Consider the following 72,089-nt stretch of genomic DNA (forward strand, 5'->3'; position numbering starts at 1 on the left):
TGGGTGTTGGGTTGTTTGGTTCTTGGTTTCTACAGATTCACAGTGGTGAGATTTGATGAAAAAATGAAAGAGGACCGACATAGTTTTTTGTGTCGATTCCCACAGAAGGCGTAAAATATTGATGCACAAAACCGGAGATCTTGGAACAACGTAAATCCGACCGTGAATCTGCAAGAAAGTAAATAATACAAGATGTATCGTGGTTCACCCCAAGGGTTGGGCTACGTCCACACTGATTGTATTTCTCTGAGAGTATTTGTGAGGGAGAGAGTGTGAGAGCTTTGCTCTAGATAGGAGAGGCTTTGAGAGGGGGTGAGAGGGCCTAGGAATTGGCCTCCTAATTGTGAGGGTGAGGAGTCCTTTTATAGAATAAGGGCTCCTCACTTATTACATATTTGCCCCTTCCGTTATCACATAATTACATTTAAGTCCCCCGAGTATTTGTACGAGATCTAAATATGAGGCCCTAAATATGGTATAAACATGACACATCCCGACCGAGATCAAGGCATGCTGGTCGTCACGTGAGGGTGATGTAGCCATGTGCACAGTGCAGAAGCAATAAGGATAAGAAATATATGAATAATTAAAAATCGAAACTACTAAAGTGCACTAGAAAACAGGAAGTGTTAGGAGTAAAACACAAAAAGTAAATACTCCTAATCAGAGTATAACAAGTCTAGGTGCAGTCCATGTCACATCCCGGCCTGGGGCGGACCACTTCCCGGGCCCACTCCACCACCATAGCACGATATTGTCTGTTTTGGGCCCCGACTACGCCCTCACGGTTTTGTTTCTGGGAACTCACACAAGAACTTCCCAGTGGGTCACCCATCATGGGAGTGCTTTTGTGCACTACTCGCTTAACTTCAAAATTCTGATGGAATCCAAAGCTAGTAAGCTCCCAAAATGCCTTGTACTAGGTAGGGATGAGAATATACATTTAAGGATCACTCCCATGGGCGATGTGGGATGTTATAATCCACCCCCCTTAAGGGCCCGACGTCCTCGTCGGCACACCACGACCAGGGTTAGGCTCTGATACCAAATTGTCACATCCCGGCCCGGGGCGGACCACTTCCCGGGCCCGCTCCACTACCGTAGCACGATATTGTCTGCTTTAGGCCCCGACCACCCTAGGGGAGTGATCCTTAAATGTATATTCCCATCCCTACTTAGCACGAGGCCTTTTGGAAGCTCATTGGCTTCGGGTTCCATCGGAACTCCGAAGTTAAGCGATTAGCATGCGAGAGCACTTCTATGATTGGTGACCCACTGGGAAGTTGCTCGTGAGTTCCCAGAAACAAAATCGTGAGGGCGTGGTTGGGGCCCAAAGCGGACAATATCGTGCTACGGTGGTGGAGCGGGCCTTAGAAGTGATTCGCTTTGGGCCGGGATGTGACAAATGGTATCAGAGCCAATCCCTGGCCGGAAATGTGTCGACGAAGATGTCGGGCCCCTAAGGGGGGTGGATTGTAACATCCCACATCGCCCAGGGTAGTGATCCTTAAATGTATATTCCCATCCTTACCTAGCACGAGGCCTTTTGGGAGCTCACTGGCTTCGAGTTCCATCGGAACTTCGAAGTTAAGCAAGTAGCATGCGAGAGCACTCCCATGATGGGTGACCCACTGGGAAGTTGCTCGTGAGTTCCCAGAAACAAAACCATGAGGGCGTGGTTGGGGCCCAAAGCGGACAATATCGTGCTATGGTGGTGGAGCGGGCCCGAGAAGTGATTCACCCCAGGCGGGGATGTGACAGTCCATTAGGACAAGTACTAGTTATACAGTACCATAAGATGTCCTACAATTATTTTATTATGTCAGAACCGTCGAAGTTGATAGGAGCATATTTATGCACCTTAGTTAGCTAGTTCTTATGCATTTTCATTATGTTTTCTGAGTTTAAAGTAGTCTTTTAAGCTAGTTTCATGTGTTTTCAGGTTTTAAGGGCATATTACATAAAATGATGCAAATTGGAGCATTTTAGAGCAAAATTGAGCTGGAATGGAGTGTATGCATATGGAGCACAAGGAATGGACAAGTTTGAAGGTCAAATGAGCCTAAGAGATGAAGAAATGAAAGTGAAGAACAAAGAATGCAGAAGTGGAAACCAAAGTTTCTAAAGTTGGAAGTTTCTATTCTTGGAGGTTTCCATTTTTGAGAGTTTCTATTCTTGGCTTTGGGCTTTTAGATGACCTATCCTCATCCTCTTAGACTTGGGCCGCACCTTTCCCCTTTCTAGAAACCCTTTGCCTTGCCTTGTAAGGCATTCTAGAAGGCCCATCCTTTACCCTATCCATCCAGCCGCACCCTAAGCTTTTTCCCATTAAAAATCTGATTGTTTTAACCTAGTTTCTGATGGATTTGGGCTTCTAGAAACCCTAATCTGATTTGCTAGGGTTTTTAAGTGCCTATATATACTCATTAAACCTTTTGGCTGAAAACACCACCTCCCATATTCATCATTCATCACAGAAATTCGTCCATACACACCCTAGGCAGCAAAACACCCCAGAAACACCACTCTAGTGCCCAGAAAATACAACAGCCGCTCCATCTTCTTCCACCCTCTTTGCCGAGTTCTCCACCACCTTCCAACCATCAAACACTCTTCCACACTCACCCTACACCCCTTGCCGTGCCTCTACACCCCCCAAAATCCATTCTACATCATCAAAACAGCCCAGAAACCTTCAACAACCAATCTGCTGCAAGCAAGGAAAAGGGACAGATTCACTCAATTGTTTGGCTCTTCATTCTGAGTTGTTGAACAATTTTAGGTGTATTCTATCTTATATTTCAATGTCTAATTCATTTAATCTTTGTTTTGCTTTAAGTATGATTGGCTAAATTCGTTTTGGCTAAGGGTGTATTCAAAACCATGATTATATATGTGAAATAAGTTGATTACTTCCAGTTATCGTTGCATAAGTCGTGAATACAATTTGCTTAACCGTTTGATTTAGAACTTATTCTTGTATGTTGATTGAGAGTGCACGCTTAATTTGCATGCTTGAATTTGGTGCTAGGATATAAGTTTGTTTCACCTAATCGTTATGAATTTATATTCGCAAGTAGTGAAGGTCGCTAGTCACGATCGTGTTAAGTAGATTCCTGGCAAGAGTATCATGCTTTTCATAGTTACAAATGCCTTGTCGATGCTTATGATTTCCACGGAACGTAATGATTCTAACTTGTGTTATCATGCTGTTCATATAGAGAACTTGTTAGGAATAATTTGTTTGCGATGCATATTCATCCAATTCAATGATTCTAGGGAAATCTGAAGGTTAATTTAAGCGGACCTAATTAACTTGGAGTATCGAGGTTCATAACTTATTAAATTGATATCTGGAAATCGATTTACGTTGCATATATTTCATGTGTGGAGAAGAATCCCTTAGCTATTCCATCATCCATTGATTCATCACAATTTTGTCTTACAATCTGTTTTCTTTACAATCTGCCCATTTAATTTAATTTCGTCCAAACACAATTCCGCCATATTTTGTTGAGTCTTAGTCATTCAAATCTGTTTTATTTTGTGTTTTTAAGCAATTGGAGTCATAAACACTTTCAAATTCGTCCAAATCAAGTTCTAGTTTCTGTTTGAGTCAATTTTGATTGTTTTAAGCAGTTTTGAGTGTTTCAAATCTGTTTTGAGTCATAGTAGTCTTGTTAGAGTCTTTAAGTTTAGTTTTTGTGTTTTTAAATCAATTTATATTAGATTAGCACCCCTAGTTAATCCCCGGTTAGAACGATCCCTACTTACATCATACTACAATTGTCACAAATAGGGTTTAATTTGTGTGTCAACATAATTTTCACATCAGAAGTCCTCAAGGCCACCAATAGCAAGCTTACCTAAAACATGGAGAGGCGCAAAACAGAAAACGTGAGTGGGCAAAAACAAATGTTTTACAAAACCAATTCATTTATCAACATTTCTAACCCCTCGCTGTAAAACATGTATAATTTTTCCCAGAATCATATATATATGTAAATATATCAATTCAAATCATGCTTCACATAATCATTTTCATATGTATGCCATGCCAAGTTATAACTGAGTAAGTAAAGGTGAGAATAACTTCATAGAAATATAACATATTAGCCGGATCCCCTGTGGTAGTCTGTACGGTTGAATTTATAGCTCAAAAGTCAATCTAGCCGGAGTCACTACAATGACCTATACGACACTATACTGCACAAGAGTCGGAACCAAATGGAAAGGTCTGTACGACAATACTGGGTGTAATATAATTATGCTCAATACTACTCTCACATAATAGCTGGGCGATAAATCGCTAGTCACCTATGAGTCAAAACCGTAATAAAGGTCTGTACGACAAGACTGTGCACCTAAATTGGATCCAATATGAGCATACGGTGTGGGAGGTGACATTATAACAGGCATGTGCCATATCTATGGCTAAAACACAATCACCCTAGGTGCAGGTTGATTCAATCACATATCACATCATCGATAATTCACATAACCAAAGATAACTCACTTGAGCTTACCTGAGCGTCCACAGCACCACAATTATATATAATGCATCATATAACAATTCATATACGAAATATAAATTCATATGCATGGCATTCAAGGCATACTTCATTTAAACTTATTTTTCTGGGAAAATATCAAGTATATAAAATATATACTGAAAACCAAAAGCCTACTCACTGGTATGTCGAAGGGTCGTAGCCCCCGGGTCGCCCTTGAACGCTCTCGTCCTCGGGATAAGTCTCACCTATATGCGAATTAACTATAAAAACGTTATTTAAAGCACATAGACAAAACTAGCTAATAACTTCTCATACAATGCTCAAATGGCGTGTTTGAATATACCAACTTTGATCTACACAACTCCACGAACATCCCTATATTTTTAGAAAAATTTTCCGACCATCCACGCGCAACCATGCACCGGCCAAGGCACGGCCAGACACGCCGCCCACTCGTGGGCACGTGCCTGGCACACCAACGGCAACAATGACGCCATTAGGAATATTCCATTAAATAGTAACAGAATCCATTAAATAGTAATGGAATCTGTTAAAGTTAACTAACGCCATTGGAATATTCCGTCAAAGTTGACAGAATATTCCGTCAAAGTTGACAGAATATTCCGTCATCCCCAACCTCGAACCTCCAGCAACCGTTGTCGGCACCGGAAACTGGGTAAAATTGAAACCTTGATAACTCACTCGATATTCAACCAAATTTCACGAATTTTATGTCAAAATGAAGCTTAGAACAATTAGAACAAACGTATACCAGTTTTAGGACCTAAATCCCACGAGATTCGTTGGAAAACTCTTTAATATTCTAGCCAAACATGTAACTAGCCGTTCTCGCTATTCCGACGTTCAAAATCATCCAATGATCCACTCCTAGACTCATGAGGACCTCCTTAAGCTACCTATAAGCTTGAAATCCCAAAAAACGTGAGATTTTATGTTTGCATGAATAGTGCCATAATCGGAGATCGAGGAAACTAGGGTTTTTGAATGAGTCCTTACCTAAAAATGGTACCATTCAACTCGTATGAACCTCAGGAACACAATGGTGTCCTTTAAACCTTCGATCTGCAAGTTTTCTTCTGAATTTGATGTTGTCCGTACATGAGGGAAGGAGAGAGAGTGAGTCCGAGAGAGGAGAGAGCATGGGAGAGAAGAGAGAGGAAGGGTGTGTGTGTGAGTGGTCCATATGGTTCACCAACCAAAACCACATAAACTTAGTCCAATTTTTGTCCAAAAATTAAGGAAAAATGCAAGTTTAAACCACCCTTATCATGCATGACGACATGCGTAACTAGCTAGAGGTGAATTCGAAGCCATGATTATATATTTTATATAAATTGATTACATCCAGTTATTGTTTCATAAAACATGAATGCGATTTACTTATCTGCTTTATAGAGAACTTATTCTTGTATGCTTATTAAGGGTGCACACTTAGTTTGCATGCAAGGATTTGATGCTAGAATATAAGGGAATTTCACCTAATCGTTATGAACTTATATTTGTAAGTAGTAAAAGTCACTAGTCATGATTGAATTAAGTAAATTCTTGGCAGGAGTATCATACTTTTCATAGTTACGAATGCCTTGTCAATGCTTATGATTTTTACATAACTTAATGACATTTGAAATTGTCTCTATGTTTTTCATAATTAGGGAACTTGAGAAGGATAATTTGGTTGCGTCGCTAAGTCCAATTCAATGAACTTAGGAAAATTTGAGAGTTAATTAGTGTTGTTCACAATTAATTTGGGGCATTGTCATTCATGGTTTATAGAGATAATAACTGGAAATCGATTTATATGCATATGGTTCATGTGTGGAGAAGAATCCTCTAGCTAGCCTTTCACCCAATTTTCGTACCAAACTTAATTTGTTTTTTTCAATTTACTTGTTTTAAGTTAGAATTCATCCAAGAACATCTCCCCTTATGTTTAGTGTCAATTTAGTTTAGTTTTCAGTTTTTAAGTCTAATTAGTGTTGATTAGCATCCCTTCTAATCTCCGGCCTAGAATGATCCCTACTTGCTCATACTAAAATTGTCTAAATTAAAGGGTTTAATTTGTATGTTAGTTTCTACCACATCAGAGTAAATTAATTTTATCATAGAGCTCACTGACTCTCTCATGGACATTACCAAAGACCTCTTTATTCCAAACTTTAGACAAAGTTTTCATGGCTCCTAAATAAACCCTCAGGTTATCATTTGGATTGCTCTTAAATTCAAAACTCCAAGCTTTTTTCACAATATTAATAAACTTTGGGTGATTCAACCATATAGCCATAAACTTGAAGTCACAACGCCCAACGACATTACACTGGTTATTAGGATAGCGATCCAAAAGGATAGGACTATAGTCTGAACAAAAAATTTGATAATTATGGAGAGTAGCATTAGGAAACTAGAACTCTATCTAATCTTTCAAAAATTAGAGTGTTGTCTTTATTATGACCATTACTCCAAGTAAACGGGACCCCCGAGGCAGAAAGAGAAACAAGGCCTCCATCTTTCAAGAACTCAGCAAAATTTACCATGTACACATTTGTATTCCTTTCTCCACCCACCTTTTCACTAGGATTTAAGATATTATTGAAATCTCCAATTAGCATCCAGGGTTGAGTGTTAGAATTAATCTTCTAAAGACTCCAAAGTGATAGGAGGATATTTAGGCGACTTAATTAGCTTGTTTTCTTGCATTCTCATAGTTTGTTTGTGTTTATTATAGTGTTTTAAGCTATTTTCGTGTGTTTATAGGGCCAAATGACAAAGTTGGCAAGAAAGTGCAATTTGGAGCAATTTGAGCAGTTTTGGGCCAAGAATGGATAACTTACATATGGAGCACAAGGAATGGATGAATTTGAAGTTCAAGAAAGGCTAGGAATGTGCTAAAGAGTTGAAGAAATTAATCCAAGACAAAGAAGATAAGGAATCAGCTCAAAAGAATGAGATATTATCCAAAACCTTATCAAACCTTATCTTATCCAAACAAACTTGATCTTATCCTATCCTATCCTAATCTTTTCCTAACTTAATTCCTGCTGCAAGGGGGAGTTAATTTCTGATTTAAATCACCTAGAAACCTTTCTAGAAGGCCTTATCTATTCCTACATTGGTGCTGCATGTTTTTAGGCCTTGTTCTTCTAGAAATCAGCCACATAACATTGTTTCTAGAATTCCCTACAAAAGTAGCACCCCAAACCCTTCTAGAAACCCTAAAATATGCATAAACCATAGTTCTTTTCCCCTTGGATTGAGGCCCAAGCCTTTGCCGAAAATCCTAAGCCTTTTCCCTTCAGAATTTGTCAAAACCCTAGGCTATAAATATGTGTTTTTAGCCACAATTTCGTCCACCACCCTCTACCATATGTTTCTACACCATTCACCATACACACCTCATTGTGCCGTGGCTTGGCAAGGAAAATGAGCCATTTGCCGTGCCTTGTCATTCAACATAGGATTGTTGGTGCTTTCTTAGGTGTTTTCTATCCTTTACTTTTAATGTCTAATTTAATGTTATCTTAGTTTTTAAAGACATGTGGAACTAATTTCTTTATAGTTTGAGGTGAATTCGAAGCCATAATTATATCTATATATGAATTGATTACATCCAGTTATTGTTTCTTGAGTCTTGAATGTGATTTGCTTATCTGAGTTATTAAAACTTTTTTATGCATGTTGATTGAGGGTCGACACTTAATTTGTATGCATAAACTTGATGCTAGAGTATAAGGGAGTTTCACCTAATCGTTATGAACTTATATTCACAAGTAGTGGAAGTTGCTAGTCACGATCGTGTTAAGTGAATCCCTGGCATGAGTATCATACTTTTCATAGTTACGAATGTCTCATCAATGTTTATGATTTTCAAAGAACTTAATGACCTTTGATATGTTTTCTATCATGCTTTTCATAGTTAGGGGACTTGAGAAAGATAGTTTGGTTATGATGTGTATCCCGTCTAATTCAATGAAATAAGAAAAATCTGATAGTTAATTTGTCCTGTCACGGTTAACTTGGGGTGTTGTCATTCATAGACAAAAGGGAACAATACTGGAAATTGGTTTGTGTTGCATATGTCATGTGTGGAGAATGATCATCTAACCAGCCTTTCACCCTTTTCAATTCATCAAATTCGTTTTTATTAAGTGTTTTATGCAAAGTTTCTGTTTTAAGTTTTAAATTCGTCAAAAACAATCCCCCATTCATTAAGTCTTGTTAGTTGAGTCATAATCTGTTTTCTTTTAGTCTTTTGACTCAAGTTAAGTCTTATTTTCGTCCAAATCACTTGTTAGGTCTAGAATTGAGTTTTTTTTTTTTATTGTTTGTTGCTGTTTTGAGTGTTTTAAGTCAGTTTTGAGTCTATGGAGTCTAGTTTAGTGTTTTTTAGTCTTATTTGTGTTGATTAGCATCCCTAGTTAATCCCCGGTCTAGAACGATCCCTACTTGCTTAATACTACAATTGTCATCAATAGGGTTTAATTTGTGTGTTAAGTTAATTTTCACATCAAAAAGATCATTCCATAGTTGGGGTTGCATGCATTTTTGCAGAAAGGCATAATTAAAAGTGCATAAAAAACTAACACCAGACTTTAAGATCTTAATACTACAATGGATAAATCTAGGGCATGAGGCAATAATATTAATAGATAAATTCTAGTCATTCCAAAACAGGCACAGACCACTGGCTTACCCATTTCCTTCAGCAAAAAACATCCTATTAAACCACTTACAAAAAACATTCCTAGAGATTTTACTAAGACCAGACCTAGGTTCTAAAACACAAAATGCATTAAGCTTAATTAAACTACAAAGAAACTTAAACTGAGGGACAAAGTCAGGTCTGCCCCACCCTTGCAATTCCAAACTAGGCACCTTATCTGTCAACGTCCTCAACGTTGTAGCTAGCACCGACATCACCATTACCATTGTTTCTACCTCTTTTCCTACTCCCTAGATATTGAATATGCTCATTGTTCTATTCTTCAGCCTCTATGAACTCCTCATCTTCCTCTATTGTATTTTTACCTTTGTCATCATTAGCTTTATTCTCAGCTCCTCCCTCCACAGTCACACCAAAACTTATGTTACAGCCAGACCTCCACTTGGAAACTAAATCCGCCTTCGAAACCCAGGTCTTGTTGTCTCTCACAACATTGTCATTGGTCGTACCATCCCCCGCCAGCATACTTGTTCTTCCTAGATCCCACAGTGTTCTATTCCTCACTCACATTCACCTCCTGGGTTCTATTTTGGTCTCTCACCTCCCGATCCTCCTCATGTTTAGAATTCACATCCCCCCCAATCACCAGTTAGGGAAAGACAAGCATAACCCTCCCCATGCAGCTCTTGCCTAGTTTCCTCACTAATCTCAGCACTAGCAGGGTGAACCAGCGACTCATCATCAAAGAGCTTATCCACCAGTGGCTATTGATCTTTATCTTCAATAGAAGGGCATAAGTGGCCTTCCGTCCTCCTTCGGCCAGAATAGAAGCAGACTTTGAACAACTTCTTGTAGGTCAACAACATTGGGTTTTCGCCTTCATCGTTAATAATCATCACCATTTTCAATGGAAACCTTGTTGGAAGTATGCCCACAAAGCCACTCATTTGATGTAATAGCTTTTGGAATACTTACTGTATTAAACTTTTATATGTTTAATGAAGGGCAAAGCTTATTGTTAATCACTATTTATTGTATCATGTGTTTAAGCAATAAGGGAATCCAAGGAATGTATTTGATCTAAGAGACAAGTGATCTAAGTGAGTTAGATTATCGAGACCATTCTCTTATGTTCATTCCTAAAACGTTCCTAGCCATAGGATTGCCAATTGGGCATTGACAATCCGCTAAGGTTAGTATGTGTTATGTTGACTCAAACGTGAGTATGAACTAGTCTCAAGTCATTTGGTGTTGGACACTAAGACAAACACATAGGTGCTCGAAAAAGGTAATCGAGTACACTGAACGACGATCAAAAGAGAGTTCGAACATACATGTCATGTATGAACTCTAAAGTTGCAATATGCAAAGTAGTCCTTTGACCTGAGGCATCATAGATGTCTAATGGTTAGGTCCTTGATCTTTGATCATGTCAACGACATTCCTTCGGATTGTCCATGACATTTTTGGGGTCAAGCTATCTAGTCATGTAAGCATATGAATGCACAACAAGGGATCTCTAACCTTCCATGGTGGAAGGAGAATACTCTAAGATATGATTCTAAAGTCTTTGGCCAAAGCATATGAATATGACTTAGGAAGTTTGTTCCAAATCATATTCAAAGGAATCATATAGGAAAGTATCACATTGGATAGTAGACATGAAACAAACTATCACTTAAACAATGTGATTAAGAGCATTGTATTAGAGAAGGACCGTATTGCATTGTAGTTGTAACTGGATAGGTTCTCCAACCAATTCTACTTAGCTTGGGTAACCATGATATGCTGCTAGGTGTTACTCATGGTTTGTGGAAGCCCTGAAGATTAGCAAACACTAATCTTAAGGGAGAATTGAAATGTGGTTTCAATTCACAATCGATCGTTAAGAGTAACATCGCCCACTGCCTCGCTAATTGGAACCTAATGGATCGCACACCACATAAGGATGTTAGTGAAGAAATTATATGAAATGGATAAGCAATTAAATGGTTTAATTGAATAATGGTCAAAGTTAATTAATTAGTTAATTAATTATACGAAAGGTTCGTATTGGGCTTTTAAGTTAGTTTGGGCTTCGGGGTCCAAAATTGTTTTGGTCCACTAGACCCATTATGTTTAAGTTGTATGACAACTAAAACAAATATGGGTATTTAGCCCAATAACAAAAGGAGGCCGGCCATAGCAAGGGTAGTGGGAATTTTTGCTTAATTGCAAGTTTGCCACTAACCTAAGAGATGAAGTATAAAGTCATCTTTATAGCTTTGTTTCTAATTAGGGTTTTCTAATAGAAATTGGGTGAAACATTTTCTCTCATTTTCTACATAGAGGCCGGCCACTTAGAGGATTTTTACTAGCATCTAAAATCTCTCTAAGTCATCCATATCATCTTCACAATATACATCTTTGGTGAAGAGACTTAGAGACATCAAGCTTTTGATGTTTTTGGAGAACAAATCCTTTTTCCTCAAATCATCAAAGGAGCACTAAAGGGAGGAAAACACAAGGAGGATTCAAAGAGCTTGGAGGTGACTTGAAGGCCCTCCACTTGGGTGAATCCCTTGTGTAATCAAGGATGAGCTTCAAGGGTAAAGAATCACTTAATCTTTACTTCTCTTTAATGTTGTTAAAGAGTTTATTTTGGTTCACCATATACTAGGCTTTGAAAGTCATGGGTTTTATGAATTGTTTTTTAATGCATGCCTACTTTAAAGTGTTAATAGCTTGCATGAGTATTCAAATGTTCATACTTGTTCTTAGCTAGGACAAATTTTTTTCCTTCAAACCTAAGATCCACCTCAAGCAACACCCTAACAAATAAACCATTAAGCCTCGATAAAGAATTCTTATCAGCCATAATAAAGGTTCTCACAGGTTGCATGATCACCTCAAATATTTCAGCATCCAAATATTGTACCCGAAGTCTCAGAATACGAACCCAGACTCTAAGATTAGATATCATCTCCACATCACGGAAAAAGTGGTCCACCTCTCCAGGTGGAAGATTTGACCTCGAACATAAAAAGGTATGTTGTCTAACACATACTCAACCTCCTTTTGGTCAGTAAACTCCACTGCATACAATGGTGGCCAAAGTGGTCAAGGTAAAAGGGATTCTTGACCCTCGATCCCCAGGTAAGTCCTAACGTCCACTTAATGGTTCTAGCTTCAATCTGTTTCCCCACAAGCTTTCCCATGAGAACCCTACTCTCCATATGTTCCACAATAAGGCTAGAGTAGAGACAACTCGAAACTTTTGTAACTCCACTCTCAAGAGTAAAAGTACCCGTATGACTCTCAACAATCACAAGAGGTTAGCCAGGCTGGGGAGAAGTGAATCTTAACCCATGATGTTAACTTGGGGCTAGAATGGATCCTAGGATGCCTAGATGATGAAGCTTCAAGTTGGGAGATAATAGTCAATTTGGGTAGTAAGGTTGAAGGCTAAACTTTTAGATGTAAGGCAAAGGTGAGAAAAACTTTCAAGTGCATCCAATTTATAATCAACAAGAAAAGGTTTAGTCACGCACAAAAACCAACTGGAATTTCAAATGACAAATCAAGAAAAAAGCAACACGCAACAACATCTTCACTACTCTTGAACACGCATAAGTAATTAGAGGCAATGATTGATTAAAAAACACACACCCAAGCACATCAACAAGCCACACTTTGCAGGTTAAATTAATTTTAAAATTCTTTAAGACATTACCGAGGTAATAATTACCCTCAAAATTAGCACCCTAACAAGGCATAAGCCACATATTCAAATTCCCCATGCATAGCTAAGCACTTGATATTGCTTGTCCACCCAAAAAATATCAGACCTTTGCCGCCATTAACAAGCTTCCTCCCTATGAAATCACATTCCCCCAACACACAGAGCCCAAACTAGGCATGCGCATGGAGAAATGGGGCAATCAGAGATGGAGAGATTCAACTCAACAACCCAACATCTCCAGAAGAAAAGAAAACAATCTCACATCATCCCAAAGGTCACTGAATGAGACATGATCACCAAACGTCGATTCCGCTTCCATCACCATAGACCATTCAAGTATGTATTTCATTACACCATTTGCCCGCAAAGCGTGCTGAATCATTACCCCAACCCCTATTATCCAACTAATTAGCCATCCTAATAGCTAAAAGGGGGCCAAAATCAAGAAATTGGATACCCCCAAGAAGAACCCTAACCCTAGGCGGCCCCTCTTTTCTCTTTTGACTCTCATCCCACGTTCACTAAGCCTACTATGCACCACATGGAAGAACATGGAAAACCACACAACCTACCCCATTCTTTAACACAAATACATAGGTTGGTAGGAAAAAAAAAAGGAAGAATTGTTTAATGAAAGTGGATTATGTGTGGATGTTTGAACAAATACATTTATGGAGTTTTGGGGTGAATTTTGATGTATATAATTTTCTTTTTATTGTTTTAACAGTTGAATTTATTTTTTGGTTGTTAGATCTTCTTTTTACCGTTAAATTTGCTCATATTCGATTTCACCTATTGGATTTAATGCATTTATAAATTTGACTTAAAAAAATTGAATTGGAACCATTGGTTGAATCAACAGTCCAACCACGTGGGCCGTTTGATAAAAAAAATAGTCGTTTGTCTTTTTTTAAGTGACGAACAATGTGAGCAACTTGATCCGAGCACTGGGTCCTAGCACTAGCCACTAGCCACTAGCCATAACTCATTGAATAAGCTTTGAGCGAGTTTAAAACTTAAATTTTGAGTTTTAATCAACCAACCATTGGAGTTAGTCTTAAGCCTTAATTCCTTTCCCTCTGGTTGGATTTTGTGACAGTTTCCTTTTTCTCGTTAGAATTTTTGTGACGGTTTTATTGCTGAAAAGAGAAAAACAATAAAAATAAAAATAAAATTAGGAAAAAAAGGAAAGAGACAGGGAGCTCCGAAGTCCCAACGGTTTTTCTCAGAGCTTCTAAACACACACGTCCGTTGCCCACACGCACAAACTTCACAACTTCAAGCGTTTTAGAGAGAGAAAGTGAGGGAGAGGGTTTGAGTAATTGGCGAATTCTGGTTTAGGGTGCAGCAGCAGCAGCAGACATGGAGAGCAAAGTGGATGAAGTTTCTGTTGAGCTCTCAGCTCCTCCTGCTTGGAAGAAGAAGGTCTCTCTCCTCTCCCCCCCCCCTCTCCCTTTTCACTCACTCAAATTTTATTTTTAGCTGTATTTGATTGCTGTATTCTTTTGTTGCAGCTCTGTTTTGCTTCGAATTTTAGGGTTCTTGCTCTGGTTCTGCTTAATTTGCTTCAATTTTTCGCTTTAGTCACAATTTGTTTTGAATTGCTAGGTTTTCAAAGTTAGGTTTTCACTTTTGCATTTGAAATTTTAATTCATGGAAGTAAAATTTGTGTGCCAAATAAGGGAAGTAACTTTAATTGTTAAGATTTCCTTTTAAGTGCTCTGCTTTCAATTTGGTCTGTGCTGATTGTTGTTGTATACTTTTGCTCTTGTTAGGGTAAATTAGTAATTAATTTTGGTGAGTACCCACAAATTGTATGTTCAAATATAGGAATTAGGAATATTTAACTTTATCCTGTAAGATGAAGGAATGTTTTTGTTGGCAGTTTGTGGGATTCTCTGTTAATACGTTGGAAAGCTTACTCTTGTAAAAGTAAAAATCAAGCGTTTCCGTATTAAGGCAATGTAACTCTGTAAGTTTAGTTCACTAATCTAAAAAACTTGGAGAAGCTGAATATTATTAGCTGCAAATAGATCCTGGCAGTTTCCTTCACTGTTGCAACTTGCTAGAGGTGATCCAGAACTTAAGATTTGTTAGTTCTTCGCATGACGAAGCAACCCGTTTTAGGGAAATTATCCAAAAACCACTTATCCTTGAAACTATAAACTTTTCTTCAAAAATTGAGACCCAACTGATATTGCTGAACTCAAGAATCTTCTTCAAAATTTGCACCCCCGGTGATTCCATTTATATCGATAGGTGCTGTAAAAGTTTGCAAAAGGAATTTTTTAACTGTTTTCTGCTTCGACGGGTTCCTTTTGTTATTTTTTTTGGTAGATTTGATTCCACTTGGTCATAACTGATCTGTCAATCTGTTAATTGTCCGCCGTTAATGAATATACTCATGAGGTAATCTTATCACATCAAATCTTGTTCATTTACACTTGGCTCACTTAAGTCATGAATGCATTTCCACATGTCTGTTTTTTTCTTTGCCATTCTTGTCTATGATGTACAATGATCATATATGGAAATAATTTGTAGCCGCCCTTTGTAGAAACCACTTCAAAACCTACAAACCTAATGTTGCACTGTCACATAGGTTATACAACTTTTTGTATACTTTTCTGTACTCTGGGTTACTTAACAGCCAGGTCAGATAGAACGTGGTCAGATAGAATTTTTATGAGGAATCCCATTTTATTAGTGCACTAATTTGCTTTCTCAGTTGTATACTACACTAACTTCAGAAACAGTTTTGATGAGGACTCCCACCTAGGAGCCCTAGCTAGCAGCTTTACCTTAACCTAATATCTGCCTTGGGTTACAATTGCTTCCATTAAATTTGTATTATTTGACATTTGATGTATGGCCTTTAGGTTGTGGACATGAAGTTTGTCTATCAATGTTTAGTGAACCACCAATACTTGATGATTTGGGTCCTAGAGAAATAGATTGTGTACCCTTTGTGTATATCAAAACTTGATTTAAAATCAATATTCATATAGTATGTTTTAAAGGCAATATTCAGTAAGTCAAGGTGGTTAAGTGGGGACAATATTGGTGCTTGGCAGCCTTAGTAGTGGACTCTTATGGAGCCCGTGACACATCAATTGGTATCAGAGCCTAGTTTGGCTTTGGGGCAAGTTCAAGGTGGAAGGCACGTGGTCAGATTTTGTTACACGGTGGCAGCTCATTACTCTTGGAGGACCGGCGGAAAAGGGTGGAGCATGGCTAGTAAAGCAGGGCTCAGGAAATCCTAGTCTGCAAGGAGCTAGGTGGAGCAAGGGCTCCTAGCGGGCCTAAAAGAACAGTCCTTGTCAAAGGAGGTAGAGTTGCTGGGACTGGTGCGGCGAGTATACCATTCTTGGAAACGTGTGGGCTGTTGTAAAGGATGGCGTTACCTTGGCTTGCTCTCGCCAAGGTGGAGATTGTTGGTGTAAAAGATTGGCTCAATACAAGCCAAGATGGATGTGAAGAGAATCCCATATCAGAGAAGTACAACAATATTCTAAAGGTTTAAATATAGGTGTTCCACTTCTAATTTGCTGAGGTCTTTTGAGATAAAACTCCACACCTAAGGTCCATTGGGCTTGATACCACCCAGGGGATTGGGCCTAGGTGGTTAAGTGGAGACAATATCGGTGCATGGTAGCCTCAGTAGTGGATACTTATGGAGCCCGTGACACAACACTAAGGACAAGGAACTGGGTAATATTAACATGGGGCAGAAGGTTTCCAGATCAGGAAATTCTGTTTTTTTTTCTCTTTGGGTGGCCAACCATATATTTTCATTAAGATTTGAGATCTATAATAGGCAAACCTCTGTTACATTCTAACCATCTGGCAAAGAGTATTTTCTGATTGGAATTTGTGTTGGCTATATGCAATAGTGCTTACACCCAACACTGACCTTTTAAAATAGGAATATCATCTGGAATACCACTTATATTATTTAAGATATTAGGAAATGTGTTCGGTTGAATTTTTTTTCTTTTGGGTTAGAAAACGGGCACAAAGCCCAAACAACCACAACACAAAAGAAAAACTTAATTCCAGTGCTAGAATAAACAGCTCTTGGCCAAGACACTCCAACTAAATCATCCAAAACAGAAACAGAAACTTCAGGAGGAGGATCCTTAAAGAAAGAACAACCCAGTGTTTTAAGTTGAATTTGAAATGAATAATGTTTTGATGTTCTGATATTTCCTATTCTTTTCTTTCCTTTATACATTTTCAATATTTACTTTACACTAGATAAAGTGTTGACTGTATAGGAGACAGTATAGGAAACAAATGTTTACACTGACAATGAGTATATACATTATACACGTACATTTATATATATATATATGTATATGTATATGTATGTTTATACAGATATATATATATATATATATATATATCTGTGTGTGTGTGTGTGTAAAATTGTTTGGGGAATACAAAAATGAATGGTTTTCAGTTTATTAACGTTGTTATCCTATACACTGCATGCTTTATCATCATTGTTCTAGTTCTTATGATCTCAGAACTTCCCCCATATGTTTATCCTTGTCACTCTTGAAAGTATAAAAAATACATGTGCAAGGAAGAAAGGATTTAGTGAGCCGAGATCACTAACTAATACAAATCTAATACTAATGAAAATGCTATTATAATAGAAAAGAACTGTCTTTTCTGTATACTCAAACTAATCCAAACCTAAAATGGCTATGAAGTCTTAAAACATAGAGAAGAAAGATGCACATAACCTTTGAAATTGTTGGAAGTTTATCCCGGTAAAGTTTGCAGACAACCTACTCAAAACAGCTTGTGAAAATTGAATGATATTCTGGTGACAGAGATGATGTTCTGTGCTTTCTGCAGAACTATTTGCCTAGCTTTATCTCAATGTATGTGTTTCAAAATAAAGGGTGTGTGCTTCTCTAAATCCCCTAATATGGTCCGTGCAAATATTGTTTGTAATAACAAGGACGTTTAGATAAATTAAGTCCATGTGGTTATTGTACATAATTCTCGGATCTGGTTTTCAACAATTTTCTCTTTGTTCTGCAGTTTTGTCCCAAGAAGGGAGGCACACCATGGAAAAATGAAATCATATTCATTTCTCCAACAGGAGAGGAGATTAATAATAAAAAACAATTGGAGCAATACCTAAAAGAACATCCTGGTAACCCTGCAATATCAGAGTTTGATTGGAGCACTGGTGAAACCCCTAGGAGATCAGCTAGGATCAGTGAAAAGGTCAAGATGGCTCCATCACCAGAGAGCGAGCCTCCGAAAAAGAGAGGCCAAAAATCATCAGGTTCAAAGGACAAAGTGGAAGCTGCTGGAGGAGAAGCTGATGCTACAAATGAAATTCAAATGAAAGATGCAGAAGTAGATGAGAAGAAAGATGGAGGAAAAACTGAGGAAGAAACTGACCAGACTAAACCAGAGGATGGTAATGATAAGACCCCGACTGATGCTAAGGAAACTCTAGGTGAGGAGACAAAGGAAGATGTAGTAGAGGAAAACCCCAGAGAGGAAGCAGCTAAAAACAACAAAGAAGATGTACCACAAGCTGAGGGAGAACAAGCAAATGGAACTAATGACAACAAACAGGATGACACAGCTACTGTGACTGTTGAAGCAAATGGGGCAGCAGAGAAAGAGAATCTGTATGGAGCCGCACCTCCTATGGACGGAGAGATCAAAATGAAACACGATGCAGCAGAGAATGATGGGAAATGCAATGCTCAAGCTGAAGAAAAAATCAAGCCCAAGGACGGGGAGGTTGTTGAAAATGGTAAGGTTGAGCAAGGGGCGCAAGCTGATGCCCCACAACAATTGAGCAGCTGAACATACTCTACCACCTTTCTTGTGAGCTGTTGAATGTTATGTACTACCATTTATCGCAGTTGGGATTCTGTTAGATCCATTGAACTTTGTTTTGCCCCCTTTGTTCCAAAGACTCCAGGAGTTATGGATGATTGTGATGTTAATATTGTAATGTGAGACTTAACTGTATCTAGGGAACCTACCGGTCTGGTAGAATAGGTTGTACTTGTAGATTCTGCAACTATGGTTATGGAGTAGCTTAGATTGTAGAACGTAAGAGGTCCATATTGGACCGGTTGCTTTTTATTCGTCGTAGATGGTGACTTGGTACATTTTGTTTTTTAATTTGTTACTTTAGTAATGTGACTAAAGTTTTATTCATCTTGTGCTGCTTGTGTTCTGAAAATTGAAAATGTTCGGCCGCTGGAGCTTTTGTTTGAGGGGTGCTGTTTTCAGCTGTTTCCATATTTTGGAACGGAATTTTATTTTCGCAATTTTTTATATAAAAAGGGGAGGGAAGATTGGGTACTAGATTTTGCAGTTTTGCTCTGCTCTGCAGTTTGTAGGGGTTAGGTGAGAGCCACATTCACCCTAAACTGGATATAGTACAAGTTTATGCAATCGCATAAGGAGGGCAGAGCTGTTCCTATCTTTCTCTCCCCTCAGGTTTGAAAATTGTTGTACCAAAACGAAGCCTCAATTTGCAATTGCTTTTCCTATCTTTGTTTCACTCGACATCTCTAATTTGGGGAAGTGTTTCTTACTATTTTTTCCTTCATTCACGCTCATATTTGTTTATGGCCTTAAATTTGAATAATTTATAAGAAAAAAAAAGGTCGTACCCAGTGCACAAGGCTCCCGCTTTACGCAGGATCTGGGAGAGGTGGATGTCGGCTAGCCTTACCCCCATTTATGGAGAGGCTGCTCCCAATATAAGGTTATTCTCAATATAAGGTTATTCTCCTTAAATTTGAATAATTTATAAGAAAATCGAAGGAAAAATATACACGGTGTGGAAAAGGAGAATAAATTTCATTTTCTCAATATAAGGTTATTCTCCTTTCCCAAGAAAGGTACTATCATCCATCCCAAAGAAAGAGCCTTTAGAGGAGGACACAAAAGCACTCCTATGGAAACAAGACGAGAAAGTGGAAAAGGTATACTTTGAATTTGAGATAGACAGTTTAAAACTCCAGAGAGAGAGAGAGAGAGAGAGAGAGAGAGAGAGAGAGAGAGAGAGGGGGGGGGGGGGGACGGGGAATCTCTTGTATGCCCTTCCCCAAAAAACATTTGTCACCTTTGTATTAAAAATAAAGTTAGGAATCTAGGTATTCTTGTTCACAAGAATCACAACAATCTCATGACTCGGGGAAGGCTAAGAATCTTGGATGTTAGGGATGCCTGAAGCAAAAGTATTGCATCATCCAAAGGATCGCTTACGGCGGTTTCTCGGCCGAGGTTCCAAAACATTCCTTTTCTACAAATGGAATGCTCTTTCATTGTTGATTGATCACCGAGAATTCAATGGACCTCTCTTTCCTCTGCCTCCTCCTACTCTTCTCAACCGCTGCATTTGTCAATGGTAATTTCTTCGACTCTTAAGTTCTTTGAGTTTCAGAAACATGTTCCTCATGCTATATCAAACTCTTTTTATCATAAGTGCTTCAACAATTAGTCTTTTACATGTTAATTTTGAAATTTATGTTCTTCATATTATATTGCCTTCCAACCTCTCTATTCATTCAGCTGGCTAATTAATTTTTCTGTCTTTGTATTTAGTTGATGCCTCTTTTACCGGAACATATGGAGTAAACTATGGCAGGATCGCCGACAATATACCTTCGCCTCACAGCGTGGTGACGCTTCTTAAAGCGGCAAAGATAAAAAACATCAGGATATATGACGCTGATCATGAAGTTCTCACCGCCTTCAAGGGATCAGGTATAGAAATAATTGTAGGACTGGGAAATGAGTTCCTCAAAGACATCAGTGTGAACGAGGATCGCGCCACAAATTGGATAAAAGAAAATGTGCAGCCATACATTCCGGGGACTCACATTTCAGGAATAGCAGTGGGGAATGAGATCTTGGGGGGAACTGATATAGAGCTCTCAGAGGTCTTATTGCCTGCCGTAAAGAACGTTTACAATGCGCTTAGCCGGCTTGATTTGGCTAACTCCATTCAGGTCTCGAGTCCACATTCGGAGGCTGTGTTTGCAAATTCCTACCCACCATCGGCCTGCATTTTCAAGGAAGATGTTGCTCAATTCATGAAGCCGCTTTTGGAATTTTTCTCACAGATCAAATCCCCATTTTATATAAATGCATATCCATTTCTGGCATATAAGAGTGACCCTGAGCACATTGACCTTAACTATGCTCTCTTCAAGAAAAATGCCGGGATTCGTGATACAAAAACCAATCTACATTATGACAACATGTTTGATGCAATGGTTGATGCGTCGTATTTTGCTCTGGAGAAGGCTGGATTTGACAAGACAGAGGTCATAGTTTCCGAAACTGGTTGGGCGTCTCGCGGGGATGAAAGTGAAGCAGGAGCCAACGCCAAAAATGCCAGGACTTACAACTACAACCTGCGGAAACGGCTGACGAAGAAGAAGGGGACGCCTCATAGGCCAAAGACGGTTGTGAGAGCTTACATTTTTGCTTTGTTCAACGAGAATTTGAAACCGGGGCCGACTTCCGAGAGGAATTTCGGATTGTTCAAAGCTGATGGGAGCATTTCATACGACATTGGCTTCACTGGACTTGTTGGACCTTCTGCAGCATCCTCATCTCTTCGTAACTACAAAGTATGAGTTTCAAAACTACTCATTAATTGAAGTGTTATTTTTTATTTTATTTTGTTTCTCATTTATCTTAACTTTGGTTTATATTTTCAGGTTTTCACAAGTTGTGCAGCTCTTCTGCTACTATTGTTAGCATCATAATGTCTTTGACGATTAACACATATTGTTGCAACATGATCTCGATGTATAGACAATTCGATTATTTTTACGTTATGATTCCGTTGTCAAGTTAGATACCAGCCAATATTGCTGACGGTTTTCTAATAATATTCTAGCAGTTTACAATTCCTTGTCTCTCTTTTCTTTTCTTACCTAAAATAACGAAATTGATTGGAAATTTCAAAAAACTTGACTGCATTGGTACATGGCATCATGACTTGGTAAATCCATATCTCGCGATGACCAATAAAAAGGTCGTACCCAGTGCACAAGGCTCCCGCTTTACGCAGGGTCTGGGAGAGGTGAATGTCGGTTAGCCTTACCCCCATTTATGGAGAGGCTGCTCCCAAGTCTCGAACCCGAGACCTACCGCTTATGGGCGAAGGCACTTGCCATCGCACCAAGTCTCGCGACGACCAATACTACCATAAATTACTATTTTCTGACGAAACAAATTTCGTCAAGTAACTTTACTTGACGGAGTAAAACATTTTGTTGGACAAAATTGGTCAACATTTTGGTTTTTTTTTTAGAGACTTTAGTTGACAAAAAAAAATTCAACGAGCAGAGTGAACTTTGTCGGGCAAAGATGTCGTGCCAAGGAAAAAAAATTGGCGCATATTATGCCACCTCTCTTCCTCCCCTTGTTTCTCTCCTATCTCTCTGCAAAGTCATCTCCCTGTCTGTAAACTCCCATCCCCCTCTTAGCTCTCTCTCACTCGCCACCTCTGCTCTTTATTTCTCTCGCCCTCTCTCTCACTCACCATCTATGCTCTCTTTGACTGTTATATTAGGAATTTTTTTCTATGAATTGATTCGATTTATATGTGAAATGTTGTGAATATTTGTGAATTTGTACAGGGAAGGGGGTGGGTTTGATGGTTGGGCACGTTGGGTGGGCTGGGCTTGGGTGGGCTTGATAAGTTGTTTTTCTAATTTTTTTATGAAATATTATAGTTTTTAGGTTGTCTAGAATTATTAGGAAATTTTAGATATATTAGAAATTTTAGAAATAGTATAAATGTTTAAGAGATATTAGATGTGGGGCCATGATTTTCCAATGTTAAAGTAAAGCTAATTGGAATAGAGTTACCTCAGAAGTCAGGTCATGTACTTAACGGATCCGAGCGAGCTGTATCAGATGGAATAGCGATGCTACCATCACCTTGTTCTGGGAAAACGAATTCCAAAGTGATTCTACTGGATGACCATGCTTGTTCCGTAAGACACGGGACTTGATCTGGATAAGGACATAATCAGATTCCTCACAAGTCTTAAAGTTCCTACAATCTAGGAATTGGCATGCACTGAAAGTAGATACACTCCTAAGAGGATACAATATCTAGTCCTATATATCTTCTAGGATTCTTCTGGTTTAGTACAAGGATTTTATCCTAAAAAGGTCTCTTTCTAGGTCAATATAAATACGCTCATCTAAATTCATCTTTTGTAACTCATTCTTAACACCCTTATTCTCTTGCCCACTACTCGAGTCTAAAATTGTTTACTAACTTGATCGTCGGATAGCCTTTGACCGGCACACCCACTTCGGTCTTGAGCTTACTCACAGATGTTTCTTGTTTTGCAAGTTACCTTAATCTGTGCCTATATTGATGTGAAAATTACTTGACACACAAATTAAACCCTATTGTTGACAATTGTAGCAAAGATGTAAGTAAGGATCGTTCTAGACCGGGGATTAACTAGGGCTGCTAATCTACACAAATAATGTCATAACCCGTCCCGGAATTTCATATTCGTTGATATGAAATGACGGAATTGCCCTTAATGGTTGCTAAGGTACGTGTGACATGTCAATTGTTAAATGTATACTCTCCTTATATTCTTGGAAAAATTTAAATAGATTAAAATGGTATTCAATTTGTGTGGCTAGGGACTTAAGAATTGGGATTGTGATTGTTTTGGATGGACCACACACATACGGGACAACCATTCATCCCGTGCTCTCTCTCTCTTCCCTCTTAGTTTCTCTCTCTCTCTCTCTTCCTCTCGAAATCGTACGGACACATCCACCCACGATCATCCAAGCACGGATCGAAGGTTTCAAGGGCACCATTGTACTCGTGAGGACCCTATGAACTCACCCATACCCATTTCAGGACAATCCAAGCTCATAGTGAGCTTTAGGTGAAGGAATATTTTGTGAAAACATGTTCATTTAAGCAACATCAATAAGCATGCAATTAACAATTAAAGGCGGAACCATGCTTGCATGCACTTAAAAACAAAACATTAACCATGAAATTCAAAGCCTAGTAGATTGGTGAACCATTAATCAACTCAAAACAAAGTGAGTTCAAATTTATACCTTTGTAGATTCCTCTTTGCATAAGCAAAGGCTAATCACCCAAAGAGAGGGCCTTCATTCCTTGCATCTTAAATCTATGGATTTGGATAGATGAATAGGTTTCTCCAAGTTCCCAAAATAGGGAACCTCTAAGTCTCTTCACCAAGGAGAGATTGGAGAAGAAATGAGTGACCTTGGAGTAGTGGGATTGCAAGATGCACCCCCAAGGTGGCCGGCCTCTTTAGAGAGAAATGGAGAGACATGTTCTCTCCAATTTTCTCCAAAACAAACCCTAATGAATTTTAGGCTATAAAGTCATATTTATACCTTTATTCATTTGAGTGGCAAACTTGTAAATAAGTCCAAGTTCACTACCCTTAGCATCATGGCCGGCCCTAGGGTATTTTTGGGCTAATTAGGCCTTTGTGAATCATTATTCATTAAGTTGTCATACAACTTAAGTCAATGGGCTTGACGTTCGAAGCCCATTGGGCCTTAATGTCCAAAACTATCTCGAGCTCTTTAACGAACTTATTCGTTTGATTAATTAACATATTAATTAATCCTTGCCATAAATAAATGATTAAACCATTTAATCATTCTTACTCATCTCCATTGTTTCTTCAATCTCCACCTTACACGGTGTGCGATCCATTAGGTTCCTTTTAACGAGGTAGTGGGCGATTAAAACCATTTTATATCGATTGTGAATTGAAACTTACTTTCAATTCTCCCTTTAGTGATTACACACGTTTAGGGCTTCCACAAACCATGAGTGACACCTTGCAGCATATCATGGTTACCCAAGCTAATCAGAAGAGGTAGAGAAAACCTATTCAGTTTGGGATTACAAATGCAATACTGTCTTTCTCTAATACAATACTCTTGACCACATTGTTTGGTTTGATAGTTTATTTATTCATGTCTACTGTCCAATGTGATTCGTGTGCTTATATGATTACCTTGAATGTGATTTAGAACGACTTTTCTAAATCTCATTCATACTCTGGCCAGAGATTCTTAATCATATCATAGAGTATTCTCCCTCAAACAGTTTGAAGGTTAGAGATCCCTTGTTTCGCATTCACTTGCCTCCATGGCTAAGTGGCTTAACCCCAACGATGCCATGGACACCCCGATGGGGTGACTTTGACATAATCAAAGATCAAGGACTTAACCACAAGACAACTGTGATGCCTCAGGTCAAAGGACTACTTTGCATTATCCCAACCATGAGTTCTCATGTGACATGAGTATGAGAACTCTTCGTTGATCGCGTTCAGTGAACTCATTCTCTACTGAGCACCTACGTACTTGTCTTGATGTCACACACACCAATGACTCGAGACTAGTCACTCTCCATGAGAGAAGACATAGCACGTACCGATCTTGACGGACTGTCAATGCCCAATTGGCAATCCTATGATCAGGAACATTTAGGATGTGTCTACGAAAGAATGGTCTCATGAATCTAACTTCATTAGATTACATTCTCCCAATCACATATTCCTTGGACTTTATCGTTTAAGCATATAACATTTATATGAGACGGCTCAAACAATAATCTTTGCCCTTTATATTAAACTAGATTAGTTTAACATGTGAAATGTCCGTAAAGCATCATCACATGATTGGTTTTAGGGCACATTTCCAACAATCTCCCACTTGCACTAGAGCCAATCAGCTTGGTCATCAGTGATGATACCTCTTCTGTAGTCATTTCATAAATGGCTGAGTAGTAGGCCTAGACAATGGATATTTATATGTTATCCATAGAAGCAACCTTGAGAATATCGACGTCACCATTATACATGATTCTCAATCATGTGGTTCAGTCTCTCATTTGAGTTCGGACCTTGATGAGACCTTGATTCCCTGGCTTGAGCTATCGCCCCATTAGTGTCATACACTTTCTGGTTGGAACCGAATAGAGAGTTCATGAACTTTCCCATCCAAACAACATTGTTGTAAGCTTCTATATGGCAATATATTTTGCATTCATAATGGAACACACTAAAGTCATTACTTTAATGTTTCCATCCAAATATCTCTTTAGTCATAATAAAGAGATATCTGTTTATCTCTTCATTCATAATGAAGAAACATCCAATGATGGATTAGATTCATAATCTAATACATTTACGCTTCCATTACGTTACTCTAAGTCTTCCTCAATCTTTGAGGAATCTATCCTTTAGTATTTCTTAAATACTTAAGGACTCACTTGACAGTTGCCATGGTTCTGATCCTGGGCTTGCACTGATATCGTCTTGTACCGTTCTAGGTACAACTCATATCAATGTTTTTCATACAATATGAAATACATAAATCACCTTTATGCATATGCATAAAGGATTCTATTTACGCATTATTTCTTTGGGAGTCAAAAGGGCATGTTCCCTTTGAGAAGGGCAACTTGCTAGTCACACTAGAGTCATCCTTCTAATTGAAGTTTATCATCATATGAGAAACTTCCTAGCAACTCTTGTCTATTATTTAGGGCTTGATATAATCCAATTATATCCTAAAATCTATCATTATAGATTTCCATCCCATGTTTATAGACTATGTCTCCCATATACATTATATCGTTATAGAATGCTTAAAGTCATAACTTTAACGAAGAAGTATTCTTTTCATTTCCAAAATTAATATATCATATATATATATTTATATTTTAGGAACATGATTAACTCCCATAAACATTCTATCTTCATATAATGTTTTAAAGTCATAACTTTAACGAAGAAATATTCTTTTCATTTCCAAAATTAATATATCATATATACATTCATATATATCACATATATATTTATATATATATATATATACAATTTTAGGAATATGATTAACTCCCACTAATCTTTTGTAAACCTAGTAAACAAAAGATTCATTTACATCTTTATGAGAAATCAAACGATTTGACCTTTTTCTCATAAGATGCTTATAGCTCCCACTAGCTTGCTAAGATCCATGATGGATGGATCTCTACAACTTACATGTCTTGTGATTCATAGTTTTAGACATATATTATCAAGACTATCTTAATAATGGTTTCGGAAACCCATATTATGTCCAAACATTGAATCACCATTTAGTTGTAGCTAGCAATCTTCGAATTAATTGAAACCAAGACTATCTCAAAGATGGTTTCTTCAAAGTCAACCATTCTCTTTGATTGTAGTCACCTTAAGCTACCAATTAGCTTATGAAGGTTTCATTATTTCGGGTTAAATGGTACTTTACCATTTCCTTGAGTATATATCGTATATGCACTCAATGTAGTCATAAGGATTTTCATTCTTATTTCTTTCGAAGTAAGAGGTGTAACTCTATGACATAGTCATAAAGTTCAAACCATTCAACTGAGACGGTTTATAAATCCTTCTCGACTACCTTGGAGCTTTTGGTATAGGAACTAGGTTGTTATATTTGTTGATTACTTTCTTGTCTCACAAAGAACCTATTCTTTTGAGTTCTATCTTCTTCATTTGATCTTAGGCAAATCACATTGTAGGATTACAATGAACTACCCAACAAAACAACATTTGTTAGTTGGTTTATAGAAGTGATATCCAAAAGTTAATTTAAGGATATCCCACAAGATTGTTATCAAACAAATATTGCTCATTAGCACACAACCCCAAATCTTAACATGCTTAAGATTTGTCTTTCTTTCCAACTACATCTTATGGAGTCATGAAAATATTGGAAGATCTTCTCATTGACAATCATAATGTTTTAGAAGTATATATCCTATATATGGGTAATAGATAACATCTAACGAACTAAATCTTATTCGAGTTCGTTCTTCTCCTAATGGAGAAATACATTATCTTATGATGCTATTTTCCTTGATATCTTTCAAGAAAAACTATTCTAAAGTGTTACCATTCCTTGGATCAAATCTAAGGATGTAAATACTTTAGACGCCTTACTCATCAACTTACATTTCTTGAATTCTTTGAAACCTTTTGCAAAGTATTCGGACTTGTGTTTATTCAAGATAAACTATAGTCCAACCGAGAGTGATCTTCGGTGAACGTCATCCAACATGAGTAGTATTATGTTGTGGACAAGTGTCACTAACATCTAAGTGAATTAACCTCAACAACTTTGTGATTCTTTCTTCTTTCCAAAAGAATAAAGATTCAAACATTTCGCCTCTATACAATTTTAACAAGAAGGTATTGGATCCGGATCTAACAATCCAAAGCATCCATTTATTACCAACTCGTAATTTATGTTTTTAGAGGAATCACAACTTAGTTGGGATTAGTCACTACCTTGCAACCTTTTTGGGTTTTAAGCATCATTATATTCTAAACAGTTAACACCACCATATTATCTCTACTATAGAGATAATCAATTAGATTACCATAATCCAATCATTGATTAATAAAGAACAATGTTTTGTCAAACAAAACATTTATCCATTTCACACAGTGACGGAATTTAGTTCCTTAAAATTGGAATATAAAGACAATCTATGTTTTTCCAATTTCTTTGGTAGTTCATATGAGAAAGTAAGTACCATCTGCTTTCGCAGAGATCTACATTTGATTCACGTTTCGAATGTGAAGTACTTTCTCTTCTCTCATTTATCTTCTACTTCTTATTAGTCACACTTTTACAACGATTGTAAAACATAGTTACTAATACGGATTCAAGCATTCAAGTAGAAGAACCAACTGTTTTGAACTTTTCAAGAACAATTTACAACACCTTCGAAAGGTGTGTTCTTGACACTTGCAAGACATTTCTTGCAAATACCCCTTCCAATGTCCATCCTTTCATAAAGAAAGTTTGTTCCCTTGGAGTTATTTCGCTTTCTTCATTTGACTTCTCCTTTGACTACAATAGTCATGGTCCCTAAACTCCCACTATCTCTCTTGAAACTTATTTCAATTGAGTTATACACATCAAACAAGTTGGAGAGTGTGTGGTTATTGTTCACTACATAGTTTACAATAAACTTAGTGAACCATTTGGATAGGGACACAAAGGTGAAGTCCTTGCCTAGTTCCCGTCTCTAGAAGTGTTTTAACACTTCAACACTTAATGATTCAAAATCATCATAAGTCCATGTTGATGGACTATTTTTGTCAACCAACCATTATGTTCTAAACATAATTACAAACTTTAAAGAGTTGTACAAGGCAACTCTTATTTCTTCACACAACAAATTGTAAGTGAAGAGTCATGGCACATTAAGTGTCCATGCCTTTGTGCTTTCTTCTCAAGTTCTTTGTTCATGTAACAAAGAAACAAGCACTAAGTGTTTGCATTGACTAAGGGTTGTTCAAAACAACTCATTATTTCTTCATACAACGATTTATAAGTGAAGAACTAATAACACTAAAAGTGTCCTTTTCTTTATGCTAATCTTCGTAAGTTCCTTTGTTCATTTAACAAAGGATTAAGCATTGGTTGTTTGTGTTGTCCTCTTCATGATAGACTTTTCTAACATGTTCTTCCAATGATACATTATCATTAGGAAGATTGTGAGGATGAGACTACTTAGATACATATACAATCCATTTAAGACAATCTTTGGGATTGTGGTACCAAGTCCGGAAACTAAAGCTTTCGGCTTTTATTTGTCAAGTGTTGGATAGCGTTTGCAAATATATTGGTAAACAAATACATAACGAATATAAATTGATTGATTTTAAGCCATTTGATTCGGGTCTTTAAATCAAATAGCACCACCCACTATTTTTGGCAAATTCCATATCCCTCATTGGAATTCGAGAGTTTTGGAGGAAACTCTTAGTAGGTTATGGGAGGCTCACTATTACCAAGCCCACCTCACAATGATATGATATTGGCTAGCATTAATAATAATGAGAGAGTACGCTTACTCATTTGCAACTAATGCAAGTACCCATCTTATTTGGCCTCTAGAGAATGTCACCTCACAATGATATGATATTGGCTCCATTGCACTTAGTTAAGTCATTCCCACCATGCTTAGTTCATGAAGGGGTTCAAGAATAGCCTCACAATGATATGATATTGGCCATCCTCGTTGCCTACATCAACCTCATCATATGTTTATGGATTCCTCCTGAGTATAAGCATGCACTTTGTACTCCCCCATGATAGGGTGAAGCCGGTGTACAAGTCATAAACGATTGGATCCCACCATGGTGGAAGGCCTACGAAAGAGTGTTCTAAGCACTCTCACGCTTATCAACTTAATAATGGTTTGGTTGAGGGTTTTAGGTCTCATCACATATAATCATACATTTTAATCTCTATTAAAACAATTTTGGTCCTATTACAACTATTGGTCCATATGATTGTTTTAGTTGTATATAATACTCCCACTATGCTTATAAAACGGTTTTTAAAGCAAGAGTATATGATACTACTAACATAAAATTTTGCATTCATTTGATGGACTATATAGTTGCCTTAGGGCCTTAGGATGATTATGAACCTTTGTTTAGATTCAACACGAGCCTTGTGTTGAATCTCGGTCTAGGAATGGTGATTGATTTTAGTTACGCGTTTAATCACATTAAGGCGTGTTGTCTTAGGGGCGTTGGACCCAACTACTTCATTTTCATGCATATCAAATAAAGCAAGAAAGAAGTACTTCAAAGTAAAGGTGAGCTTATGCTCATTACAACATTTGCATAAAACAAATTACTTTAAAGTAAAGAAGAGCTTAAGCCCTTTTACAACATTTGATCAAATCAAATTACAACCAAAATCTAATCTACTCATTCCCATGGTTCAAACAAATTTGAAACGGCCTATCACATAGCTCAATTATTTTAGGCTTAGGTTCATAATCACCCTTTAATTAATTAACACTTTAACTAATTAAATTGAATGCAACATTTTCATTTGGTTTTTGTATCCATAAAATTGATTTAAATGGAGCTAAACAAAATGAAAATCCAATTCTCATTTAAAGAGACAAAACAATTTTGTTCTCTACCTAATTTGGGCCATCATGCAATAACCACAACTTATTTGGGCTATAAAGCAATTAACCTCAACTTTTGGGCTATATTGCAAAACTTTTGGGGTCACTTTGTAAAGACACAAAAGTCCACTACTTCATGTAATTACAATAGAACCCAAAATTTAATCAATGCAAAAACTTCATTAAATGATCAAAACAATTTGTCCTTTAGCGTTTTTGGACCTTAACGTAAAAACGTAAACTTTTGGGCCAAAGTGCAAATACACAAAAGTATCAAAACTTTATGTAATTGCATAAAAGCCCCAAAAGTACCCCACTTGATAGGGTGGCCGGTTTTGGAGACCAAAGAGAGTGATGTGTGTGTTGATTTGTAGTTTGACATAAAGCATGCAAGTGGTGTGTGTGAAAGGAAATTAATCCTTTCACACCCACCAATATCTCTTACACCTTTCAAATAAAAATCTAATGCATTTAAACATTTGAAAATCATAAAACATAAACTTTATGAAATAAATCAAAACTTTGAATCAAAACACAAACCTTTTTGTTCTTGGCAAAAATGTCAAGAACAATGAAGAACATTCATGAAAAACCCAAAATTTTTCCATGAACTTTTTCCACCCAAAAACATTCCAAAACCATTCAAACTTTAGGGAAATAACATCTAACCAAACTAGGGTACATAGGGGTTCCAAAAGTCACTTGAAAACACTTTTAACAAGTCAAACAAGAACCCAAAAATCCACCCTTTGGATTTGCCCAAAAATCCCCAAAGTCATGGCACCAAATTTTAGCTCCAATATTCATGCTCATATGAACTACATCTACAACATTTGAGATGGCAAATTTTCTAACAAAATTTACATTCAAAGAAACAAGAATAAAGCTTGTAACAATTACAACTTTTAAATCACAAACTATGAACCACAAAACCCAAAAGGATTCACCAACTACTAGACCTAGGCTCTGATACCACTTGAAGGAATATTTTGTGAAAACATGTTCATTTAAGCAACATCAATAAGCATGCAATTAACAATTAAAGGCGGAACCATGCTTGCATGCACTTAAAAACAAAACATTAACCATGAAATTCAAAGCCTAGTAGATTGGTGAACCATTAATCAACTCAAAACAAAGTGAGTTGAAATTTATACCTTTGTAGATTCCTCTTTGCATAAGCAAAGACTAATCACCCAAAGAGAGGGCCTTCATTCCTTGCATCTTAAATCTATGGATTTGGATAGATGAATAGGTTTCTCCAAGTTCCCAAAATAGGGAACCTCTAAGTCTCTTCACCAAGGAGAGATTGGAGAAGAAATGAGTGACCTTGGAGTAGTGGGATTGCAAGATGCACCCCCAAGGTGGCCGGCCTCTTTAGAGAGAAATGGAGAGACATGTTCTCTCCAATTTTCTCCAAAACAAACCCTAATGAATTTTAGGCTATAAAGTCATATTTATACCTTTATTCATTTGAGTGGCAAACTTGTAAATAAGTCCAAGTTCACTACCCTTAGCATCATGGCCGGCCCTAGGGTATTTTTGGGCTAATTAGGCCTTTGTGAATCATTATTCATTAAGTTGTCATACAACTTAAGTCAATGGGCTTGACGTTCGAAGCCCATTGGGCCTTAATGTCCAAAACTATCCCGAGGTCTTTAACGAACTTATTCGTTTGATTAATTAACATATTAATTAATCCTTGCCATAAATAAATGATTAAACCATTTAATCATTCTTACTCATCTCCATTGTTTCTTCAATCTCCACCTTACACGATGTGCGATCCATTAGGTTCCTTTTAGCGAGGCAGTGGGCGATTAAAACCATTTTATATCGATTGTGAATTGAAACTTACTTTCAATTCTCCCTTTAGTGATTACACACGTTTAGGGCTTCCACAAACCATGAGTGACACCTTGCAGCATATCATGGTTACCCAAGCTAATCAGAAGAGGTAGAGAAAACCTATTCAGTTTGGGATTACAAATGCAATACGGTCTTTCTCTAATACAATACTCTTGACCACATTGTTTGGTTTGATAGTTTATTTATTCATGTCTACTATCCAGTGTGATTCGTGTGCTTATATGATTACCTTGAATGTGATTTAGAACGACTTTTCTAAATCTCATACATACTCTGGCCAGAGATTCTTAATCATATCATAGAGTATTCTCCCTCAAACAGTTTGAAGGTTAGAGATCCCTTGTTGCGCATTCACTTGCCTCCATGGCTAAGTGGCTTAACCCTAACGATGCCATGGACACCTCGATGGGGTGACTTTGACATAATCAAAGATCAAGGACTTAACCACAAGACAACTGTGATGCCTCAGGTCAAAGGACTACTTTGCATTATCCCAACCATGAGTTCTCATGTGACATGAGTATGAGAACTCTTCGTTGATCGCGTTCAGTGAACTCATTCTCTACTGAGCACCTACGTACTTGTCTTGATGTCACACACACCAATGACTCGAGACTAGTCACTCTCCCTGAGAGAAGACATAGCACGTACCGATCTTGACGGACTGTCAATGCCCAATTGGCAATCCTATGATCAGGAACATTTAGGATGTGTCTACGAAAGAATGGTCTCATGAATCTAACTTCATTAGATTACATTCTCCCAATCACATATTCCTTGGACTTTATCGTTTAAGCATATAACATTTATATGAGACGGCTCAAACAATAATCTTTGCCCTTTATATTAAACTAGATTAGTTTAACATGTGAAATGTCCGTAAAGCATCATCACATGATTGGTTTTAGAGCACATTTCCAACATTAGGAGGTTCTCACGAAGCTCGGGGATGTTCGTTTGGAAGTTTTGGACGTCGGGATCACAAGGTTCGAAGGTGGTCGGTTTTAGGTGAAATTTCCCGATGTGATTTCGAAGGATTTGGAAGTTTTTAAAGGTGATACCTATCCCGAGGACGAGCGCATTCAAGGACGTCACGGGGGTTACGACCCTTCGACTTACCAGTGAGGGGGCAGTATTTTCCGTATTTACCTATATACTATTGATTTTTCCTAGAAATTGAATTTAAATGAAAGTATGTTTTGAAATGCCATGCATGCATATTATATGAAATATATGAATTAGTATTTGATGCATATATGTGAATTGGTGCTGTGGATGCACAGGTGAGTATCAGGTGAGTTTTATGTTATTCATATGGTTCATTGATGATGTAATTGCGTTGAGAGCTCATAACTTGCACCCCTGGTGTTAGTGCTTATATTATTTACCCCGCACCACAGGCTCACCTTGGATCCAAGTAGGTGCATGTCGTACAGACCATTAGAGGGTTCCGACATGTCGTACAGACCATGAGAGGTGGTTCCGACTTGTAGGTGATTTTAGATTATTATACAGTTGTTGATGAGAGAAGCACTAGAGCGTATTCTTACACCTTTCTTATCGTACATACTACTTCAGGTAGTTCCGATGTATATGCAGAGTAGTGCCGTACATGTCACTGCGGTGACTCCGGTTGGATTGAATATTGAGCTATAGAATTAATTGTACAGGACCAACTGCAGGGTCTCCGGTTGATTCCTTATTTCACCTATTATAATGTTGCATCCTTATTCTGTTATTGACGCTTATAGCATGGCATACTTTCTGGTTTTTGATAAAGATTGGTGATTTGAGATATATGAGGATTTATATGCATATTATGTTATTTTCTGGGAAAGTATACAGGTTTTACAGCGAGGGGTTAGAAATGTTATTAAATGAAATGTTTTAAAAAAGCTTTGTTTTACTGACCCACTCAATTTTGTTTTGTGCCCCTCCAGGTTCTAGATAGTAGCGTTGGTGGCCTACGAGGATCTCCACAGCGTTCTGATAGACTCCTTAAATGTAGGACTCATCCGCGGGTGTTGTAATTTAGTTATAGTCCTACTTGACTGCACCTAGTACTTATGCTCTGAATATGTGTGTTTCACACTTAAACTTACTCTAGCATGTTAGTTGGATATTATTGCTAGTATATGTTTTTATTCCTTCGTATTTCCTTTATCTTTTGCTTCCGCGTTGCACTTTTGGTTACGTCACACCCACGTGACGGCTAGCACGCCTTGATTCTAGGATCGGGGTGTGTCAAATAAGACTCAAAAACACTAAACTAGACTCTATAGACTCAAAACTGACTCAAATGACTCAAAACAACAACAAACACTCAAAAGGACTCAATTCTAGACCTAACACGTGGTTTTGACAAAAATAAGACTTAACTTGACTCAAAAGACTAAAAGAAAACAAATTATGACTCAACTAACAAGACTTAATGAAAGGGGGATTGTTTTTGACGAATTTAAAACTTAAAACAAGAAACTTTGCAGAAACAAATAATGAAAACGAATTTAAGGTGAATTGAAAAGGGTGAAAAGCTAGTTAGAGGGTCATTCTCCACACATGACATATGCATACAAACCAATTTCCAGTTATTATTCCTTTAGACCATGAATGACAACACCCCAAGTTAACCGTGATAGCACAAATTAACAATCAGATTTTCATTAAATCATTGAATTGGACGGGATACGCATCACAACCAAATTATCCTTATCAAGTGCCCTAACTATGAAAAGCATGAGAGAGAGAGAGATATCAAAGGTCATTAAGTTCCTTGAAAACCATAAGCATTGACGAGGCATTCGTAACTATGAAAAGCATGATACTCCTGCCAAGGATTTACTTAACACAATCATGACTAGTGACTTCCACTACTTGTGAATACAAGTTCATAACGATTAGGTGAAACTCCCTTATACTCTAGCATCAAGTTTAGGCATGCAAACTAAGTATGCATCCTCAATCAACATACATAAACAAGTTTTAATAACTCAGATAAGTAAATCACATTCAAGACTCAAGAAACAATAACTGGATGTAATCAATTCATATAAAACATAGAATCATGGCTTCGAATTCACCTCTAACTAAAAAGAAATTTGTTCCTCATGTTCGCAATTAAACAAAGATAACTTAAATTAGACATTGAAAATAAAGATAGAAAACACCTAAGAACGCTCTAGCAATCCAATGTTGAATGGCAAGGCTTGGCTCCAAGTGGCTCCTTCTTCTTCTTCCTTGCACAGCTGCAGCACAATGGGATTAATTTGTGGTGGATGGTGTGGTGATTTAATGGTACAAGGTGGTGGTTTGAATTGTGGCAGAAAATATGTATTTATAGGCTAGAGTTTTGCGCAAAGTAGTGGAGGAGAAGGATTACACAATCCTAGAGCAATAGGACTAGGAAATTCCGCATAAAGCTTCTAGAAAGGGATTAAATTCGTCAGATTTCTAAGGGGGAAAAGGATCAGGTTATTTGCATTGTTTCAGGGATTCTAGAATCAGATATTAGGTATTCTAATGTGATAAGGAATCCCCCTTGCAACTGGAATTAAGGTAGGATAGGATTATGATAGGATAAGATAAGGTAAGGTTAGTTTGGATGAGATAAGGTTGGATAAGGTTTTGGATAAGATAAGGCAGTTTGGATAATATCTCATTCTTTTGAGCTGATTCCTTATCTTCAACGTCTTGAATTAATTTCTTCAACTCTTTAGCACATTCCTAGCCTCTCTTGAACTTCAAATTCGTCCATTCCTTGTGCTCCATATGTAAGCTATCCATTCCAGCCCAAAACTGCTCTAAAATGCTCCAAAATGCACTTTCTTGCCAACTTTGTCATTTGGACCTACAAACACACGAAAATAGCTTGAAACACTATAATAAGTAGAAACTAGCTATGAAAATGCAAGAAAACAAGCTAACTAAGTTGCATAAATATGCTCCTATCAAATTCCCCCACACTTAGCTTTTACTAGTCCTCAAGCAAAACAAAACAAACAAAACATAACCTAGACCTTCCAACATTCTGATAGGAGCATATTTATGCAACTTAGTTAGCTTGTTCTTGTGCATTTATGTTGTTATTTCTTTGTCAATTATGTATTTTAAGCTATTTTCGTGTGTTTGTAGGTCCTAATAACAAAGTTGGCAAGAAAGTGCATTTTGGTGTATTTTGGAGCAATTTTGGGCTGAAATGGATTGCATGCATATGGAGCAAGTTGGATGGACATTTTTGGTGTTTTAAAAAGGGTTTCAACATATGCAAAAATCTGAATAATGAAGTTGAAGTGTGAAAGTATGCAGATACATACACTTAAGGAACAATTTGAAAAGAAAAAAAGTGAAGGATGTCATTTGTTGGATTGCTTTACAAGTTGTATTCACATTTCCAGCAACTACAAACATAATTGCAAGCTGAAATGATGCATAGCATGTGTGTGAAAGTGTCTAGCAGCAGGTGCATGTGTGAAGAGGTGTAAAGTGGCCAAAAATTGGTGTTTGCAAGATGAAATGATGAAAAACATGTGTGTGAAAGTTGTCTAATAGCTAGTACATGTGGAAGTGAGCTGGAACACAAGGTAAAGAGTGCAGAAAATCAAGTTTGAAGGCACATGGACAACTCCTTTGCCGTGCACTCCATCCATTGTTGCAGCAACCTTTCACCTTTCCTTTGTCTACCATGTGCACAATATTCTTGTCCACCCATTGCACTCATGGCTGTACACACCACTTCATTTTACCCCCATGCCGTGCATCATGACTCCATTTTCACCCATGAATCATTTCAGCACCATTTCATTGAATCATTGCTGCACACACAACTCCATTTTCTCCTACAAATGCCATGCACTTCCTCTATAAAAGGAAGTGTGTGTAACAGCCATAGTGTGCAAATTTTGATCCATCAACACAATCCACCCTTCACCATAACTCACCTATATCCATCCACCACCATAATTTACCACTCATACATCAAACCACACCTTGTGCCGCAACAAAGAGAAGAAGGAGGACCCTTGGACGTGTTTGCCATTCAAGTTGGATTGCTGGAGCGTGTTTAGGTGTTTTCATTCTTTGTTTTCAATGTTTAAGTTTATGTATCTTTGTTTTGCGAACATGAGGAACTAAACCCATCTTGGCTAGGGTGATTTCAAAGCCATGATTATGTGTGCAATATGAGTTGATAAATTCCAGTTATGAATTCTTGAATCATGAATGCAATTAGCTTAACTGTTTGATAGATAACTTATTTGTGTTTGTTGATTGAGGATCGATACTTAATTAGCATGCATAAATCTGATGCTAGAATATAAGGGAGTTTCAAATAATCGTTACAAACTTATAGTTACAAGTAGTGGAGGTCGCTTATAAACGATTGCGTTAAGTTTAATTCCTAGCATGAGTGACATGATGTCATAGTTGCAAGTGCTTTGTCAATGCTTATGATTTTCATTAAACGTAATGATCTTTGATTGTATCTCTATTATGATGTCATGTAGGGAACTTTTGAAGAATGTTTTGGGTTGTCGAATGATGTCATCCAATCCAATAATACAAGGAAAATCTGAGGATGAACTAGTGATGTCACGGTTAATTTGGGGCATTGTCGTTTATAATTCAATGAAGGCGTAACTGGAAATCAAGTTGTTTGCTTACATGACATGTGTGGAGAAAGAGCCTCTAGCTAGCTTATCATCCATCTAATTCAACCAAATTCGTCCAAAATTTGTCTTAAGTTTTAGTTACTTGTTTTTATTTTAAATTCGTCCAAAACTCAATCCCCCTTTACTTTAGTGTGTCTAATTAGTTAGAATCTGTTTTAGTTTGTGTTTTTAAGTGTTTTGATTCAAGTAAAAGTCAATTTTCATCCAAAGTCATTCCTAGTGTCTAGTTTAAGTTTAATTGGTTGTTTTAATCTGTTTTGAGTATTTTAAGTTTGCTTTGAGTCTTGTGAGTCTTGTTAAGTGTTTTTAAGTTTAGTTTTATGTTTTTGAGTCAGTTTAGAGGTTATAAGCAAGCCCTCCTAATCCCCGGCCTAGAACGATCCCTACTTATACATATACTACAATTGTCAAAAGAGGGTTTTAATTTGTGTGTTAAGTTAATTTTCGCATTAAGTTTTTTGGCGCCGTTGTCGGGGATTAGCAACTTTACTAATCCCCCGTTGTTTCTTTTTCGTGTCTTTTGTTTTAGTTACTGACTTTGTTCTGTTTGTGTCTTTTATTTTTACTTTTGATATTTGATTTAGTTTTGTTTCATTGAATTCAGGTACTAGAGAAGTAAGACATGGATTTTGCTACCATTCAAGCTTAATTGGCGAAACTTACTTCTCAATTGTCACAATATGTCGAAAGGACCACAATGCAAAGTGTCCCTACATGTGGTGTGTCATATGGGCTAGGATATCCAACTCATCAATGTTCTCAATTTGCTGCGAATGAAGATGCTTGGGGTTATCAAGGCCATAGCCAATCATGGGACAACATGTTTTCCAACGCTTGCAATTCGGATTGGAGAGATTATTCAGATTACATAGAACGTCAACAATTCCAACAAGATGGATATTGGCAGCAATAAGAAGAGTTCTATTAAAAACCTGTGCAGCCATCACAACCTCATATACAATATGCTCAATCAAACATAGGTTCGTCAATAGATTATGATCGAATTTTTGATGAAATAAATTCTTTGGTGCAGGGCTCACAAAATCAAGCCAAGGAGGCTCAACAAAATGGATATTGGCAGCAATCTGAGGAGTTTATTTAACACCTATGCAGCCATCACAGCTTCCCCCACAACAATTCCAATCAAATTCAAGTACGTCCACGGATAGTGATCAAATTCTTCAATTACTAACCTCTTTGGTGCAGGGGCAACAAAATCAAAATGAAACAATGCTCAATCAAGCTAAGGAGATGAGCGAATTGAAAAATCAACTTGGAGAGATTATGGAGTTCACGGCACAAATTCAAGAGCAAAGTGAATTCTCCAACTCAACTATTGAAAATTTGAAGGAAGATTTTGAAATCCATGATGCTATCACTTTGGGAAGTGCTATGGAGGTTGGAGGTGAACCCAAGACGTCCAAACCAAGCCAAAACATGGATGAACAGCTGCTGCTTGAAGAAGAAGAGAATAACAAGGCCACGGCAAGGGAAGAACCACCCTTGCCGCAACCTCATATGCCCTCTATGCTGTCCACTACAACCAAGGTAAGCCTAAATTCAATTCGCCCTGACCTTGTTTCACCAAATGTCCTTATTCTTTGCAGGATCATGCAATCCAAGGAAGAAGAGGGTGAGAAAGGCATCTTCGAAACCTTTCCAAAGAATCAAGAGCAAGAAGTGGATGAGGAATGTCTAGAATTCATCAAAGAAGATACATTTGAGACAAAAATTCTCAAAGAAGTTGGATTTTATGACACGGGACAAGTCATAACTCTCAAAACACCAAATCTGGTCAAGTCCCATGTCCCTACAACCTTCAAAGATGTGGTGTTCGTAATTGAGTTTGTGTCGGAGCAAGCAAGTAAGCCATATTCTCCAACTTCGATTTTATTTTATACTAACTTGCTGATTTTGATGATTCAGGCACCTACACTAGAATTTAAACCATTGCCGGATCACATCAAGTATCACCTTCCATTCAAGGATCAATTCCATGCTATGGGCCCTATCTAAGCTTAGAAGGAAGTTTCATTCGGCCGGAAGACATTAAAGCAAACGCTTCTTGGGAGGCAACCCATGTATTCAAATAAGGAAGATCTTTGAATTGCTCCACAATTAGTTTTGCGTTCCTGAAAACCTTCCCTTTACTGCATTTATTTTGCCATGATTGTCTTATTTATTTATTGCTTGTTTAATTGTTTTTGGTGTGGGTTTATGTTTGAAACATTGATAGGTAAACAAAGTATTTTTACATAAATTTTCATGGAACATTAGGTAGAAAGGTAGAAAAATACAAGAAAGTGCAAACAAGCAGGAATGAGCCTTCATTGGTCAGGTGGTGCCCCAGCATTCGTTGGACCTCCGGAAAGACGAAGCACCAGAGATTGATTTTTTGGAGCCTCAACACTTGGTGAAGCGCCAGATGACGAAGGAAAAAGTTGCCGCTGGAGTAACGCCACAAACCTTTGATGATCACTCTGAATTTGAACTTTGGACTCCTGCAGCTAGTCAAGCTTCCTCTTCATACTTGTTGAGTAATTAGTTACGAGCATGTGCAACTCTTTATTCTCATGCCTAAGCATTTTGACCTGTTGCCGAAGACTAGCCATCTCAGCCATCAATGACTCAACCTGACGAGATCGAGCAAGAAGGCGTTGGCCTATGTTTGAAACTGCCTGCACATCGGGCGATGTAGGCTAGAGAGTCCTGAACGCCAGCTCATCGGACCGCCTAGAAATAATCCTATTGTCTTTAGGAGTGAGAAGATTTCTTGCCACGACTGAAGAAGTTGTATTATTCATCATCATAGAATCCCCAACTGTAAGAGGACCATTGGGGGATACAAAGGACGGTTGCCAAAAGTTGTTTGGAGAAGATATGTCAATATCTTCCCCAACATTCAAGTTAAGACGACGGTCAGATGGGCAAGACATTTCCTAAGGTGTTGAAGAAAAGGTCAGACAAATCAAGATTTCAGAAGTGCAAGAAGGGAATTTCTACAGGTGGCAATGCAAGTGTGATTTGAAACGTAATGCGTGCCTCTATAAATCAGCATTCGACGGAGCTTCAGAGGTGCCCGCTCAGAAATTGAAGAGGCGCTTGCTTTCTTAAAAGTCAGGCATGTTCAGAAATCGAAGAGGCGAGCTCAGAAATCGAAGAGACGCCTGCTTTCTCAAAAGCTGGGCCTGCTCAGAAAACACGGGATGATCGTAGATATCGAATGGGCACTTGCTTTTCCAGACGTGTCAGCACCTGTCACATGCACACTTAGCTTTGCAGAAATCACCGCCAATTTGTCGAAATGCCGATTTCAGATATTGAAGGGGCACTTGCTTTTCCAGACGTGTTAGCACCTGTCACATGCACACTTAGCTTTATAGAAATCACGGCCAATTTTTCGAAGCGTCGATTTCAGATATCGAAGAGGCACCTGCTTTTCCAGACGTGTTAGCACCTGTCACAAACACACTCAACTTTGTGGAAATTATGGGCAATCTGTCGAAGATTTCTGGTGAAGTAGAAAGCTCGTGAATCTTCCTGTTTAATCATCAAACGGTTGCCGACACAAGTAAAAGAACAGTGCCTCTACCAGCTATTATGAAATTTCTATAAATGTTAACCTTCACCCTCCATAGCAAGCCATCCTCACTTAACTTTTCTTCATCTCCGAGAATGCATTCCCAACGAAGCCTCTCGAGTCACTCAGTGTTCCTCATCCCCTGGGGTACCTTTGCAAACAACCCATCAAGAGCAAAAGTATTTCATATCATGAAGGTTGAAAGCAAAAGTATCTCATATCATGTTTTCTCCCTGTCCTTCTCCTTGTCTTTGTTCTCACCTGCGGGACAAGGAGAAAAAGAGCAATCAACTAGCAATTGGTATCAATCTTCCGATCTGGAACCAACTGCCTGGAACTCCTTCCTAATTGCTTACCTAGCATTGCTCTCGAGTACTCATCTTCAACATCTTATGCTTCTCGAAAAGATACCACATCTGCTTGGAGAACAGATAAGGGAAGTGAAAATGATACCTCAAAGCATGTGGAGATAATGTGCTGATTCATCCATAGTTAGGGACAAGGAGAAAGAAAGCAATCGATGGGCACTTGGACAGATTAAACAAAGAAACAGACCATCACTTCTACCTCGTGCCTACCTGCCGTGCAGAAAAAACAAGCAGAGAAGAATGCAGGCTGCACAATCAAATCAACCCAGCAGAAGGAGTCTGAATTGAAACCAAGGAACTCTCCTATTCCTTGCTCAGAATTCCAATCCAGTTCGAGATCAAAGCTATGGAAAGACAACAAGATCATCTACCTCCATAATCAGATTTGCGTTCTTAAACTTTACTCTTTCTTGTTTTTACTTTGCCATACTTGTCATGTTTTATTAGTTGTGTGGTTTGCTTGTTTGAGTGTAAGTCTATGTTTGAAACATTGAGGGCAATGTTTGGTTTAAGTGTGGGGGGGGGGGGGGGTAAACAAGCTGTTTTGCATGATTTTCATGGGTTTTATTCACCTATCACTTACAATGTTGTTTTTCACTGTTTTTAAGTGTTTGTAGTGTGTTTTGACATAAAAATCTGAAAATTTGATAAAAATTTGAAAAATTGTTTTGAAAAAGCCAAAATGAGTTGTTTTTGTGTGTTTGTTTGTGTCTTAGGGTACCTTCCAACACAATAATGAGGATTTGGTTTTTAAGTACATGATTGTTAAAGAAAGTTGCAAACATGGATGAAAGTTTGATATGCTCTTTGATTTATGCTTGCTTGTAGTTATAGTTTATGAATTCACATGCAATCACAAAAGAATAATAAAAAAAAAAAATCAGTTGTTGTAACATGCTTGAAGGAAGGAACTCAAACTAACGTTACATCCCTAAGAGACTTGAGCCTAAATGTTTATTTGGAGAGTTATTAATCTATGCATTCTTGTTTTCTAACGTCGTTGCATGATCTCATTATTCTTTGCTTGGTTGCTACTTAGAATGCGTTTCATCATTATAGATCTAAATATTAGAACTCATGCCCATTCCATTCAAAGGATGACATTGATTTGCATAACACATATTCAATATGAAGTTGTTTAGTGAACCAAAACCAAATAGCCGAATCCACCTTTGTAATTTGTTTTGTAGGTTTTAACCCCTTTGAGCTTTGTTTAGCCTACTTTTTTTGTTAACCACATTATCCCTACCTAGCCTAGATTAGGACTTTCCATACCCTTGTTCTTGAAGTATAGTGGAGCATGATTTAGAAGGAATTTTTTTTTTGTAACATTATTGCAGAAAACAAGTGTGGGGAAATGTTTCAAAGTGTATGTTTTGTGTGCCAAAGGACACGACAATAAAAAATAAAAAAAAAGAGAGAAAAGAAAAGGAAGAAGAAAAGTATAGAAAAGAAAGAAAAAGAGTTAAAATTAATGAGAATAAACTCACAAGGGTTGATTGTTGAAGAAAGGGTCCAAAAGTTTGAATTTGACCCTAAGTGTTGCATGAACTTTCCCTTTGTGTTTAAGTAGATTTTTGCATTCTAAAGTGAATTCTAAGTGCCTAAATCATTACTTTGCTCACTATTGCTTTAAGAACGTTTGTTTACCCTTACCTTTCTTTGTTAGCCAACACCCTTAACCCCGTTACAACGCTTGACTTCCATCTTGAGTGTTATGTGTTTCAATATGTGGAGTTTGAAATTGGTATGAGCATATGATATCACTGGTTCTCGCTTCTAAGTAGTAGCATTCCATGAAGGAAAAAATTTGTCCTAGCTAAGAACAAGTATGAACATTTGAATACACATGCAAGCTATTAACACTTTAAAGTAGGCATGCATCCAAAAACAATTCATAAAACCCTAGACTTTCAAAGCCTAGTATATGGTGAACCAAAATAAACTCTTTAACAACATTAAAGAGAAAGAAGAATTTAGTGATTCTTTACCCTTGAAGCTCATCCTTGATTACACAAGGGATTCACCCAAGTGGAGGGCCTTCAAGTCACCTTCAAGCTCCTTGAATCCTCCTTGTGTTTTCCTCCCTTTAGTGCTCCTTTGATGATTTGAGGAAAAAGGATTTGTTCTCCAAAACACCAAAAGCTTGATGTCTCTAAGTCTCTTCACCAAGGTTGTATCTTGTGAAGATGAATTGGATGACTAAGGGAAGAAGAGATTGCTAGATGTCCCTCCTTTTAGTGGCCGACCTCCTTAGAAGAAAATGGAGAAAATGTTTCACCCAATTTCAACAAGAAAAAACCCTAATTAGAAAATAGCTATAAAGTTGCTTTTATAACCTTTTCTTTGGTGAGTGGCAAACTTGTAATAAAGCAAACTTTGCCCATTCACCCTAATGGCCGGCCCTCCTTGGTGTTATTGGGCTATTTGCCCATTTTGTTTTAGTTGTCATACAACTTGAACATAATGGGCCTTTTGGACCAAAACGCTTTTGGGCCCCGAAACCCAAAACCAACATATAAGCCCAATACGAACCTTTCGTAAAATTAATTAACTAATTAATTAATCTTGACCATTCTTCAATTAAACCATTTAATTGCTTATCCATTTCATATAATTTCTTCACATACATCCTTACTCGGTGTACGATCCATTAGGTTCCAATTAGCGAGGCAGTGGGCGATGTTACTCTTAACTATCGATTTGTGAATTGAAACCACATTTCAATTCTCCCTTTAATGATTAGTGTTACCTAATCATTTGGGCTTCCACAAACCATGAGTGACACCTAGCAGTATGTCATGGTTACCCAAGCTAAGTAGAATTGGTTGGAGAACCTATCCAGTTACAACTACAATGCAATACGGTCATTCTCTAATACAATACTCTTAATCACATTGTTTAAGTGATAGTTTGTTTCATGTCCACTATCCAATGTGATACTTTCCTATATGATTCCCTTGAATATGATTTGGAACAAACTTCCTAAGTCATATTCATTTGCTTTGGCCAAAGACTTTAGAATCATATCTTAGAGTATTCTCCCTCCACCATGGAAGGTTAGAGATCCCTTGTTGTGCATTCATATGCCTACATGACTAGATAGCTTGACCCCAACAATGCCGTGGACACTCCGATGGAATGCCGTTTGACATGATCAAAGATCAAGGACCGAACCATTAGACATCTATGATGCCTCAGGTCAAAGGACTAATTTGCATATTGTAACTTTAGAGTTCATACATGACATGTATGTAGTCATACTCACGTTTGAGTCTAGTCATACTCACGTTTGAGTCAACACAACACATACTAACCTTAACGGATTGTCAATGCCCAATTGGCAATCCTATGTTGGAAATATGCCCTGAAAGTCAATCTTTGGAAGAAATCTTTCAGGACAAATGAATCGATGTATGGATGATTCTTATACATCAAATGGCAAAGATGCTAATTAGGACTATCTCAATAAACGATATATGTCCTGAATAGTGTATCCATGGACAATGGATCGATTGGAGAAGTAATCTAATGATGTTAGACTACAGAGACCTTCTTCACATAACCATTATGTCCAAAAGGTTCCTGGTCGTTGGATTGTCAGAGGGATACTGACAATGCGTAAACCGGTACATACTATGTCCGCTTCAATTGGAAGGATGGAAAGTCTCATCCCATTCGTGTTGTGACACTAAGACAAGTATGTAGGTGCTCATTAAGGGAATGAGTTCACTGAACACAATCGAACGAGAGTACTTGCATGGAGATCTACTCACATGTCAAGCAAGTAACTCTAATGGTTGGAAAGATGTAAGTAATCCTTAGACCTGAGGCATCGTCGTTGTCTTGTGGTTAAGTACTTAATCTTTGATTATGTCAAAGTCTCCCCATTCGAGGGTGTCCACGGCATAATTGGGGTTAAGCCACTTAGTCATGAAGGCAAGTGTATGCGCAACAAGGAATCTCTAATCCTCGATAAGAGAGGAAGAATACTCTAAGATATGATTCGGGAATCTTCGGCCGAAGTATCGAGCGTATTGAAAGGAAAGTGTTCCTATACGACTCAAAAGAATCATATATGAAGGAATAATCACATTAGGGGTTTGACATGATATATCCATACCCTAATGATGTGATTGAGAGTATTGTATTAGAGAAGGATTGAATTACATTGTAATTCCAACTGACTAGGTTCTTCGAATAAACTTCTACATTAGCTTGGGTAGCTATGACATATGGTTAGATGTCACTCATAGCTTGTGAGTTCTTCTAGATGATTAAATGTAGTCATCAAAGACGAAATGTGAATTAAAATGAGGTTTTAATTCACTAAGTGATTGAATTAAATATAAGCAATTGGATTGATGCCAATCACCTCACTGCCTTGCTAATTAGAACCTAAAAGATTGTTCACCAAAACACTATTGTGGTGAGTAACTAATGGATGATGGAAACAATTAATTGGATTAATTATGTGTTGTGATTAATTTAGAAAAGTCTAAAGAAATCATAAAAGCGATAAAGATCGTTTTGGGCTTAAAGAAACGTTCGGGTTTAATTGGGCCCATTGGGCCTAAACCCATTGGGCTTTTATTCAAGCATTGGATGACTTGAAATAAATGAAAGCCCAAAGCCCAAACAACACAAAGAGGGCCGGCCATATTAAGTGGGGAAGGAGAGAAAATTAGTCAAGTGTTGACTAGGTTTCTTTTGTCTATATAAGCAACTTTATAGAGATAAAGTTCATTAGGGTTTTTGTGTGTTAAAACAACAAAGAGGCAAAAGAAAAAGAGCTCTCTAAACTACACAAAGGCCGGCCACCAAAGGGGGTTTTTACTAACCTCTCTTACACCCTTTTGGTTATTCCTTCATCCTTCTCACTACACTAGTGGGTGAGGATCTTTAGAGGTTTCCTACTTTGGGAACTTGAAGAGAACCTAGGAGCACTCATTGTAACAAAGTGGAGGAGGCAAGGAGGGAAGCTAGGCTCAAGGATTTCAAGGAGCAAAGGGCTTGGAGGTGGTCCATCCTTGGTCTCAAGTCTAGATCAAGAGGTATAAAAGACTAACCTTCTCTTTGTTCTTGATTCTTTAAATGTTTTGATGCATTATATATAAACCTATGAACCTTGAAGGGGATTTGCATAACTATAGCTTTGATAATATGTTATAAATGCTTCCGCTGCTTTCGTATATTAAATTTGATTTGGATATGCATGATAGTCATTATGAAATCCCATTCTAGAAATCTCATAAATTTCCCTTCATCCTATGGCTAGGAACGTTTTAGGAATGAACATAAGAGAAAGGTCTCGATAATCTAACTCACTTAGATCACTTATCTCTTAGAACAAATACATTCCTTGGATTCTCTTATTGCTTAAACACATGATACAATAAATAGTGATTAACAATAAGATTTGCCCTTCATTAAACATATAAAAGTTTAATACATTAAGTATTCCAAAAAACTATTACATCAAATGAGTGGCTTTGTGGGCATACTTCCAACAATCTCCCACTTGCACTCAAAGCCATCCTCCCATGTATCTAATACCCATCCTTTCCATATGACGGTCAAGCTGGATCTGAGACATTGGCTTTGTCAGTGGATCTGCTACGTTATCGGCTGAAGCAACTTTGAGGATGTTAACTTTCCCCTCGGCAGCATATCTTCTAATGATATTAAAGCGTCTGTCAAAATGCTTGTTCTTTTGATGTGCCCTGGGTTCCTTGGCTTGAGCTATCGCCCCACTATTATCACAGTACAAAGTTACTGGTGATGTAATGGTTGGAACCACCCCAAGTTCAGTGATGAACTTCTTCATCCAGAACGCTTTTTTGCCGGCTTCAGCTGCAGCGACATATTCAGCCTCTGTTGTGGAATCAGCAATTACACTTTGTTTCTTGCTCTTCCAACTGACAGCCCCACCATTCAGAGTGAATACATATCCGGAGTTGGAACTTCTATCATCGACGTCAGATTGGAAATCTGCGTCTGTATAGCCTTCCACTCGTAACTCTGCTGCTCCTCCATATACGAGGAACATGTCCTTAGTTCTTCTTAAGTACTTAAGGACCGTCTTGACAGCTGCCCAGTGTTCTGATCCTGGGTTAGATTGATATCGACTAGTAATGCTCACAGCATATGCGATATCAGGCCTTGTGCATATCATGGCATACATGAGGCTTCCTATGGCGGAAGCATAAGGAATACAACTCATTTGCCGTATCTCTTCAGGAGTCTTAGGTTCCATGGCCTTAGAAAGGTGAATTCCATGTCTCACAGGAAGAAAACCTTTCTTAGAATGTTCCATTTCGAACCTACTTAGCACCTTATCAATGTACATAGATTGGGATAATCCAATTAATCTTCTGGATCTATCACGATAAAGCTTTATCCCAAGTACATAAGATGCATCTCCTAAATCTTTCATGTGGAAGGTTTTGGACAACCACACTTTTACAGAAGAAAGTATTGCAGTGTCATTCCCGAATAGTAATATGTCATCTACATATAACACTAGGAATACTACTGCTTCCCCAACGACCTTTTGATAAACACAATTGTCGTCTTCGTTTTGAGTAAAACCAAACGTTTTGATTTCAGTGTCGAAACGAATGTTCCAGCTCCTGGAGGCTTGCTTAAGTCCATAAATGGACCTTTGAAGCTTGCATACCTTAGTCTTTTCGGACTTGGACATGAAACCTTCGGGTTGAGTCATATAGAGCTCTTCCTCTAGGTAGCCGTTCAGAAAGGCCGTCTTCACGTCCATTTGCCAGATCTCATAATCATGGTACGCAGCTATAGCAAGCAAAATCCGAATGGACTTAATCATGGCTACAGGAGAGAAAGTTTCTTCATAGTCAATCCCTTCTCTTTGCCTGTAACCCTTGGCTACTAGTCTAGCCTTATAAGTCTCCACGTTCCCATCAACGCCTATCTTCCTCTTGAAGACCCATTTGTTTCCAACAGGTACAATACCTTCAGGAGGGTCTACAAGAGTCCAGACCTGATTTTGATACATGGAATCCATCTCGGATTTCATGGCCTCTTGCTAACTCTTTGAATCAATGTCGGACATTGCTTCAGTATAGTCTCTAGGGTCCTCCTTTGTTTCATTGTCACCTAGAAGGTACAATTCATCAAAGTCATTGTCTAAGCCATACCTCTTAGGTGGCTTACTAACCCGTTCAGATCTACGTGGAGCTAGGGGTTCAGGAACAGGGTTGTCATCTTGTTGAGTGCTTGTTTGTGGTTCATCATTAATCTCATTAATTTCTTTCAATTCTATTGTTTTCTCGCTACTTCCATTGAGAACGAATTCGTCCTCAAGGAACATAGCAGTTCTGGCGACAAAGACTTTCTTGTCGTCAGGGTTATAGAATTCGTATCCCAAAGTCTGTTTGGAATACCCCACAAAGTAGCACTTAACAAATCTTGCTTCAAGCTTGTCAGCTTCAAGCCTTTTAACGTAAGCCGGACAACCCCAAATCCTAATATGATTAAGATTTGTGCTTTTGCCATGCCATATCTCATATGGCGTTTGTGAAACTGATTTGGAAGGTACTCTATTAAGCAAGTAAGCTGCTTTATATAGAGCGTATCCCCAGAATGTTACTGGTAGATTAGCAGAACTCATCATAGAACGAACCATGTTCATCAAGGTTCGATTTCTCTATTCAGAAACTCCGTTATGCTGAGGACTTCCTGGTGGAGTCCACTGTGATACTATTCCACACTCTTTGAGATAATCTAGGAACTCGTTACTGATAGGAGCATATTTATGTGACTTAGTTGGCTTGTTCTTGTGCATTTATGTCGTGTTTCCTTAGTTATTTTAATGTTTAAAGTCATTTTCATGTGTTTTCAGACTCTAAGTACAAAGTATACAAGAAGATGCATTTTGGAGGCCTTTGGAGCATGTTTCGGGCTTGGAATGGTTAGCAAATGCATGGGCCAAGTGGATGGACGAATTTGAGAACTAAAGAGGCCAAGAATATGAAGAATTATGGTCCAAAAGATGAAGAAAATAGCCCAAAAATCTGTCACCCCAACTTGCATTCCTTGCCATGCAAACCACATAGAATTCCCTTTGGATTCCATGCCATGCTTGATCACTCTTGTCCCCTACATAATTTTTAATTTCATGCTTCAATTCATTTAATTATTACACTCAATTGCTTGTTACCTCTTGTTCCCTTCACTCATTAGATTTTAGACAACATTTACATCCATTACATGCACCAATTGATGCTCCATCATTCACATTTAGAATCCCATGCCTTGTGTACCACATGTTGCTGCACCTTTGACCCATTTATTGACACATTTTCACCTCCCTTTCCATCTCTATGCAATGTACACAATCATTCATGCTCCCTAGCTTCAAGACCACTCCATTTTACCCTTCACACTTTGCATCATCACTTCATTTTCACCCTTGGACCATTGCACACCACACACACAAATTACCATGCATTTCATCCTTAACCTAACCTGATTTTCTAAGGTTTTTGGGGCCTATAAATACATGTTTACACCCCTTGGCCAAAGGACAATCCCCCATATTCATCATGTTATCACAGAAATTCGTCCATACACACCCTAGGAAGCAAAACACCCCAAAAACACCATTCTAGTGCCTAGAAAACATAATCGCCACTCCACCTTCTTCCACCCTCTTTGCCTAGTTCTCCACCACCTTCCAACCATCAAACACTCTTCCACACTCACCCTAAACCCCTCCATATCATTCCCCATCCATTCTACACCATAAATCCACCCAAAAATCTGTCCACAAACTTCATGCCGCAACAAGGAGGAAGGGAGATCCATTGATGCACTTGCTTTCCAAGTTGGAGCATTTTAGGTGTTTTCTTACCTTTGATTTTAATGTCTAATTTTATGTATCTTTGTATTGCAAGAATGAGGAACTAAACCCCCTTAGTTGGGGGGTGTTTCGAAACCATGTACATGCTTGCAATATGATTTGATTACATTCAGTTGTTATTTCATAAGTTGCGGATTCAATTCGTTCATCTACTTGATTGATAACTTATTTGTGTATGTTGATTGAGAGTGCACGCTTAGTTTTCATGCATGAATATGATGCTAGATTATGAGGGAGTTTCACCTAATAGTTACAATCTTATAATTACAAGTAGTGAAGGTCGCTTGAAAACGATCGCGTTGAATGAATTCTTGGCACTAGTTTCATGCTCATCATAGTAACGAATGCCTCGTCAACACTTATAGTTCTCATTGTGCTTCATGATTCTTGATTGTATCTTTATTGTGCTCATCACGTAAGGAACCTTTGAGGAATGCTTTGAATTGTTGTATGCGCTTTTCCATCCAATTCATTAACTTAAGGAGAACTTGAAGGTTAATTTAAGCGTATCTAATTAACTTGGGGTGTTGAGTTTCATAATTTATTGAAAGAACAACTGAAAATCATTTTGTTTGCAAGTGTGTCATGTGTGGAGAAGAACCTCCTAACTAGCCTTTTATCCATCCTTTTCATCCAAAAACGTTTTACAATCTGTTTTGTTTTAAAGTTTCTGTTTTGTTTTCAATTTTCGTCCAAAACAAATCCCCCTTTATTTTGAAGTCTTAGATTAGTTAGAAAGTGTTTTGATTTGTGTTTCTAAGTGTTTTGATTCAAGTTTTCATCCAACTTCGTCCAAGTTCTTGTTAGGTTCTCAAAACTACCCAGAAAGTGGTTTTTAGGCAGTTTTGAGTCATTAGGTTGCTGTTTTGAGTTTTATGTTTGTTTAAGTATTTTAAAGTATAGTTTTGCATTCTTTGAGTCTAGTTTAGTGTTTTAAATTTTGTTTTTATGTTTTTAAGTCAGTTTTCAAGTGTTTAGCAATCCCTCCTAATCCCCGGCCTAGAACGATCCCTACTTACATACTTTACTACATTTGATAAAAAGAGGGTTTAATTTTGTGTGTTAACTTATTTTACGCATCAAATTTTGGCGCCGTTGCCGGGGATTAGCAACTTTGCTAATCTCTTGGATTGTTTTCTTTCGAATTATTGTATTTTGTTTAAGTTTCTGTTTAAGTTGCTGATTTGTTTTGTTTTCTTTGTTTTTAGGTACTAGTTTATGACCCGTAGCTCACAACCTGTTCGTGAGCATATCTCCGACTTTGAAGGTGATTTTGAGAGGACTTTGAGAAGGAAAAAGAAATTGCAAGAGTCTAATCCTCCTAGTCCCGAGCCTGAATTAGAAGAGCAAGAAGTTGAGGTTGAAGAGAAGGCCACGACACAAGTGGGTGGAGAAGAGCAAGGTATAGCCATGGACAACCGTACGCTCAAGGAGCTTGCCGCTTCGGGTTTGGATAATGCCGCACCATTGTGTATCCAATATCCCATGGCTGCTCAAGGTAAAACCGAAGAGTTCGAATTAAAGTCAAGTTTGCTCCACCACATTCCAAAGTTCCATGGGCTGTCCATGGAGGATCCGAACAAACATTTGAAAGAATTTGAAGTGGTGTGCTCAAGTATGACTCCGGTTACCGTTGACGGAAGTATTTTAAAGATGAAGGCTTTTCCATTCTCTTTAATGGACAAAGCCAAGGATTGGTTATACGAGTTGGCTCCCGGTACAGTTACATCTTGGGAGAGTATGAAGAGGGCGTTTCTGGAGAAGTTTTTCCCAACTTCTCGCATCATTCTTCTTCGTAAAAAAATAAGTGGAATTCAGCAAAGCCAAGGTGAATCTTTTCCATCTTATTATGAACGATTTAAATCACTTGTTGCTTCTTGTCCACAGCATCAGATGAAGGAGGAGTTACTTCTTCAATACTTTTATGAAGGTCTTTTACCACTTGAACGGCAAATGTTGGATGCTTCCGCGGGAGGAGCTCTAGTGGATAAGACACCTAGGGATGCCAAAACTCTCATTGCGAATCGAGCACTCAATGCACAACAATATGAAGGTGTTGGGCAAAGAGACACCCCACGGCCACATCATGTCAATGAGGTAAGTTCTATTTCTGAGTTACAATCCCAAATGGCTAACCTTACGTCTATGTTATCGCAGTTGGTTGAAAGCCCCAAAACGCAAGGAACTACAATCTGTGGTGTATGCTCCATTCAAGGACACCAATCTGATCAATGCCCTCAATTAATTGAGAATGGAGGATGGGAATCGGCCAATGCTGTAGGTTATGGGAATCAAAACCAACCAAGGAATGATCCTTTCTCCAATACATACAACCCGGGATGGCGTGACCACCCCAATTTCAGATGGAGAGATGCACCACAATATGGCCAACAAAGTGGATTCCGACAACCCCCGGGTTTCTTTCCAAGGCCAATGGAACCACAACCACCTCCTCAGGCACAATCTTCCCAAACTAACCCAAGTACGTATATGAATGATGATAAAACATATCAGTTACTAACCACCATGGCACAGGGAATGCAGAACCAAGCAAAGGAGGTTAATGAGCTGAAGAAGCAAATGGGCCAAATGGCCGAATTTTTGGGGCAATTCCGTGAAAATGGTAAGTTACCAAGCACTACGGTGGTCAATCCAAATGGTGGCTTCGAATCTGCAAAGGCTATCACATTACGAAGTGGAAAAGAGGTGAGAAACAAGGAAGATGAGAAGATACAACTCGAAGAAGATGAGAACACCTACCCCACGGCAAGGGTACCATCACCCATGCCGCAGCCATCTAAGACATCCCATCCGTCCACCTCAGGTAAGAATGTTCCAAATGTTGTGATTTCGAACACTAATCTGCCCAATGTCCCATTTCCTAGCAGATTTTTGCAATCAAAGAACGAAGAGGAGGAAAAAGATGTTCTAGAGACATTTAGAAAGGTGCATGTCAACATTCCCCTCCTTGATGCCATAAAGCAAATCCCGAAGTATGCCAAGTGTTTAAAGAAGCTTTGTACAACAAAGAAACGTGTCCGGGAGAAAGAGGTGGTACATGTAAGTGAGAATGTCTCCGCCATCTTGCAACATAAACTACCCCCTAAATGCAAAGACCCGGGAAGTTTTACAATTCCATGTGTCATTGGTAATACCCGTTTCAAATCTGTCATGCTAGATTTAGGAGCATCTATTAATGTTATGCCATATTCTGTGTATGCATCTATGAATCTAGGAGCACTTAAACATGATGGTGTAATCATACAATTGGCCGATAGATCTAACGCTTATCCAAAGGGAGTTTTGGAAGACGTTTTAGTGCAGGTTGATCATTTAGTCTTCCCAGCGGATTTCTATGTCCTCGAAATGGATGAATCGGACCATGCCCCTTCATTGCCCATCCTCCTTGGAAGGCCATTCATGAAAACGGCTCAAACGAAGATTGACGTGGCGAAAGGATTAGTCACTATGGCATTTGGTGGTGACATGATTAGTTTTAAAATTTCTGAATCCATTGAGACTCCTAATATTGTTCATTCTTGTTGTGCCATTGGTAAAATTGAAAAGATAAGACCGGACCATTCAGCACCAAGCACGAAGGATGCATCAAGAACCATGCAAGACGAGGGAATTGGAGTGGAGTACAAGGACCATGCGGCCACTGCCCTCAAAATGCTCAAAGTGGCCGAAAGCACCATAGGGAAGAATGTTCACATTGCTGCCACTTCATCACATCACATAGGTAAGCCACCTAATCCAAATCCAATGCCATTTAAAGTTGATAGGTGGTTCCCTTCTTTGGTGCAGGTACCCAAGCAAATCCCCGATGGTGGGCGTATGAACATGAACCTTAGGCAACACAACGCACCCATCAACAAACATCACTATCCATTTCCGTTCAAGGATGTAATCTACGAGAACTTTGTGGAGCATGTTGTGGAGGATATCCCACTGCATGCCGTGGGTTCCAAGGAGAAGTGAAGGTGTTCATCGTCCGGCTGGAAGACGTTAAAGCAAGCGCTTTAAGGGAGGCAACCCATTTATTCTGCTTGATTGTCAATTTTATTACTTGTTTAATTATTTTTGGTTATGATTTTCTATTTTGAAATATTAACAAATATGCAAGGGATTTTTGACATTAAACTTCATGAAATGAACAGGAATCTGGGAAATAAAGAAACATAACATAATACAAGAGGAAGAGCCTTCACAAAGGCTGCTTGGGAGAGGTCGTAGTAGTCGGCGGAGTCGCAGTAGTTGGCGGAGTCTCAGCAGTCGGTGGGGCCACGGAAGGAGGAGGTATCAGAGGTTGATCAGTTGGAGCTTCACTGCGCGGTGCCGCCCCAGAAGACGAAGGCAGATGCTGTTGGAACAAACCCACAAACCTCCGGTGATCAAGTAAAATCTGACCATCAGTTTCCTGCAGCTGGTCAATTTTCCTCTTCATGTTTGTGGCATAACTGTGTGCAAGCTTATGCAATTGTTTATTTTCATGCTTGAGTCCTCTAATCTCCTCTTTGAGACTTTGTATTTCAGCCACCAACGATTCAACATGACGGGTTCGAGCAAATAGGCGTTGGGCCATGTTGGACACAGAACCCGCACACTGCACGCTAAGAGCCAGAGACTCCTTAACCGCCAATTCATCAGACCGTCTAGCGAGCAGTCTGTTATCTCTGGGGGTGACAAGGTTCCGGGCCACCACCGCAGCGGTCATGTCATTTTTCATCACCGAATCCCCAACGGTGAGGGGACCGGTAGGGGATATGAAGGATGGGCGCCATATGTTGTCTGGTGAAGGTGGAGCTGCCTCTTCACCAATGTTCAAGTCAAAACGACGATCGGAAGGGCCAGACATTTTCAGAGGTGGTGAAGAAAGAAGAGAGGAGGACTGATCAAGATTAAACAAGTGCAAGAATGGAGTGTTTACAGGAGGGAGCTCAAGTGTGTTGTGGAACAAAATTAACGCCTCTATAAAAAGAAGAAATCAAAGAGGCGCTCCTCAGAGAAGCGTCCTCTCGCAAATCGAAGAGTCGGGGCTCCTTTCTCAAAAGTCAGATTCTTTTCTCAAAAGAGGCGTTTCATTTCTTAAAGGCTGGGCTTGCTCAGAAACCACGAGCCGAACACCGAATTTCAAAAGATCAAATTGTCCAGACGTGTCGTCACTCGTCACATGCAACGGGCAGCTTTGCGGAAATTACGGGCAGCTTTGCGGAAATTACGGGCAGCTTTGTCAGAAAGCGCGTAATTTGTACTATTCATCCATCCACCGGCTGCCGACAATGAGTGAGGGAATAGTTCCGGTTGTGAAGAAAAGTCCTATAAGTATCTACCTTCGCCTTCCACAGCAAAGGCACACCCTCTCAGCACTTCTTCATCTCCGAGAATGTATTTCCAACACACCCTCTCAAGTCACTCTGTATTTCTCATTCCCTGGGATACCCCTGCAAACAACCCATCCAGAGCAAAAGTATTTCATATCATAAAGGTTGAAAGCAAGAGTATCTCATATCATGCATTCTCCATGTCCTTTTCCTTGTCTTTGTTCTAACCTGCAGGACATGGAGAAATTGCTCTCGAGTACTCGTCTTCCACTGCTGATGTACTTCCAAAGAAGCTGCCACATCTACCTGAAGAACAGATAAGGCAAGCGAAAATGATACCAGCAGCATGTGGAGACAACGTACAGAAGAAACAAGCAGAGAAGAATGCAGCTCGTACAATTAACCCAGCACAAGGAGTCCGAGCTGAAGAACTAGAGAAGCTGCCACATCTGCTTGGAGAACAAATAAGGAATTGCAACATCGCCAAAGAGAAAAGCTTCGCCGTACAATTCCAATCCAGTTCAAGATCAAAGCTGTGGAAAGTCAACAAGATCAACTATCTCCAAAACCAGATTTGCGTTCTTAAACTCTACTCTGTCTGGTTTTTACTTTGCCATATTTGTCATGTTTATTTGTCGTTTATTATTTGCTTGTTTTTGGTGTGAGTATATGCTTGAAACATTGAGGACAATGTTTGATTTAAGTGTGGGGGGGTAACCATTGTTTTGCATGAAATTCGTAGAAATTTATCACCCATTACTTCTAGTGTTGTTCCTTGTTGTTTTAAGTATTTTTTTTTAAGCTGTTTTGGAGTGTTTCAGTGTGTTTTGACATAAAAAATCCGAAAATTCATAAAAATTTGAAAAAATTGTTTTTGAAAATAAAAAAAAAGAGTTGTTTTTGTGCGCTTATTTGTGTCTTAGGGTACCTTCCAACACAATGATGAGGATTCAGTTTGTAATTGCATGACTGTTAAAGAGAGTTATAAACATGGATGAAAGTTTGATTTACTCTTTATTTATGCGTGGTTGTGGTTATAACTTATGAAATCACATGTAATCATAAAAGAAAAAAAATTAGTTTTTGTAACATGCTTAAAGGAAAGAACTCAAACTAACGCTACAGCCTTGTGAGACTTGAGCTTAAACGTTTATTTGGAGAGTTAAAATCTGTGCATTCTTGTTTTCTAAAGTCGTTGCATGATCTCATTATTCTTTGCTTGGTTATTACTTAGAAGGCGTTTCATCATTTAGTTCCAAATGCTAGAACTCATGCCTATTTCATTCAAAGCATGCTATTGATTTGCATAAAACATATTCAAGATGAAGTTGTGTAGTTACCACCACCAAAGCCAAACTGCCATGTATCCCATATCGTTATATGTTTAAGTTAACCCCATTGAGCCTTGATAGCCTACATTCTTTGTTAAACCACATTATCCTTACCTAGCCTAGTTTAGGACCATCCATACCCTTGTTCTTGAAGCATAGTAAAACATGATTCAAATTGAATTTCTTTTGATTAATGTATGGCAGAAAACAAGTGTGGGGGAAGTGTGAGTTATTATGCTTGTTGAAAAGAAAAGAAGAGTTGAAAAAAAAAAAAAAAAAAAAAAAAAAAGAGTTTTAAAGTGCTGCTTGTTGAAGAAAGGGTCCAAAACATAGAATTCGGCCCTAATTATTGCTTGAATTTTCCCTTCGTGTCTAAAAGCTGATTTCTGCAATCTAAGTGAATTCTAAGTTTCAATTTCATTACTTTACTTGCTATTGCTTTAAGAACGATTGTTATCCTTATCCTTCATTTGTTAGCCATCACCCCAAGCCCCGTTACAACCCTTAACTTCATCTTGAGTGTCATGCGTTTCAATATGTGGAGTTTGAATTTGGTATGAGCATATGGTGTCACTGGTTCTCGCATCTAAGTAGTAGCATTCCATTCATGAGATCATATCTAAACATGCTTATTAACTCCAGAAATTGCTTTCTTTGTGATACATATATGTGAGCGTTCGTTTTCATATCTACATCAATCTTCTCACATATAACTAGTATAGGGTGTGTAGTTAGAAAATCTGAGTGAAAATTGAGTGCATATCTTGTAAGGAATTGAGTGATTTTTCTAAGGCATGTTACTACATCAAAAACGTTATTTTAATCGATTAATTGTGAACAAGTAAGTGGTGACTATGATTAAGTACGTGCTTAAGTGTGAAGATGACTCAAATCTGTGGGGATAATGATTTTTAACATGTCATGTGCATTGGAAATCCCTGAGGCAAATGTTGGAAGGTTTAGGTTGTGTTTTATTTGTTTTGTTTCGTTTTATCTCTTTGTTTTGCTCGAGGACTAGCAAAAGCTAAGTGTGGGGGAATTTGATAGGAGCATATTTATGTGACTTAGTTGGCTTGTTCTTGTGCATTTATGTCGTGTTTCCTTAGTTATTTTAATGTTTAAAGTCATTTTCATGTGTTTTCAGACTCTAAGTACAAAGTATACAAGAAGATGCATTTTGGAGGCCTTTGGAGCATGTTTCGGGCTTGGAATGGTTAGCAAATGCATGGGCCAAGTGGATGGACGAATTTGAGAACTAAAGAGGCCAAGAATATGAAGAATTATGGTCCAAAAGATGAAGAAAATAGCCCAAAAATCTGTCACCCCAACTTGCATTCCTTGCCATGCAAACCACATAGAATTCCCTTTGGATTCCATGCCATGCTTGATCACTCTTGTCCCCTACATAATTTTTAATTTCATGCTTCAATTCATTTAATTATTACACTCAATTGCTTGTTACCTCTTGTTCCCTTCACTCATTAGATTTTAGACAACATTTACATCCATTACATGCACCAATTGATGCTCCATCATTCACATTTAGAATCCCATGCCTTGTGTACCACATGTTGCTGCACCTTTGACCCATTTATTGACACATTTTCACCTCCCTTTCCATCTCTATGCAATGTACACAATCATTCATGCTCCCTAGCTTCAAGACCACTCCATTTTACCCTTCACACTTTGCATCATCACTTCATTTTCACCCTTGGACCATTGCACACCACACACACAAATTACCATGCATTTCATCCTTAACCTAACCTGATTTTCTAAGGTTTTTGGGGCCTATAAATACATGTTTACACCCCTTGGCCAAAGGACAATCCCCCATATTCATCATGTTATCACAGAAATTCGTCCATACACACCCTAGGAAGCAAAACACCCCAAAAACACCATTCTAGTGCCTAGAAAACATAATCGCCACTCCACCTTCTTCCACCCTCTTTGCCTAGTTCTCCACCACCTTCCAACCATCAAACACTCTTCCACACTCACCCTAAACCCCTCCATATCATTCCCCATCCATTCTACACCATAAATCCACCCAAAAATCTGTCCACAAACTTCATGCCGCAACAAGGAGGAAGGGAGATCCATTGATGCACTTGCTTTCCAAGTTGGAGCATTTTAGGTGTTTTCTTACCTTTGATTTTAATGTCTAATTTTATGTATCTTTGTATTGCAAGAATGAGGAACTAAACCCCCTTAGTTGGGGGGTGTTTCGAAACCATGTACATGCTTGCAATATGATTTGATTACATTCAGTTGTTATTTCATAAGTTGCGGATTCAATTCGTTCATCTACTTGATTGATAACTTATTTGTGTATGTTGATTGAGAGTGCACGCTTAGTTTTCATGCATGAATATGATGCTAGATTATGAGGGAGTTTCACCTAATAGTTACAATCTTATAATTACAAGTAGTGAAGGTCGCTTGAAAACGATCGCGTTGAATGAATTCTTGGCACTAGTTTCATGCTCATCATAGTAACGAATGCCTCGTCAACACTTATAGTTCGCATTGTGCTTCATGATTCTTGATTGTATCTTTATTGTGCTCATCACGTAAGGAACCTTTGAGGAATGCTTTGAATTGTTGTATGCGCTTTTCCATCCAATTCATTAACTTAAGGAGAACTTGAAGGTTAATTTAAGCGTATCTAATTAACTTGGGGTGTTGAGTTTCATAATTTATTGAAAGAACAACTGAAAATCATTTTGTTTGCAAGTGTGTCATGTGTGGAGAAGAACCTCCTAACTAGCCTTTTATCCATCCTTTTCATCCAAAAACGTTTTACAATCTGTTTTGTTTTAAAGTTTCTGTTTTGTTTTCAATTTTCGTCCAAAACAAATCCCCCTTTATTTTGAAGTCTTAGATTAGTTAGAAAGTGTTTTGATTTGTGTTTCTAAGTGTTTTGATTCAAGTTTTCATCCAACTTCGTCCAAGTTCTTGTTAGGTTCTCAAAACTACCCAGAAAGTGGTTTTTAGGCAGTTTTGAGTCATTAGGTTGCTGTTTTGAGTTTTATGTTTGTTTAAGTATTTTAAAGTATAGTTTTGCATTCTTTGAGTCTAGTTTAGTGTTTTAAATTTTGTTTTTATGTTTTTAAGTCAGTTTTCAAGTGTTTAGCAATCCCTCCTAATCCCCGGCCTAGAACGATCCCTACTTACATACTTTACTACATTTGATAAAAAGAGGGTTTAATTTTGTGTGTTAACTTATTTTACGCATCAGTTACTCAGATATTCACCGCCTCGATCCGATCTTAGGGTCTTTATCTGTTTCCCAGTTTGCTTCTCAACTTCATTCTTGAATTCTTTGAACCTTTCAAAGGATTCTGACTTGTACTTCATAAGATACACATAGCCAAACCGAGAGTGATCGTCGGTGAATATGATATAGTAGGAGAAGCCTCCTCTCGACGTAGTAGACATAGGTCCACATACGTCAGTGTGGATTAACCCTAGAATTTCAGTGGCTCGCTCTCATTTTCCAGTAAATGGAGATTTGGTCATCTTCCCTTTCAAGCAACATTCACAAGTACCCATCCGGTCATTACCTAATGGGCGGATATATCCGTCTTTCGACATCTTGCGAATCTTATCAAGGTTCACATGTCCAAGTTTAAGATGCCACATCTTTTCATGGTTAACTTCTTCTCTAGCCCTTTTGGGTTTTGAGGTATTCCTGCTTTCAATACAGTGCGTCCCACTATTCGTCTCTAGGTGAAAAAGTCCCTCTATCATATTACCATGAGAGATAATACGACCGTTCAAGTATAAAGTGCAACTCATTTTGTCAAACAATACTGAGTGCCCATCTCGTAAAAGCTTAGAGATAGAAATCAAATTCTTTATACATGAAGGAAAATATAAACAATTTTTAAGTTCCAGGACTTCCCCAGAGGGTAGGTTAAGCATGTAGGTGCCTATTGCTTTTGCAGAGATTTTAGTGCCGTTCCCAACTCGCACAACCATCTCCCCATTGCGCAGTGACCTGCTCCCTGCAACGTATTGCAAATATGTTGACTAGCGCCTGAATCAAATATCCAGGAATTGGAGCTCACTGTAAAAGCACTCTCTATGACAGAAATAGTCTCTTCAAAAGTTCGTGTCATAAGGCTCGCAATGCGCACCCTGTATTTCTTTTTCCAACGTTCATCCTTTCCACAATGAAAGCATGTTCCTTTGGATTTCTTTGCCTTCTTCTTATGCAACCTTTTCCTTGTGTTTGCATTCTCACTCCCACTGTCCCTTTTGAAACCTTTTTCAAATTTACAGCACATGTCAATCATCTCTTTCAAAGAATGATCGAATCTATTCACTTTATAGTTTACAATAAACTTAGTGAAATCATCCGAGAGAGATGCAAGGAAAAAGTCTTGGGCCATTTTCCCATCGATGGAAGTTCCTAAACTTTTAAGATCTTTAAATATCTTTTCCATCTTTTGTCCATGTTTATGGACCGATGCCCCCTTTGCCATCTTGGCATTCATTAGACTACAAACATTTGAGAATCGTACATTACTAGTCTCAATGTCATGCATCTTATGCAAACTTTCAACCATGGCACAAGAAGTGTTCATGTGCTTATGTAGCTTCATAAGCTCCTCACTAAGTGAAGTGAGGATTAAGCATTTGGCTTGTAAGTCATCCTCATAGTGTCTAACATAATTTTGACACTCCTCCTTTGAAGCTAGTTTCGTAGGAGGTACATGAGGAGGGGATTGCTTAAGCACATACAATATGTCTTTCACCTTTGAGACATTCTCAATATGGCGATACCAAGCAAGGAAACGTTGGCCCTTAAGGCCCCTTTTGTCAAGTATAATGGTGGGTATAATTTTAGGCATGTCGTTCACTACATAACATAACAGAAATCGTATTAGATTGTTTGTTTAAAACTATTTGATTGGGTCTTTGAATCAAATAGTACCACCCACTATTTTTGGCAAATTCCACATCCCTCAATAGAATTCGAGAGTTATATTGAACTCTTAGCGGGTTATGGGAGACTCACCATTACCAAGCCCACCTCAGAAGAAAATCATATTGGCTAGCAACAATAATGATGAGAGAATAACGCATTATTCATTTACAACCTTTTGTAATTACCCATCTAATTTGGCCTCTAGAGAACGATGCCTCAGAAGAATATCATATTGGCACCATTGCACTTAGTTAAGTCGTTCCCACCATGCTTGTTCAAGTAGGGGTTCAAGAATGGCCTCAGAAGAATATCATATTGGCCATACTCGTTGCCTACTTTCACTTCATCATATGTTTATGGGCTTCTCCTGAATGTAAGCACATACTTTGCATACCCCAGAACTGGACGAATACGGTGTATGAGTCACAAACGATTGAAGCCCACCACGGTGGAAGGCCTACGAAGAGATGTTCAAAACATCTCTCGCTTATCAACTTAATATTTGTTTTGAGGGAGTAGTTTTGGGCTACATCAAAACATTTTAATCACATTAAAAGAACTTGGGCCTATCACAACTATTGGTCCAAGTTAATATGAATTAGTAGCATATAATACTCCCACTGTTTCGTTGAAACAAGCGAGACTATATGGAACTACTACCGAATGCATTGCATCCTCATATGGACTATATAGTCATATTAGGTTTTAGGATGATTATGAACCGATTAATTTGATCCAACACGAGCCTTGTGTTGGACCTTGGGTTTAAGGTAGATAGTTGTTGATTTTAGTTACGCGTTTAATCTAATTAAACCGTTATTTCCTATTGGGCGTTGGACCCAACTATTCCATTTTGCATACACATAAACAAAAGGAATACATGAAATAAAAATAAGGGCTTATGCCCTTTTACAACATAAATCAAATGATGGACTTATGTCCATTTACAACAAATTGAATTAATCAAATTACATTCAAATCTACACTACTTAAAACCCAAACATTCATAATGTATATCGGCCAATCACATAGCTCAATTATCGTGGCCCTTGGTTCATAATCACCCTTTTCTTAATCAATCATATTAACTAAGAAAACAACTTTAAACAATTGGTTTTTGGATCCATAGAATTGATTTAAATGGAACTAAATGAAATGAAAATCCAATTCTCATTAAAGAGACAAAACAATTTTGTTCTCATTTTATTTGGGCCAAAAGGAAACTATGACCACAACAATTGGGCCATAATGCAAATACAAAAACTTTTGGGGTCACTTTGAAAAAACACAAAAGTCCACAACTTCATGTAATTTCAACTAGAACCCAAAATTTCATTAATGTAAAAACATCATGAAAGGATCAAAACAATTTGTCCTTTAGAGTTTTTAAGCCTAAACGTAAAAACGTAAACTTTTGGGCCAAAGTGCAAATACACAAAAGTATCAAAACTTTATGTAATTGCATAAAAGACCCCAAAAGTAACCCCACTAGGGGGTGGCCGGTTTTTAGAGGTGTGAATGAGTGTGAAAGGGTTTTATGCAAGTTGTGCATGCATGTGCTAAATGCAAGTGGATTTTGGTGGGTGAGTTATTGGTGAAATTGATGGTTTGTAAGAAAAATTAAAGTTTATGACAAAACATTAAAACCATTTCATCACATCTCACCAATAACCATCAACCATCAAAACATAAACCAAAACTTTATGAAAAACATAAAACTTTTGAATCAAAACTTCAAACCTTTTTGTTCTTGGCAAGAACTTCAGGAACATTTGAAGAACACCATGAAAACTCATAATAGCTCCATGGATGTTTTCATTCACCAAAACTCAATTTTTCACCTCTCAAAAGAGGGCTAATATCCTAGGGTACTTAGGGGTTCCAAAAGTCACCTTAAAACCATTTTAACAAGACAAACATGAACCCAAAAAGTCACCCTAAGGATTTGGCCGAATTTCCCAAAACTCATGGCACCAAATTTTAGTTCCAATATTCATGCTTAAATGAAATATATCTACAACATTTGAGATGCTAAATTTTCTAGCAAAATTTATATATTCAAAAGCAAGAACAAAGCTTGTAACATTTACAACATTTAAATCACAAAATATGAACATCACAAAACCCAAAAGGATTCACCATACACTAGGCCTAGGCTCTGATACCACTTGAAGGAAAAAATTTGTCCTAGCTAAGAACAAGTATGAACATTTGAATACACATGCAAGCTATTAACACTTTAAAGTAGGCATGCATCCAAAAACAATTCATAAAACCCTAGACTTTCAAAGCCTAGTATATGGTGAACCAAAATAAACTCTTTAACAACATTAAAGAGAAAGAAGAATTTAGTGATTCTTTACCCTTGAAGCTCATCCTTGATTACACAAGGGATTCACCCAAGTGGAGGGCCTTCAAGTCACCTCCAAGCTCCTTGAATCCTCCTTGTGTTTTCCTCCCTTTAGTGCTCCTTTGATGATTTGAGGAAAAAGGATTTGTTCTCCAAAACACCAAAAGCTTGATGTCTCTAAGTCTCTTCACCAAGGTTGTATCTTGTGAAGATGAATTGGATGACTAAGGGAAGAAGAGATTGCTAGATGTCCCTCCCCTTAGTGGCCGGCCTCCTTAGAAGAAAATGGAGAAAATGTTTCACCCAATTTCAACAAGAAAAAACCCTAATTAGAAAATAGCTATAAAGTTGCTTTTATAACCTTTTCTTTGGTGAGTGGCAAACTTGTAATAAAGCAAACTTTGCCCATTCACCCTAATGGCCGGCCCTCCTTGGTGTTATTGGGCTATTTGCCCATTTTGTTTTAGTTGTCATACAACTTGAACATAATGGGCCTTTTGGACCAAAACGATTTTGGGCCCCGAAACCCAAAACCAACATATAAGCCCAATACGAACCTTTCGTAAAATTAATTAACCAATTAATTAATCTTGACCATTATTCAATTAAACCATTTAATTGCTTATCCATTTCATATAATTTCTTCACATACATCCTTACTCGGTGTACGATCCATTAGGTTCCAATTAGGGAGGCAGTGGGCGATGTTACTCTTAACTATCGATTTGTGAATTGAAACCACATTTCAATTCTCCCTTTAATGATTAGTGTTACCTAATCATTTGGGCTTCCACAAACCATGAGTGACACCTAGCAGTATGTCATGGTTACCCAAGCTAAGTAGAATTGGTTGGAGAACCTATCCAGTTACAACTACAATGCAATACGGTCATTCTCTAATACAATACTCTTAATCACATTGTTTAAGTGATAGTTTGTTTCATGTCTACTATCCAATGTGATACTTTCCTATATGATTCCCTTGAATATGATTTGGAACAAACTTCCTAAGTCATATTCATTTGCTTTGGCCAAAGACTTTAGAATCATATCTTAGAGTATTCTCCCTCCACCATGGAAGGTTAGAGATCCCTTGTTGTGCATTCATATGCCTACATGACTAGATAGCTTGACCCCAACAATGCCGTGGACACTCCGATGGAATGCCGTTTGACATGATCAAAGATCAAGGACCTAACCATTAGACATCTATGATGCCTCAGGTCAAAGGACTACTTTGCATATTGTAACTTTAGAGTTCATACATGACATGTATGTTTGAACTCTCTTTTGATCGTAGTTCAGTGTACTCGATTACTCTTTCGAGCACCTATGTGTTTGTCTTAGTGTCCAACACCAAATGACTTGAGACTAGTCATACTCACGCTTGAGTCAACACAACACATACTAACCTTAGCGGATTGTCAATGCCCAATTGGCAATCCTATGGCTAGGAACGTTTTAGGAATGAACATAAGAGAAAGGTCTCGATAATCTAACTCACTTAGATCACTTATCTCTTAGAACAAATACATTCCTTGGATTCTCTTATTGCTTAAACACATGATACAATAAATAGTGATTAACAATAAGATTTGCCCTTCATTAAACATATAAAAGTTTAATACATTAAGTATTCCAAAAAACTATTACATCAAATGAGTGGCTTTGTGGGCACACTTCCAACATTCCATTCATGAGATCATATATATACATGAATTAATAATTCTAGAAATTGCTTCTTTGTTGAAAAACATATGTGAGTACTAGTTTTCATGTTTACTCAATCTTCTCACATATACCTAGTATAGGGAGTGTAGTCAGAAATTATTGTGTGAAAATAAGAGTGTATCTAGTAAGGAATTGAGGAAATTCTCTAAGGTATGTTACCACATTCAAAATGTTGTTTTAATTGATTAAATGTGAGCTAGTGAATGGTGGCTATGATTAAGTATGCTCGAGGGTAAGGATTGCTTAAATCTATGTGAGTGGTGATCTTTGGCATGTCATGTTTCATTAAAAATCCCTGAGGCAAATGTTGGAAGGTCTAGGTTATGTTTTGTTTGTTTCGTTTGTTTTGTTTTGCTCGAAGACTAGCAAAAGCTAAGTGTGGAGGAATTTGATAGGTGCATATTTATGCGACTTAGTTAGCTTGTTCTTGTGCATTTATGTTGTTATTTCTTTGTCAATTATGTATTTTAAGCTATTTTCGTGTGTTTGTAGGTCCTAATAACAAAGTTGGCAAGAAAGTGCATTTTGGAGCAATTTTGGGCTGAAATGGATTGCATGCATATGAAGCAAGTTGGATGGACATTTTTGGTGTTTTAGAAAGGGTTTAAACATATGCAAAAATATGAATAATGAAGTTGAAGTGTGGAAGTCTGCAGATACATACACTTAAGGAACAATTTGAAAGGAAAAGAAGTGAAAGATGCCATTTGTTGGATTGCTTTACAAGTTGTATTCACATTTCCAGCAACTACAAACATAATTGCAAGCTGAAATAATGCATAGCATGTGTGTGAAAGTGTCTAGCAGCAGGTGCATGTGTGAAGAGGTGTAAAGTGGCCAAAAGTTGGTGTTTGCAAGATGAAATGATGAAAAACATGTGTGTGAAAGTTGTCTAATAGCTAGTACATGTGGAAGTGAGTTGGAACACAAGGCAAAGAGTGCAGAAAATCAAGTTTGCAGGCACATGGACAACTCCTTTGCCGTGCACTCCATCCATTGTTGCAGCATCCTTTCACCTTTCCTTTGTCTACCATGTGCACAATATTTTTGTCCACTCAATGCACTTATGGCTGCACACACCACTCCATTTTACCCCCATGCCGTGCATCATGACTCCACTTTCACCCTTGAATCATTTCAGCACCACTTCATTGAATCATTGCTGCACACACCACTCCATTTTCTCCTACAAATGCCATGCACTTCCTCTATAAAAGGAAGTGTGTGTAACAGCCATAGTGTGCAGATTTTGATCCATCAACACTATCCACCCTTCACCATAACTCACCTATATCCATCCACCACCATAATTTACCACTCATCCATCAAACCATACCTTGTGCCGCAACAAAGAGAAGAAGGAGAACCTTTGGACGTGTTTGCCATTCAAGTTGGATTGTTGGAGCGTTTTTAGGTGTATTCATTCTTTGTTTTTAATGTTTAAGTTTATGTATCTTTGTTTTGCGAACATGAGGAACTAAACCCATCTTGGCTAGGGGTGATTTCAAAGCCATGATTATGTGTGCAATATGAGTTGATAAATTCCAGTTATTAATTCTTGAATCATGAATGCAATTAGCTTAACTATTTGATTGATAACTTATTTGTGTTTGTTGATTGAGGATCGATACTTAATTAGCATGCATAAATCTGATGCTAGAATATAAGGGAGTTTCACATAATCGTTACAAACTTATATTTACAAGTAGTGGAGGTCGCTTATAAACGATCGCATTAAGTTTAATTCCTAGCATGAGCGACATGATATCATAGTTGCAAGTGCTTTGTCAATGCTTATGATTTTCATTAAACGTAATGATCTTTGATTGTATCTCTATTATGATGTCATGTAAGGAACTTTTGAAGAATGTTTTGGGTTGTCGAATGATGTCATCCAATCCAATAATACAAGGAAAATATGAGGATTAACTAGTGATGTCATGGTTAATTTGGGGCATTGTCGTTTATAATTCAATGAAGGAGTAACTGGAAATCAAGTTGTCTGCATAAATGGCATGTGTGGAGAAAGAGCCTCTAGCTAGCTTATCATCCATCTAATTCAACCAAATTCGTCCAAAATCTGTCTTAAGTTTTAGTTACTTGTTTTTATTTTAAATTCGTCCAAAACTCAATCCCCCTTTACTTTAGTGTGTCTAATTAGTTAGAATCTGTTTTAGGTTGTGTTTTTAAGTGTTTTGATTCAAGTAAAAGTCAATTTTCGTCCAAAGTCATTCCTAGTGTCTAGTTTAAGTTTAATTGGTTGTTTTAAGCTGTTTTGAGTATTTTAAGTTTGCTTTGAGTCTTGTGAGTCTTGTTAAGTGTTTTTAAGTTTAGTTTTATGTTTTTGAGTCAATTTAGAAGTTATTAGCAAGCCTTCCTAATCCCCGGCCTAGAACGATCCCTACTTATACATATACTACAATTGTCAAAAGATGGTTTTAATTTGTGTGTTATGTTAATTTTCGCATCACATTCGCCTCAGGGATTTCCAATGGAACACGATACATTAAAAATCACTACGCACATAGATTTTAGTTGTCCCTACCCTCGAGGGCATACTTAATCACAGTCACTACTCACTAGCTCGCATTTAATCAAATTAAAACATGGTTTTGATGTAGTAACATGCCTTAGAGAATTCCCTCAATTCCTCACTGGATGTACACTCTATTTTCACACAGATTTTCTAACTACACTCCATACACTAGTTATATGTGAGAAGATTGATGTAAACATGTAAACTAACACTCACATATGTTATGATCAAAGAAGGCAATTTTTGGAATTATCAATGCATGTATATATATATGATCTCATGAGCGGAATGCCACTACTTAGACGTGGGATCCATGGATACCATATGCTCATACCAATCCCAAACTCCACATATTGAAACACACAACAACCAAGATAAAATTCTAAGGGTTGTAACAGGGCTAAGGGTATTGGCTAACAAAGAAAGGTAAGGATAAACAAAGGTTCTTAAAGCAATAGTAAGCAAAGCAATGAAATCAACTTAGAATTCACTCTTGAATGCAGCAAATAACTTGAAACACTAAGGGGATTTCGTACAACTTAGGGTCATATTCAACTTTTTGGACCCTTTCTTCAATAACCAATACTTGTGAGTTCATTCTTACTTATTTTGAACTCTTTTTCTTTTCTTTTTTTCCACTTTTTCTTCTTTTTCATGTTTTTTTTTCTACTCGTGTACATAACCTTCCCCCACACTTGATTTCTACAATATGTTTGATCAAAAGGAATTCCTTCTAAGTCATGCTCCACTATACTTTAAGAACAAGGGTATGGATAGTCCTATTCTAGGCTAGGTCGGGATAATGTGGCTAACAAAGAAAATAGGCTAAAACAAGGGTATGGATAGTCCTACTCAAAGGGGTTGAACCTACAATACATATGCAAAGGATTAAGGCTTTTTGGCTTTGGTGGTAACTACTAAACAACTTCATCTTGTTATATGTTATACACTCAATTTTAAGCTTTGAATGAAACGGGCATGAGTTCTAATATTTGGAACTAAAATGATAAAATGCATTCTAAGTAGCAACCAAGCAAAGAATGATCAGATCATGCAACGACTTTAGAAAATAAGAAATCACAGATTAATAACTCTCTAAATAATGTTTAGGCTCAAGTCTCTCAGGATTGTAGCATTAGTTTGAGTTCCTTCCTTCAAGCATGTTACAAAAACTGATATTTTCCTTTGTGATTACATGTGAATTCGTTAATGACAACTACAACCAAGAATAAACCAAAGAGCATATCAAACTTCCATTCATGTTTTTAATTTTTTTTAACAGTCATGCAATAAAAACCAAATCCTCATCATTGTGTTGGAACGTATTCTAAGACACAAACACACAAAAATGACTCTAAAATGACTCTTTTTGGGTTTTTCAAAACGTTTTCTACTTTTTTTTTCAAATTTTTGTATTTTCTGCTAAAGACACACTAAAACACATCAACACACACTACAAACACTTAAAAATAGTGAGAAACAACTCTAGTGGTGCTAGGTGGTGAAATCCTACGAATTTTCAACAAAAACACTTGTTTACCCCCCCCCCCAGTACTTAAACCAAACATTGTCATCAATGTTTCAAACATAGACTCACACATAAGCAAGCAAACGACACAATGAACAAACATGACAAACATGGCAAAGTAAAAGCAAGAAAGAGTAGAGTTTAAGAACACAAATCTGGTTATGATGCCATAGCTTCCTAGTTCTTCTTTATTCGCATGGATTGTCTCCTAAGAAGCACTTGCTTTAACGTCTTCCAGCTGGATGATACATCCATTCAAACTCCCCTAGGTCCCATGGCACGGAGTTGATCTTTGAATGGGAGGTGATACTTGAAATGATCTAGGAATGGTTTAAATTCTGTGTGCTCCGACATGAAATCAAGAATAAACACCCCTTCGAAAGTTGTAGGACTAGAAAATTCAACCAGATTTGGTGTTGTGAGAGTTATGACTTGTCCCGTGTCATAAAATCCAACTTCTTTGGGAATTGTCGTCTCAAGTACATCCCCTTTGATGAATTCTTGATATTCCCCAGCCACTTATTTCTCTTGAATCATTCTTCTTGTTATACAAAGTTCTTTGAACAATTCAACACATTCTGGAACTTGATTTGTTGTACCAAGAATTTGGATATTACTTTGCACCCTTGGAAGGGCTTCCAATATGTCTTTTTCACTTTCTTCTTCCTTGGAAATCATGAACCTGCAAGGGATAGGGACATTTAGTGGAATGGGGTTAGAAAGAATTGAATTTGGAACAACCTTACTTGAATTGGATGATGTAGGAGCCTTAGAAGGCTGCGGCAAGGGTTGTTCTTCCCATGCCGTGGATTTGTCTTCCTCATCTTCTTCAAGCATTAACTGTTTGTCTACTTCTGTGTTATGTTTAGACATCTTTAGTTCAGCTTCAACCTCCATACTACTTCCTAAAGTGATGGCTTCAGCGATTTCAAAATCTCCCCATGGATTGACAATGGTTGAGCTGGAGAGTTCACTTTGTTTTTAAATTTGCCCCATGAATTCCATCATCTCTCCAAGTTTT

General features: G+C 37.9%; 2 protein-coding genes across 2 annotated transcripts; both read left to right on the top strand.

Moving 5' to 3' along the window:
* The first annotated feature begins 13,963 nt into the window (after positions 1 to 13,963).
* Positions 13,964 to 19,114, top strand: LOC103407189 (methyl-CpG-binding domain-containing protein 11-like). Its single transcript, XM_008346140.4, has 2 exons — positions 13,964 to 14,338; positions 17,969 to 19,114. Exons 1-2 carry the CDS (start codon positions 14,276 to 14,278, stop codon positions 18,752 to 18,754), a joined length of 849 nt encoding a protein of 282 aa, XP_008344362.1. The 5' UTR covers positions 13,964 to 14,275; the 3' UTR covers positions 18,755 to 19,114.
* A 1,059-nt stretch (positions 19,115 to 20,173) lies between these two features.
* On the top strand, positions 20,174 to 21,828 carry LOC103407180 (glucan endo-1,3-beta-glucosidase 14-like). Its single transcript, XM_008346133.4, has 3 exons — positions 20,174 to 20,315; positions 20,513 to 21,546; positions 21,637 to 21,828. Exons 1-3 carry the CDS (start codon positions 20,258 to 20,260, stop codon positions 21,682 to 21,684), a joined length of 1,140 nt encoding a protein of 379 aa, XP_008344355.1. The 5' UTR covers positions 20,174 to 20,257; the 3' UTR covers positions 21,685 to 21,828.
* Positions 21,829 to 72,089: the final 50,261 nt, after the last annotated feature.

The sequence above is a fragment of the Malus domestica genome, chromosome 09 (assembly GCF_042453785.1).
Source record: "Malus domestica chromosome 09, GDT2T_hap1".
In the NCBI taxonomy this organism is placed as follows: Eukaryota; Viridiplantae; Streptophyta; class Magnoliopsida; order Rosales; family Rosaceae; genus Malus; species Malus domestica.

What these genes read in the sequence shown, in the direction of transcription:
- LOC103407189 (XM_008346140.4), top strand. Translation starts at nt 14,276, where the DNA reads ATGGAGAGCAAAGTGGATGAAGTTTCTGTTGAGCTCTCAGCTCCTCCT. An exon ending in CTCCTGCTTGGAAGAAGAAG is followed by an intron (nt 14,339 to 17,968) that starts GTCTCTCTCCTC and finishes TTTGTTCTGCAG; the next exon opens with TTTTGTCCCAAGAAGGGAGG.
- LOC103407180 (XM_008346133.4), top strand. Translation starts at nt 20,258, where the DNA reads ATGGACCTCTCTTTCCTCTGCCTCCTCCTACTCTTCTCAACCGCTGCA. An exon ending in AACCGCTGCATTTGTCAATG is followed by an intron (nt 20,316 to 20,512) that starts GTAATTTCTTCG and finishes CTTTGTATTTAG; the next exon opens with TTGATGCCTCTTTTACCGGA. An exon ending in CATCTCTTCGTAACTACAAA is followed by an intron (nt 21,547 to 21,636) that starts GTATGAGTTTCA and finishes TTATATTTTCAG; the next exon opens with GTTTTCACAAGTTGTGCAGC.